General features: G+C 39.1%; 1 protein-coding gene and 1 pseudogene across 1 annotated transcript; both read left to right on the top strand.

Moving 5' to 3' along the window:
• The first annotated feature begins 14,108 nt into the window (after positions 1-14,108).
• On the top strand, positions 14,109-41,062 carry LOC149028958 (uncharacterized). The gene is made up of 12 exons (XM_089139660.1): positions 14,109-14,429; positions 14,645-14,758; positions 16,026-16,136; positions 16,226-16,288; positions 16,386-16,499; positions 16,611-16,760; positions 21,582-21,659; positions 21,739-21,960; positions 22,057-22,143; positions 23,314-23,433; positions 25,999-26,091; positions 40,232-41,062. Exons 1-12 carry the CDS (start codon positions 14,298-14,300, stop codon positions 40,289-40,291), a joined length of 1,344 nt encoding a protein of 447 aa, XP_088995786.1. The 5' UTR covers positions 14,109-14,297; the 3' UTR covers positions 40,292-41,062.
• LOC149028959 (V-type proton ATPase subunit D pseudogene) lies at positions 33,612-34,146 on the top strand (annotated as a pseudogene).
• Positions 41,063-71,430: the final 30,368 nt, after the last annotated feature.

Here is a 71,430-nt window from a genome sequence, read left to right as displayed (position 1 = left end):
TGTCTCGACTGTGCATACCAAAATTAGTTCAACTCATGAGTTGATTTATATTGTTTGTGATACAGAGATTTTCAAGTTTTGAAATTATATTTTATGGAAGGACATGTACTTGATCTAACCTTAGGAGTTTTGACTATACTTTTCTTTTCCAGTAGTTTGATTACTTTAGTTTTGTCACATTTCCACACTCTGATTTGGTTTTGAGATCCTTCTGAGATTATATTTGGTTTGCTACTTCATATATTTCTTTATTAATATTTATGACATTAATTTATTCTTGCTCATGATTGGTCTATTGTGGGAATTGTTGGTGATTGTCTAAGACCTGATCTATTGGCTTGTGGATTACTCCCTCAGGTATTCGAGTGGATGGATACCAGATGGGTGGATGTGACACTTTAGGCTCGTACCAATGTTTAGGACTAGCTAAGAGGCAAACCACCCAAGTATAGCAAAGTACTAGGGGGCAATTGCTTAGGGCAGTCAATTGACCAAACAACCGCCACCCTAGCAGCTTGATTAGACTTGTATGGGTAGTTTGGCCTCTTTTGCCCTCAACACCCTATTTAAATCTCTAAACCCTGTTTTTACATTATTTTAGTGCAAAGGTGGTTGCGGACTCCAACAAGGTCAGAGAACATGTGGTGGTGAAAGAAGACCCATTCTTATGGAGATCCTCGCGGAATTTTGTCAATTTTCAGATCTTAAAAGTAAGTGGATTAACTAACTCTCTTTCTCTCCATTATTTTGTTGTTTTAAGGGTGGATATACTTGCAAAACCTCTACTAGAAGAGGGTTTGATTGGGAAAAATAATTATTTATCGTTAGTCCCGATTAAATCATGTTAGAAGAATATATCTTATATCTATTTTAATGGCGGATTCTTTTGGACAAGGTTTTTAAGGTTTAGATATGATTGTTGATTAGTTTTTCGTGCTTTTAGAGTTGGGGATATTTTTATAGTGATTAAGAGATGTAATTTAAGCCTAGGATCATCCCAAAGCCTATCTAGAATGGGAGATTAGAGGTTGGATTTTTGAACTTGAAAAATTGGGAGTGTGACCATGTCACACCCCACCTACTGGTCTCGGTTACCCTCCCGACAACCCGTGGGAGTGATCCGTCACAGGATCCACGGTTTTAGTCTATCAACAATAATAAATACAAATAAAGACAATCAAGAGCAATAATAGTTCAATTAATGAATTAAAGGATTACAGGAGTCCAAATACTCCAATAAAATAATCAATGAAAGAATAATAAATCAAAATGAATACAAGTTCAGCGGAAGTAATCAAAAAGAGTTAAATTATTTTCTTTCCAGTTTCTTTTTCTAAAGCTATAAACTTAGACTCAAGTTTATCAAGATGAGGGGCCTCCAATTCTCCTATATACGTGAGCAAACTGTCTAGCAACTTGTCTCCTCCGCCATCAATGGGTGCGATAAGCGCATTCCATGCACTTGCAGGAGCTCCCGCATAGGCTATCTCCATTCCCATTGTCGGTGCCACATCTTCTTCATACAGGAAGGTTCCTTCATAGGAAACCAATCCATCTTCCAACACATTTCCTCCATCTGCGCAGACTAATTAAACATATACAAATAAAGGAGTGAGTTCTGGAGAACTCAGTAAGAACAATAACAATTCCCATCCATATGTCCAACAAATCAGAAATGCATATATGATATGTATGAGTGCAAAGTATGAATGCTACTAGATCTAACTATGCAAGTCTCTAACAGTTGACATGCTTTAAGATATACACTAGCCCTCCTCTGGGTAGGTCTAGTCACTCTGATCCGGCAAGGACTGGTTACCTCTATAGGGATCCTGGGTAAAATGGAAAGTCCACACCTGGCTCTCAAACCATGGCTAGGGTTAAGTCAACACTCTCTCACATGACCATTGGCAATGAGTACTGGCGCATGTCGGGGTTTCTAATCCAATGCAAGGTCATATAGGTAACATACTACATGAAGTCCAGATACATCCCCTATGGCACTGATAACTCTATGAAATAGAGTTAAGATTGGTAACTTTATACTTGAGATGTCTTGATTTAGGAGTATTTTATCTTTGTTTTAGTGATAGTATTCATTAGATGTTGTCTTATTTAGTCTTAACATGTTGCATCTTGTTTAGTTCATTATTGTCACTCTTACATGAATTTCTCTTCAGATTTGTGGATGAATTTGATTGTTTCTCTTTCTCTTGAAAAATGTAGGTAAAGAGCCATAATAGGAGAAGTTGTCCTCTAACTTTGCTGTGAAGTTGCTGCAGCAATACGGAGCAGAATATTCTTAGATCCAATTCAAGTGGAAATGACCAGAAGGGGCTAACTTAAGAGGACATTATTCTTGTAAATATGTGATTGTTCTCAGTCCTTGATATGAGGAGGAAACTTCTAATCCTATGGCCAGAATCTAACCTAATGATTGAAGACATTTATGGAAGAAAGAGAAGAGAGGCAAAAGAGGAGAGATTGTAAGACACGGCTAAGGAAAGGAAAGGAAAGGAGGACTCGGCTGAAGCAAGGAGAAGAAGAACCAAAGTTGGACTCATGTGGAAGCATTGAAGGCTGCTGGAGAAGTTGATTTGCTGGAGAAGAAGGCTGGAGCTCGTGTGGAAGCATTGAAGCTTTAGTTTCTTTTCATTCTTATAAAATTATCTTCTCATCTTCTAGCTTTATGTTAACTATAACTACTGCTGTGTTTTTAATGTCTGTTATGGGCTAAACTTGTGTTGTGTTGGGATGATAGTAGTACCTAACCTGATTTTTGAGATGTACTTATCATGTATGCTTTAGTTTTACTACAATACGACTTGTTATCAATGAATTTAGCATGATATATATTGGTTAATTTTTGTTCTTGATGAATCTTTCATGAATGATTGTTATGATTGAGTTAGCTGGAAAGTTAATGCAGTCTAGATGTTTGTTGAATTGTGTGAGTTAGCATAACTTTTAATTAGTTGTGTTAATTAGTAGGTTGGGTAGGAATACCCAATTACCTCACATTACCATTGATTGGATTGGGTTTAAATTGCATTCATATTTCAATTCTTCATAGGAATATGCAGATGTTGATTTAGGATGCTAGCTTATGTGTATTGGAAAATATCATAGTGCCATTCATTCCAAGTTCTTGATATATCTTGGGGTTGTAGTACTACTTTAGTATTTGCATTATAAAATTCAGGGGAAGGGAACTTGATTCCTAACACACTTTTTACTCACTAAGTTCCTTCTATTGCTTAATCTCCATTTTAGTTCCTTAGTTTTATTACCTATCATTTGGTCATTTAGTTAGTCAATCACAAATCAATCTTTTTAATCTTGTTTAATTCAGTTTTATTTTTACATTGAAAGTTAAGGATAGAATTCTCCGTGGGATCGATACTCTACTTATCATTTATTACTCGATTGCGACACGTGCACTTGCGTAACATCTTGGTACACAAGCAACAGGCACCAACCAACTCGGTTCAGTATCCTTCGCAACCTAGGAATGAGAATCCTCACGGACTAGCTACCGCTATTGGACTTCATTCCATAACCTTATGGTCATCCACATATTGTTGGGGCGGAATGCTCTCATGACTCCTCACGACACCTGGTCCTTTCCTTGGATGTCCATGAGCCCAACCCTACCATTTATATGACCAACAGTGGACCAACGTCACATCACTGTCATCACGGGTTATCCGGCTTCAATTCCCCTACCGAAAGGGTAGTAGCATGTGAGGTACCTAGCCATGCAACTCTAGACTCTACCTAAGTATGTCATCCAGTAGTTATGACAGTGCTGGAGACATCAGCAGGCATGTGTCCCATACCACAGCATTCTGATATCCCAAGCTAAGATATCCCAATGGAAAACCTCATCCATCAGAACCACATACTAACCATCATCAGTATATCACATTCATAACCATCATAGTATAAGTAAAGACAGTGTAAACAACAGTCATATGACAAGATCAGCATATGAAACATGATTACAGCAGTATATAGAACAAAAGAACAGTGAAAGAAGACACTAGACTAGCATGTTCAAGCCAATTTATAAAGATAGGATTGTATGTCCTTACCTGTATATAAGTAATTCGTCCGTAAAAAGAAATCCGTAAACAATTATAAAACTTTCTCTTCAAACAAAGAACACCTATACACACGGTTACAATAAGGTATAAGTCAAATGAATCAAATCGGATCACAACCAAAAGCCATTTGGTCACTGTGTACCAGCCGGTCACTTAGGTTGAGCGACCGCCACTAGTGACCGCCCCAAAAACAGTAAGTTTCAGATCCGAAACTCAGGCTTTTGATCATCCGTTTTCAATCCGGATTTCGAGTGATCATTGAATCTCGAATCTAACACTCCTATAGCCAATGGGTGATAAGAAACCTAACAATCATCATAAATGGATTACCCAGAAACCTTCCCTTGATCAGATCAGCCCATTTCACGAAAGCAGGGTTCTGTTTTCGGATTTGATCTAACCAAGATCATCAAAAGGATAGACAATGCAATGGAAGGATCAAGAACAACCAAACATGAACACTGAACTACCTTAATCATAGCAAGTGGTGAAACATAAGTGAACAGGGAACCACTTACCTCAACTGGATTGACTATGAATAACAGTAGAGCCTTCTGGGACTCTAACAGCACTTCAGATCTGCTCTCGGTACTTCTCCGCAGCCGTCTAACCTCCAAAAATGGTAACCACGAATAAAATATTCATAAAATAGGCGAGGGTTACTATTTATAGAAGTCAGGGGGCAAAATAGGGCAAAACCCCGTAACCAGAACCAGGCGGTCGCTTGGTTCAATCGACCGCCATTAGCAACCGCCCCCATGTATTTTGCTATACAAGGGTGCTTTTGCTAGGGGGTTGATGTCCAAGTACAACCTAGCCCTAAAGAAGACATGGGGGAGATCTTACCTTCATTCCAGACATCTCCAGACATCACTTGCCTTCCAGAAGTCCAACTATCAAGTAAGGCAGGCTCTTCAGTTAGAGAATCCAGATCCATGGGTTCAAGGTATGGATCATGGACTTCTATCCGGACACTCCACAAATTTACCCGACTAGACCTTCGGGTTCTCGGACCTGCAATACGGATCCCAGGTTAGAAATATGGGGGTTGTTACAGACCAGGTGGTTGGTTGGTCGAACCGGCCCAAGCGACCAGCCATGTTCTACGGGTTGTTCGATCATTGATTTGGTATTTTTGGTTCCTAAGCATAAATATAACTATATGAACATTATCATAGGACTTACTAGGATCTGCTAGAGTGTTGGGTTGTGTGGAACTAAGTCATCTAATGGATTTTATCCATCAAATAGGTAAGGGAACAGTCGAATTTATACTCGATTGTCTGATATACTATTTTTTTTAATATTCTAAGCATGTCAATGTTATGTTAGTATGTTGCAACTACTATTTATGCATGATTAATTATAGTATGTAAATCATGAATATTTATAACTATTCTTTACTTAAGTACATGGTGTGATATGATGATTTGTGTGACTTTGACATAAGAAATGACTAGGTTGGTATTCCTAGCCTTAAACATCAGGGGCTTTGGTCTAGGCCATTGTCCTTGGTGCCTTTAGTGCATCCCTTAGCTGTTGTTGATGCATTTTAGGAATTTTAAATGCATGGTTAGGTTACCCATTAGCATGACTGTTACTACCCTTTCGGCAAGGGAATTGAAGCCAAGTGACCCGTGATGACAATGGTTGGGTCTTGTGAGAATCCAAAAGAGGTATCCAATCTATGAGGAGATATCTCACTGTAATCATGCAATGGTAAAGTTGCATATGCTAAGGTTGGGCTCATGGGTGTTCAAAAGATGGCTTGGGTATTATGAGAGGCATCCACCCTAGCATACATGGATGACCATAGGGTTTTGAAATAGTAATGCAATAGCCCTTGTATATGTGGATGACTATAAGGTTCCAAAATGTTAATCCAACAAAGGGAGCCAGTCCATGAGGAATAACATTCCTATGTGGAGAAAGACATTGGGCCAAAAGGGCAATAGGCATGAGGAAATGTATATGAACCATATGTAGTGTGTTACCGTATGTCCATGCATTGGGTTTAGGATTCCCCGACATGCGTCAGTACTTATACCAATGGCTAGGGTGAGAGGTGTGGCCCTATAACCCAGCCAAGGTGTGATGCGAACTGTACCCATATATCAGGATCCCAATAGAGGTAGCCAGTCCGTGAGGGATCAGAGTGATGAGATTCCGAGAGGAGGTTGGTGTTCATCTTAATGCATGTTTGCCTAGGTGGAGACTAACATGGTTAGTTTATTAGTTGCATACTCAGCATGTCATTGCATCTTTACATTCTTGCATTCACGCTATCGTGGAATATAAGTGGATCGATGCCTTGTTTTCTTGTGGATTTTCCTTGTTTTCTTTAGAATACTTTGCAGGTCATGAGGGAACCTTTCTTTGGGAGAGTTTGACACAGGCAGAACCGAGCGATGAACCCCTAAAGAGCACTCCGGGGTGCATGGAGACTCATACCCCTGTATGGACTACTCCTACAGAGTCCAGCCCTTTTGAGCATCGAGAGATTACTTATAAGAGCATGGTGGCACTGATTGTGATTATGTACACGCTTGTTTGTTTTGTTAGGCTATAGCGAGACCTATGAACTATATTATTAGAATGTAAACCTTAATTAGACATTTACCTTTGCTTCTGCTTATAGACTTTATTTCAGATTTTCCTTGAGATTCATTTTTTGAACTTTGAACATTAATTATTCTAATTAATTGGTGAACTTATTATTTCTTGTTCTTGATTGTGGTATCATACATGTTTTTTACTGAAACTGTAGCATGATCTTGTGACTGTGAATCACATCCATGGGTTGTCAGGGCAGATCCGATACCGTCAGGTGGGGTGTGTGACATAGCTTGTCCCCCCACTCTTCCTCTGGCTAGATCTTATATTATTTTCTTGGATGGTTGTGGGATAGGGATAAACTTGCAAGGGTTTTACCTACCATTTTGTTGAAATTGTTAGTAAAATTCACTTGTTTGATGAAAATGATAGATGGACCTTCTTGCCCTCCAGGTTTGGAGATTTGTCCATAAAAGGTCAACTCTCTCCCTCTGCCCAATTTCCCCTTGCCACCTTTATACAGGAAATGGTAGAATGTCTTCTCAAAACTCAAAACTCTGCCCATGTATAAGCTTTTTCTTTTGGACACTGCTCCACGAGGGGTTGCCTGTTACTAAAAAAGTAAAAAATGGTCTCAGTCTTTGTCCTCATCCCCCTTTTGTTAAAAAGGAGATGAATCCCTCTTGCATCTTTTTTTGTCATGTGAGTAGGTGAAACACATTTGGGGAGCCAACCCAATTGACCTTCAAATAAGTACCTTCGAGGCTCTGATAAGCATGCATTTATCATCATTTATTAGATATAATTCTCATTCTTAGCTAATTAAAAGAGAGCTAATTGAGTATTTTTGTGTCTTTTTTAGGAATAAGGTGGTTTTGATTATTTCAAATAATGTGGAGCAAAGTTGGCAAATATATTAGATATTGGAGGATTTTAATCAAAATTAAATCATCGGATTCAATCATGCTGCCCAAAAAATCATGAATGCTGAGATCCAAATTAATTAATGCAATGAGAATATGAATCTTAACCAAATTAGAAATAGATGGAGGTCCAAGGAACAAAATTGGTAATAAGATATGAAAGATTGTGTAAACAGACCCACCTTGAGTGTTTTGCACATATATCTCTCATTTGAACTCGGATTGTGGTAATTCAAGATGATATAGAAAGATAACAAAAATATTTTACAACTTTCTAGTTTTGAATTTCTAATAATCATAATGAATAAAGTCGAATTGATGGGTAAAGAGGACGAATTCATTGTGTGCGGGATATATAAAAAGGAGAAGCCAACCACGGAGAAGTGAGGAGGATGGTGAACACAGATCTTGGCTTTCATCTCTCTCTCTCTCTCTCTCTCATTGAACCATTGCTTTTTTCATTGATTTGATTGTTCTGTCTTTTAGTTGATGTCTATAATTGTGTTTGAGTCTGGCCAAAGATGCTTTATAGCTAAGCAAACTAAGTGTGTCAAGATTCTGCGAAGGACGATAGTCTTGCAAAGATAGGGCATATCTAGGAAAGACCATCCTTTGTTTGAAGCGTGGAGTTATATCGGTTAGTGAAAAGGATTAAGGATTCGAAATCCCAAAGATCCTCATGTCTTTATAGTTAAAGTTTTTGCATTGATTAATAGTTTAATTTCTTTGTGTTTTTTTTTAAGTAGAATAAAAATAATTTAGTTTTACTTTAAATTAGTTTTTATTGAATTCAATCTTAGTAACTTAGCCTTTTAGGTCCCCATAGTTCGACCCCGTACTTTCTGCTAGTTAGATTAGTATAAGATTTTATTTTTGATTGGTTAGCAACACAATCAGGCTCCTCTCTTATTGAAGCCTTCTATACGTTTGCTAGACTTTAAAGTGGGTAGTTCACAAGCTTGATTCAGACTTTTTTAACATGATTTTATTTCTTGCTGTTACATTTGGCAAATGGGAAATGTTATTCTCTTAAAAAATGCTAAATCTAAGCCTAATAAGTTGAGGTAAACCATTTCTTAACTGCTAAATTAGCTCTCTAATGAGTTGCTTTCCTTGTGTGAGGCCCCTAACCTAAGGGAAGCCACTTAATATGCTCCTATATATATTTTGGTGCTTGAGGTTAATTCGGGCCAACTTGTGCGCACCTTGATTACATCTTCAAAGGGAGCTTTGTCGTTCGCAAGGGTCGAACCCATGACCTCTCCACTGAGAAGTCTGGATCTTACCACTCTACCAACCCTACATTGACAATCTTCTCCCACTTTTTCCAATCAGGAATGAAAGAACCTCACTAACACTCCACTCATTGTTGTAGGAAGACCTTCATAAGGGGTAAGAAGAGGAGGCTGGGCATTCAATTTTGTACATAATGAAAGATGTTGTGTTACTAGGATGCTTTGAAGGGTGCATTCAACCTCAAAGGTGGCACTTGCAGACCTGTTCAATAGTCATTGATTTTGATTGCAGCATCCCGCTACAAAAGCTATGGATTCCTCGGCCTCTTTGCCTAGATTCTAGTCTATTTTGGATATATACTAATTCAGCAAATGTCGTCTTCGGGATGCATCTAGTTTTTGTGAATCATGTAACCCATCAGTTACAATTAGATATCAATAGGTCTTCAAGATAACTTTCAAGTTTTCTTTTGTAGCTTGCTTTTCTATCCCCCAACACACGCAAAAAAAAATCCACTATAACATTCTTAAAAGTTTTTATATACGTAACTCAGTTAAGTTGCGGTGAAACTTTTGTTGCCTCCCTTAAGTGGGTTATATTACATTTAACTCAATCTATAATTACATATAGCACACAACTAATAGTCTCAGTTATTTGTAGTTAAGTCTCAAAATAAACTGACCAAAATATTCTCCTACTATCAATTTATTAAACTACCCTTGTGTCTCATCCCATACCCAACTCTTAGGTGGGTGAAGGGATTCCTCCTTCACTCATCTTCTTCCTATACCTTGCCGGAAACCACCCACCACCACTAAAAACCACCACAACCCCTCCCCTTGCAAGCCACCATTGCCCCACCTTCCCCCTTGTAGAAATCACCCACCACCTTCCCCATTCAATTTTGCTACGCCAGTGTAAAATGAAACTAGTAGATTCCCTAACATGAAGGAAGAGAAGAAAAGAAAGTAAGAGATCTTCATTTTTTTAACGCAACAGTTCCTTTGTCAACCATATCAAAATAGGTTCTAAAATTTGAAGACTAAACCCTAACCCTAACCCTCCTGACATTGGTCTCTAGTTTAGGAAGAAATTGGTCAAAGAATCTATTTTAGGTGATCTTGGACGCCAGGCACTCTTTAGCTGCTTCAACCCTGTATAGATAATGTATGCTTCTTTTCTTTCATCTGATGGGGGAAAAAAGTAAGAAATCCCAAATCCATTTACAGGTTATAGGCTTTAGTTGTTAGCATTAAATGAAATTGACTTTTGCGAAGTAGAGTATACCTAATTAAGGATGATAATTCTATGTTCTCAGTCACGGAACATTTCCTAGTTGAATCATTTGATTGTGATTCAGAAGATTTGAGGAAGTTACTACCCTTCTGAATGCAACAACCTTCAATAATGGACTTTGCTTCAGTTTTGCGCATTTAATGCGCAGGACTGTCATGCCAAACAACTCAAGCCGTCGAATCGAAGTTGACCCTTGATATTCAACGGTCGAGATTGAAATCTCAATCGGGATTTTGGATCCAATGGTCTGAAATTCCACATGACGGTTAAATGCGCAGGAATGAAGCAATTTTGTTCTATAATAGGGTATGGAGAAAAAGGATTTGGCACAATTAATCAAAGAGGTAAAACAAACGATTCAATTTATTTTCACTGGAAAAATCGTTAAAAAATTCTTACATGACTCCTTTTTTTTTTTTTTTTTGAGTAGCAATCATCACATGGAACTGAGTGATTCGACTTCAGGGAGGAAGGAGGGGGTGATGGTGGTTGGTTTCGGACAAGTTATAGGAAGAAGATCCTTTCACCCACTTGGGTATGGGATGAGGCACAATGGTAGTTTAGTAAATTGATATTATGAGGGTATTTTGGTCATTTTATTTGCTGCAGTGGCTGCAGCATGCAGCCAATGGTGGATACTGTGCTACGTTTAAAAGAAATCATCTGATGGTCTTAAATCAAACAGCGAGGGTAGACATGTAAATATATATATAGCAAGAATCAATGATTTTCTAACAAGACTTTTCTTCTCTCAAAGGGTTAACTTCAAGAAGCAACAATTCTTCATAAACCCTAAATCTCGTCGTCAAACCAGTGCTTGAAGAATCCATTATGTGGTCCTATTGGGCTTTTTAGCTATGAACTATACTAAGTAGTTTATAATCTATAGCATTCTTCTTTGGATGCAAATCTTGGTTCATCATTTTGCGGAATGGTTTTTATCTTGCCTTCTACGAACTAGGCTTGAAGAATTCGTTATACGGTGCTATTAGGCTTTTTAGCTATGAACTAAGTAGTTTAGAATCTATAGTATTCTTTTCTGGATGCAGATGTTGGTTCATTAGTTTGGGGAATAGATTTTATCTTGGCTTCTACAAATCTTTTAACCGCAAGAATTGCTATAGATATTGGTTCATCATTTTGTAGAAGTTGATTCTTGAAGAATCAAACTAGGGCTTGAAGAATTGAACTCGACAATTACTAATCCATGACCAGGGTAGAGGAGAACTATTGATTCTTGAATTTAACCCTTTGAGAGAAGAAATGAAATTTGAGTTGGAAGAAGAAGCAGATGAGTTGTTGTTCTTCTTTGGGTAGAGAATCATTGATTCTTAGAGTTAGGTAGATTTAGGGATTTGTTTTTGCAAATTAAAAATTATTAAGCCCCTTTTATAAATAATAAATCCTTTAAATTTTAAGAAAGAAAACTTACTTACATTTATACCCTTACTCTCTCATTTAAGACCGTTAGATGGTTTCTTGTACATGTGGCGCAATATTGACCGTTGGCTGCATGCTGTACCAAATTAAAAATCCATTAATTGTGTGCTACATGTAATGTTGGATTCAGTTACATGTAATGTAACCCATATAGGGGAGGCAACAAGAGTTTCACCGCAACTTAAGCGAGTTAAACATAAAAAACTCCATTCTTAATTTAGAGTTAGTGTCTTTTTTTCTTTGGTTGTTAAAAAAAGAAGATAGTCAACAAATACGAAGTTCCTGATGGTAGCATGACCCAATCCAACATTTTTTGAGAGTCAAAAGTGTTTTGAGCTAAATCGAGAAGCCATGATTGAATAGTTGCATTGTTGAAGGTAGTTAACTTGATGTTGCCTAGTTTTTTTTTTTTTTTTTTTTTTTTTTTTTTTTGGTGGAATAAAAAGTTTCATTAGAAAAGATATTAGTGCTGGGAGCACTTACATATAGTGCCTATACTTAGACTAGAATCATGAGCCTGTGCGGCTGCATGCATTGCATATTTTTCAAAAAACAACTGGAGCACTGGGTTGGAGAATGCAACATATTTCATATGTTTGGTAGCATTAGCCAACTCCATTAGTGTTGTTAATTTGTCAAGGGGCCACTTCTTTGTAGACGGGCATGGCAAGAGCTTTGTGATTAGGTGGTCATTAGTCCAGATTTCATCAATTTTTATCCCCTTCTCTGCAGCTTTAATCATTCCCATTTGTAGTGCAAAAAGTGTGGTGTCCAAAATCCCTTTAGTCGTCTTTCCAAAATTGACGTTCTGTAGATGTCTGTCTTTGCATATCCCAATACTCCAACCTGTTACTCCTAGTTGCCTAGTTGTGCTGCGAATTGTAGTAATTTAGTAATGGCCTTGCTTTCCTTGCAATTGGAATTCAATCTCCTAGTGGGCAATCACTCCAAATCGTTGTAATCTTCTGTCCTTTGTTATGTGTAGACCTTATCCCTTGGATTAGACTGACCAATATTCCTCTTTGCATCCTCCTCATTGTGGGAAATTCTTACCACTCTCGACCATTGCACATTTCTACTTATCAGACCCCAACAACACCTCATTTGTTGTTGTATGGGATTAAAGGATCTTGCACACATTAAAATAGTGTCACTATCAACTAGTAACTCACGAGATACCCTGTAGATACATGGATAATTATTGCAAAGTCGATACTCAGGGAGTGAATCTCCTCTACATCTTGTAGGAGAAAATTTTCAATTTTGCATCCATTTATAGGCTCAGGTTGTGCTTTTTAAAACATTACCTCATTATTGACCTTCCAAGACTGTAACAAGTGATTATGAAAATTGACATAAACCAAATTAATAGAGGTTTGTCCAATTGTGAACGAAAATAAAGACAAAGATCAACAAACTCCATTTGGTAGCTTTTCCATTCTTAATTTTAATGGTCATGCAACCCAAATTCGTTGATACCAAGGACAATCAACAAACATATGCCAAGTTAATTTGCTGCTATTGCCACACCATGAACACATAGGGTCAGCCTTGGTCCACTTAGCCAATTGCTTCTTAACAGGTATCCCTACATTCACAAGTTGCCAAAAAAACAATTTAAATTTACGATGTATTTTTAGCTTCCAAAAGAATTTCCACCACGCAACACACAAATTATCGGAAGAGGTTGAGTTTCTGTTAGTTATCTCCCTTTAAGCGAGTTTAGTAGTAAACTATCCCGATATAGATAACTTATAGATTCCAAAACATCCTGACTCACAAAAAATACAAAGCGTAAATCTCATAAACAATATCTCTAGGGATCAAATCTCCTAAAGAATGTTCCAACATGGGGCAATTTTCAACTACCTTAGCAAGTAATAATTTCTATGGATGTAGCTAGGATCATTATTTCCTAACCTATTCCAAAGAGCCATGGATGACCACGGATCAAGAAAAAAGAAGAAGTTGTGCATCCATTACCAGCTTTTCGAGTCACCATATTTTCTAGAGTGGGTATGACTGTCCTAAGACTATTCCAGGCAACAGAACCAAAACTCTATTGTAAATTTTAAGGAAAAAAACATTGTTCTTGGGAAGTATTTGGCTTTAAGACAATTGGCCCAGATAGAATTGGTCTCATTCAAAAATCTCCACCCCTGCTTGAATAGTAATGCCTTATTGACGTGTTCCACCTTTTAAAATCAATACCAACTTGGTCTTTAGGAGTGCAACAAGTATCCCAAGCTATTAGAGTTAGATGCTTACTAGCTCCTACTTGACCCAGCTAAAATTGTTGGCAAATAGAATCCATTTTCCTTTAGATAGATTTAGGAAACAAGAAATACTGCACATGGTATACATGTAAAGCTTGAATCACTGATTGCATTAAAATAGCTCTACTAGCAAAGGTCAAAAGAATTAGCTCTCCATCCAGCTAGTTTAATCTTCATTTTGTTAACAAAACTCTCAAAATCCTTTGACCTAGACCTATTGTTAAAGAGAGCTGTACCCAGACAACAGCATTGTTATTCATTTAAAGTTTTTTTTTTCTCTGTTTAACTTAAACCTTCCAAAATTTCCCAATTATTTTTGTATTCAAGCTACGTGGCATGAGTGGATTGGTAGATAGGTGGGATTTTCCCTTTCCGCGCCAACTTGCTAGTGCCAAGCATAAATCCAATCTACAAAACTGCAAATCCCTCAGTTGGACAAAGGCCTTCTTTTCTTTGTGGTCTCCAACATGTTGGCATTGTCATGCAACGCCTCCGTTTATTCTCTGCAGCCACGCAAGCCTTCCAGGGCTTTGGTTTCAGTTCGTTCGAGCTCTATAGTGTCTGCTACTTGGAACCATAATCATCCCTTCGTTCCAGAGGTGAGAGTTCTTAGTTTCGTCGTGCTCAACTCGTTTACCATTTCATGTTAGAACGGCCAAGCTCCCTCTTCCTCCTGAAATAATCCTGGAAAATTCCTGTAATGCTACAAATTCAGTTTAATTTGGCACAGGATACCTAATATCTCTTGCTGACCACTCGCAGAGTGTATTGATTTGATACTTTGATGCATTTTGTTATTTTGGTTGGATTTCAGGTTGCAGAAGCCGTTGATTCCTTGTATGCGGAGTTCAGAAATGTGGATAATTTTGTGGCGCATAATACCGTCCGCGTTCTTAAAGCTTACCAAAATGCTCGGGTTGGGTCTCATGTAAGTATAAAATTTTGAAGCATTATCCTTGATTGTGAAATTAGGAGTAGTGCAAAATTTTTCAACCTCAGGTTCATCGCAACTCATTTTATTCAAAATGCTGCCAAATATTGCCTCTTGTATTCTATTTGGATTGGATATCTTATTGGGTATACCCTGCAAAACTTCTTTGATATTGTTTTTAAATGTTACATCTCATTGAAGTGCCTTTTGTAGGAGATCAAACCTGCTTAGTACCATGTTATGTCATTTAATCTCAAATGTCAGTCATGTACATAATAAGGTCCTGAAGAGTTGAATAATCTGCTGACCAATAAATGGTCATAGAAGTTTATATGTCAAACAACCACAAACCCTCTATAAGTGGTCCATTTGGTTCTGAACTCATTTGTTTCTGTTACTGTTCCTGCCTTCTGGACTGTAATAGTCATCTTGGTTAGTAATGTTTGTTTTTCTTGTTATTTTTGATGGTTTTCCTTTCAAATATAGTGCATTTTCACATGCACTGCTCTTTTAATTGGGATTTACAACCTCTTCCTTTTGAGTAAATGATCATTCCAATGATTATTTCTTTGAATTGATAGGTCCTTGGGAATCAGGATCTTGTCAAACGAAAAAAAAAAAAAAAAAATATAAAAATTCATCTTTCCTGGAACTTCAAATGGAGGTTGTTACTTGGACAGAGAGACTTCGTATTAATATTCTCTGTTTATTTATAAAATGGTATAAATTTATAGTGGAAGTCCATATTTCGTACACAGTGTTGTCATGTTTAATCTGATACTTGATAATGGCAAAGTTAACCTTCTAAAATAGTTGGAGAAGGAAATTCTTTTTCCTGTCAATGACCTTAAGAAGTATGTCCATGATATAACTGTGTAGTTATAAAACATCCACAATATGAGCCATTGGTGGCACTTGTGCCTGAGCTGCACAACAGCTTTAATAAAACAAAGCAGTTACTGTTGGCATCATCTCTGGCTGTAGTTTCCAAACCTAATTTGGTAGTAAAATGATCATTCCCTTGTCCTTTCTTGATTGTATGCCGATTAATTGGACTTTGAATAACTTGTAATGTTATGCGGGGTTTGGTCCTTTGGATTTGATGATTTGTGAATGTGTGCAGCACCACAGTTTGTTGTCATTACCATGCCATTGGTGCTTCTATTTGATTTTTGATTTTGGTAGCAGTGCTTTCACTATTGGCAAGTTCCTTGGGCATGCATTTTCTTGTTGATTATAGTCGTTTTAACTTTCTTTGCATCAGCACTTTGCAGGGTCCACTGGCTATGGTCACGATGAAGCTGGTGGGCGTGAAGCACTTGACAAAGCTTTTGCAGAAATTGTTGGGGCAGAGTCAGCAATAGTTCGATCACAGGTTTGGAACATACTCTTTATCATTCTGTTAGAGATTGCACTTCAAGAATATGAATGATCTGGTTGACTATTCTTTGTCTTGATTTCCAGTTTTTCTCTGGTACTCATGCCATCTGTTGTGCATTATTCGCTTTTCTTAGGCCAGGGGATGAGGTGAGTCCGTACTAAACACTGAATATCCATATTTTTGTGAGTTTATCATGTTGTCAGCCATCTCGTTGCTTCTTTTTTTTTTTTTTTGGATCAACAGCTTTTGGCGGTTGCTGGTGCTCCTTATGACACATTAGAGGAAGTTCTTGGAATTAGGGACTCTCAAGGTCTTGGTTCACTTAAAGATTTCGGGGTGAAATACCGAGAAGTTCCAGTTAATTACTCACTATACTAAATACTTCTTAGATGTCACTTAACCTTATGTAGTCTCCTCACCATCTTTTCCTTATTTTCCCTTTTTTCCTGATATAAGTTCCTGTAACAGCTTGCAGAAGATGGTGGACTTGACTGGAATACACTGGCATTTGCTTTGAGACCGCAAACAAAATGCGCCCTCATACAGAGGTCTTGTGGCTATTCTTGGCGCCGTAGTTTGAGTGTAAATGAAATTGGGAGAGCAATAAAGATGATTAAGGTACACCATTCTAACATGGGCTATAATAGATGGTTAAAAGTTTTTTGTTTATTTATTGTCTATTTCCCAATTAACTCTTTGCAAACAACGGTTCTGGTGGCTCATGAAGTGGGTCATTGCAATCGGGGATTGAGGTATTGGATGAGGATATGGCTGATGCACTATTACTTGCTTAAGTCTGCTATTGCATAGGCTTAAGGATTACATACCAAGTTAGAAATGACAATGCTGCAGTTATGTTTAACTTGGAACGGAGGTGTTGAAACCTTCATATGTTTAAAATCTTAGAGTTCTTCCGTGTATGTAGTTTGATTGCCTTTTTTTAAGAAGTTTCCTCATGCTGTTGCATATTCTGGTCCTTTGTCTGGCATCTTGCTTTGACTGCATTTAGTAAACATATCTAAGAGTTGATACCAAGGATCAAGATCTTGGTTTTGAGATTCATCCCAAAAGAACGATCTTGGTTTTGAGAGGCTGATCAACCAGCCATAAACCGATATATGGTCAAGATGGGTTGAGACCGTGGATTTTTGGGGTAAAACTTGACATGTGACGGGCTCGTCAAAACTTGTTGAAACTACGGAAATTGGGTTGTTGAAATTGGTTAAAATTGGTCATGAATTGGTACTTATTGGTAAAATTATTGAAATTTCAGAATATTGTCAAAACTTTTCAGAACCAAGGACTTATAAAATAACCCATGGTTTTGTCTTAGTTTCTTGGAAAACCGAGGTTTAATCAAAATTTTGGCCCATCTTAATTCAAAAGTTGAACCATGGATCCAATGGATATCTTGTGGTCTGAAGCCAGGGGTGGTTCTTTCAAGTTCTCTTACAATTGTTAAGGATCTCCTTCAAGTTCAAATCTCTACCAAAACAAGCTGCAGCCTAGGAGAACCTGAAACAATAGTGGGTTTGATCCATCCCAACCCTAACCTTTCTTCCTCTAATCCTCTAAACCACCTATCTCCTAACATCCCAACCATCCATGGCATCATCCCAATTTCCCACATTCTCCACAGACCATCCAACCATTAGAAGCTCCACCAATTGCCTCCATTCCAATTGGAGAGCTCAAACCAAGTCACTGCCCTGGCATTCAATGTCGATCCTATCTTTCATTCCATCTTCTAAAATCATTCCCTAACCTCAAAATCTACACAGCACAAAAGCCAACCATTGAAACAGCCCCGAATTTGGATTGCGTACTTTCTTTCCATGTTAGGAAATTGATCCAGGCCTGTTGCCCTTTCTTGCCACCCAAACCTAGATTCCCACCTTAAATTCTCTCTTCAAGGACACAAAACCCCAATCCTAATTTTTCTGTCAATCAAGGTCAGCACCATTCCACCATTGGAATTTCAAAGAAACCTGCTTTGTTACTTCTCAAGATCAACCTAGCCTCATGCTAACCAAATCTTAACCTTGAAAACATGACATTGCAAAATATTGCACCTCCCTGGTGAGTCAGCTGGAATTGTCTTCTTACCTGAAAAAGCTGGAATCTGTAAACTAGGTGGGTGCTCATGAATATCAGTCTTAATTGTCACCGGATATGCTCTAGCTTCCCCTCTACAACCATCACAAACATTGGTAGATCTACTGTACTAGTAGGATGACATTGACGAGCACAACACCTCTCTTTTAGTGTGCCTAGGTCCCCCACAGTCAATTTGTCTAGGCATATTTCTGTCATCTCCATGGGGTAGCTCTTGGCCTCTACTACCTCCATGCCAATCTCTCTAGAAGCTAAGAAGAAATAATAGATGGATCAAGGGAAGAAGCAGGATCTTAGTTTCCTCACTATGCAAATAACTGCACACCTCATCTCAGGAAGTGGAAACCTACCCAAGACTTTTTTACAGATGAGCTCACACTTGGGGTTTAATCCCACCAAGAATAATATCTCACTCCTCCTCAAGAGCATAGAACAAAATTTACTTGCGAAATTTCCACCGAAATTTTCCATTTTGGAAAATGCGAAACGAAACTCATGAGGACCGAAAAAAAGTCCTCAGTTTCGACCAAAACTGTCGAAATTTCGTCGAAACTTGTCGAAACCTGTTGAAACCTCGAAACCTGTCGAAACTTGGTTCAACTCAGTTGGACCAGCTGGTTCATGAGGAAAAAAAATTACCAAATTTCGTGGGAAACTTGGGAAATTTGGGAAATTTCATGGAAACTTGGGAAATTTCGTAGAAACTTGGAAAATTTCGTGGAAACCTAAGAAATTTTGTGGAAACTTGGGAAATTTTGTGGAAACTTGGGACTTTTTCCTGTAAATTTTGTAGCTTTTCCATATTTTCAATTTTTTTGTTTATTTCATGTTTTCCCAAATACCCCCTCCATCAGGACTTCCCTATCCCAAGTGTGTATTCCCTCAGGTTGGTTATCTTAAGCATATTGATGACCAGACTCATAAAGTTACAGTTGTCGATTAACTTGACAACCATAGACATAAAATGTCATGGGATGTCTATGTTCATTGGTTGGAGGAGAAGATGTTACAGGCATAATACTACTCAACTCACAGGATGAATCCACTCTTGGCACTCCTCTTAACACTAAGTTGTATTTTCCTTTTATTGTCAACTATTTTGAAGTTAGAAATTATATATTGAATGTTATGTGCTTAAGTAGTTAAGTTTATAATGTACTTTTTGGACAACTCTACATTGATGTTATGTACATTGAATGACATATCTACATTGATTTTTTTAGCAAAATACAACAAATGTATTCTTTATACTCTAATTAGCTTAAATACAGGATCCTACCCCAAAATACTCTCTAAAACCTGTCGAAACTTGATGTCAAAACTTGTACGGAAAAGTCCTCGGTTTCCTCGAAATTTCCCAAGTTTCCACCTAAGTTTCCCATTTTCACCCGGTCGAAACTTGAGTTTCCCTCAAATTTTTTACCATGCTCAAGAGTGCATTAAACATTTGCTTCATCCTCTCGGTAGATAGTTGAAGATCTTTGTAGTAATGGTACTTTTTCCAAAGACCAATGATGGTATCATAAAACTCAGAAATAGACTGATCCCCTTACTTCATTGTAATGATCTTCTGGAGAAGTTAATATACCTTAGCCAAGTCACTGTGAAGGTCAAAGGTTTTAGAAAATCTATTCAAGATTTCCTTGGTGATGTCCTTGGCTTCATAGAGAAGCTAAGCCCAGTCATAACCATGGAGTTTTCTGTCTCTCATTTGGGATATGCAAGGCAATCTGGAGTGGGGGCCTTGATGGTTCTTGTGACATGCCTTAGCTTCCCCCTACTCTGAAGGTAAAGCTTCAATGAATATGCCTACTCTAAGTAGGTTGTGTTATCTAATATCACAAGAGTAATGTGAGTATTGGGGTTGTCAAAAGTCATTTGAATATGAGGAGCATTAATTGAAACAGCTTTGGTAGATCCATTAATTCTAGAGATGATGAAGAAACATGCTAACAAAGTAGGATGAACACCCAAATGCAATTGGAGCCTTTCAGACATTATAAAACACAGTCCAGGTATGAAAAAGGCAAATATCTGAGAGAAAATCAACTCCACCAAATCCTTCTCTGCTTGGCTTCATTGTACAACCGGTAGGATGCTTAACCAACCATAAAATACCAGCCTCAAGCAAACTAAAATGCCATAGAATTATTTCTCATACAAAGTATGGCCAAAAAAAAAAAAAAAAAGAGAAAAAAAAAGCTGACGACAACTTGAAATCAAGGGAAACTGAGTTGGGGAGCACCAAATCATAGGAGCATGGAACAAGACCATAAGGGTTACATAGTATCCTTGGGGGATCAAAAGGAGCCAAATTTCAGCTGGCTAAATGAAGGAGTTAGAGGGGAAATGAAAAAGTCAAAGCTCACTGGCTGGAAACATAGCCAATGCTGGATTACTTGAGTTGGTTTTGAATGGCAATGTCTTCAAAGGAGTTGCTCCTTTGGTATCTCCATGGTCTCCATTCAAGCTCTTTGCCAGATTTCTTCAAACATTTTACATGAGAATCCCTTGGAACCATTTGAGATGTGCTTTAATACCGATTTGGAAGTGAAGAAATGTAAAGAACAATGAAAGAGATGGGAAAAGAAGGTTGAAGAAGACGGGGGAGAGGAAGAGAACATGGTGGAATGTTGTGTTGTGACTCGTGAGTATCATCACAACACTTTCATATATTGCTCATGACAAGAAAAGGAGATTCCATCCTTTGCTCCCTATGCTAATATGAGATCTAGCTAAAGTGGGATAAAAGGAAAAAAGTAGAGTAACACATTGCATCAAATTACAAACTTACAATATAATTTGTACCTCAAAGACCTTTATGAACTCTAACACTACCCTCGTTATAGGCCCATTAAATTGGCAATTTGGTATAGAAACAAAACCCATTCGATCAAATGCTGAGCTTTTATCGAACCCACCACAAGCTTTATTTCCCCTAGAACAAGCTTACTTTTACTGATTCATCTGCATTGCTAAACCTATCACATCCCCCTCACCTCCAAAAAAAAAGGAAAAAAGAAAAAAAGAAAAGAAAAGAAAAGAAACTGTAAGAAAAGAAACTGTGATGCCAAGAAAACAATCATCATGTTCAGATTGACCACCTGGAAGGGGATATCCTATGCAGGTTTATAATTGTAGGCTAGCCTTTCTCTTCAAACACTGTAAATTGGTGGATGATCCTTTTGTATTATGCGCTGTAAAGTGTTTTCTTCTTAATGGTGAGTTCTGTTGTGGACTGATTGGATATACACAATCCTGATTGTATAGCACTGCAGATCACCTTAAATATGTCTGGTCATTGTGTTAATTTTGGTGATACAGGTTCAGGATCCAAACTGCTTGGTTATGGTGGATAATTGCTATGGTGAATTTGTAGAAAGCATGGAACCTCCTATGGTGGTAAGTGCTAAGTAGCGGGAAATTTTTTCATCCCTTCCATCTGTAATGAACATAACAGCATCTTGCTAATGCTGGGTAGGGTGCAGATTTGATTGCGGGTAGCTTGATAAAAAATCCAGGTGGAACTATTGCACCATGTGGTGGATACATTGCAGGGAGGCAAAAGTGGGTGAAAGCAGCAGCTGCTCGTCTTTCTGCTCCAGGTCTTGGAGTGGATTGTGGCTCCACCCCTGGGGATATAATGCGAGCTTATTTTCAGGGCTTGTTCCTTTCACCCCAAATGGTTGGAGAAGCCATCAAGGTACAGCATTGATTGCTTCATGACTTGAGTTTGTCTGCCTGTTTCTTATATTTGGTGATGAGTTCTTTTCCCTCCCATCCTTTTCTCTGTTATCAGGGAAGTCTTCTTATTGCTGAAGTCATGGCATCTAGAGGATATAAAGTACAGCCTCTTCCTCGAGTTCCTCGCCATGATACAGTCCAGGTTTCCTCAGACTCTGACCTTTGTTTAAGATTCAGTGCGTGCTATGATGAGTATTGTTAATTAGTGTGTGTGAGCTCAGTTTTTTTATTTTATTTATTTATTATTTTTTTTAAGGAAGTTTTCCGTTCTTAGTGACAATGAATATGATGCCTTGCATTGAATGGTTGTATTTTATGTATGCCAGAGTTTTGTAGCCTCAATAGGAATATAGGATTGAGGGCCAAGCACAGGATCTTAAATCAGAACCTGCTTGAAATTGGACTACTAGGGTTTTAGGGTTTCAAAAATAGGGATTGGAAGTCGGGTTTCTGCGTTCCAGATTGAGCTGAAACTTGGTGCTAGTCTGAGAGGGATTTAAGGGAAAGGTAAAGGGTTGCCCAAAATTGTCTTATGTGTCATTGCCATTGTGAATGAATCAAGGGGAACACAAGCTGCAAGGAAAGTGTTAAAAGCTAAACTGCAATTTTCACTGCGAAGGCAATAAATATGTAGATGTATCCTCCCCCCCCTAAAATCGGGCCCAAAACCAGACCCAAAAAGTGCACCTAAGGCTGACCAAATACCCCAGGGGTATTCTCGTCATTTTTCAAGCCCCTCTTTTGGGGCTCAATATGGGTCCCTATTTTGCTCCCACAATCCCAGGGTCAGGGTTATAATTTTTTATTTTATTTTATTTCTGATGAGTCAGTTAAGAGTTATAGTCCATTAAAGTTTGTGCTGAGTTGTTAGGACACTTTTTTTTTAATTTTAGAAAACCTTATCTTAAAGTGGTTCTATACTTCTATTTTTTCCAACAAGTAGAATGTCATCCAACATGGACATGGTAGCGCAAAAGTTTGCTACCCAGAGGTAAATGCACAAACACTTGGCATATCCACATCAGTTTGGTGATTTCCCCCCCTCACTAGGTCTTTATATGTAACTATAAACTGCTTCACTGTCCTTGGAATTTGGAAATAAATGATTGAATTGCTGGTGCATGGGTTCTAGCTAGTTCAACGGGAACATTCTCAGAAGACCTTCAACTGTTAGGCATATCTTCTCTAAATTTTGAGCATCATCTCCACTAAGTTAATAGCATTACTCATTATTAATTTTGATATAGTTTATTTATTATTTACGTAGGCAAGAGTTATCATGAAGGGATACAATTAATCTGCTACTTTTCAGGCAGTGCAACTTGGAAAACGTGAGCTTCTACTTGCTTTCTGTGAAGCTGTACAACGAAGCTGCCCAGTGGGCTCTTTTATCAAGCCAGTTGCTGGTCCAACTGCTGGATATGCATCAGAGGTTTGTCCATGTTGGCTTCTTACACATCTTGTCTTTCTTCCTTCTTCTTTGTCTTCATTTCCCTTTTTTATTTTTCCAATTTTTTTTTTAATAATCACTTATCCAAAAATCTCAGGTTATTAGGAAGGACTACAAGTACAACACCATCATCATTAGGGGTGCAAGTTTGGCCCTGATGGCCCTAACCCGCCCTAAGCCCTCCCTGAGCCCGAATAGGGCTTGAGCTCAAGATTTTGGCCCTAAGGGCTGGTTAGGGCCAAAATATTGTGGCCCTGATTAGGGCCAAGGGCGGGCCTGGGATTACTCTTTGGCCCGTCGGGCCTGTCCCAACCTGTCCCTAATTTTTGACCTTGACCCTAGCCCTGATTTTGGCCCTAATCATGGCCCTAATTTGTTCCTGGTGCTTGATCTCAATGAATTAGGAACATGGACAAGGATAGGGCCAATTAGGGCTAAGGCCAAGTATAGGGTCAATTAGGGCCACGGCCAGGGCCTAGGGACAGGGCCGAGACAAGGCCAATCAGGGCCAGGGATGGGGCCAAGTATAGGACCAATCAAGGCTAGGGACAGGGCTAGAGACAAGGCCAATCAGGCCAGGGATAGGGCCAACCAGGGCTAGGGACAGGGCCAATTAGGGCGGGAATGGGCTTGGCTTGGCCGTGTAGGACTTAGGGTCAGGGACAATAATCATTGGCCTTGAATTAGGGTCAGGGCGGGAATGAACTTAGATTAGAATATATAGGGCTGGGCTTGGGATTTTGCAATCTCAAGCCCAGCCCGACCCTGTTGCAGCCCTAATCATCATGCACATAATGGCTAAAGTAGAGAGGCTAGGCTGCAAGAGAATAACACTAACACTCAGACATAAAATTAGGACTGCAACGAACTCATGCACCGAAGGTCAGCAAAACTCCTGGGACGTTTTTCATCCTCTGATGACTGACTGTTGCAGTTGCAGCAGAGTAGTATTCTTAGCAATCACTGGGGTTCTCAGCAGCAACTAATTTCTGTTAGATCTAATTTATGCAATAAATATCAGATTGTTAGTCAGGTATTATTGGAAACTAGGAAATAAAGATGAAAGGGTAACATGGTGTATCGAGTCCTCACCTCTTTGGAATCTCTGTCAATAAAAGCATCTTGCAGCTCTGGCAATCAAATGACTATTTCTTGCAGCTCTCACAGTTAAACAACTACTTTTTTTCATCCAACCTTTGGCTGTTAAGACTTGTGTGTTTTTTTTATAGATCAATTACAACCTAATGCAAGTTCTAGAAATAAATAAAATTGAAATGTTAGTGAGGAAGTAATACCTAAACTGTTTCCAATTACATGATGGAATAATCCTATTAGTAATTAATATTTGACTTACAGCCTTCATGCAATAGCATAAAACTGCCTAAATTTAGGACTAAACATAGGGAGTAGTTGAATAGATCACCCAATATAACCCAACTTGATTCCTTGTACCAGTTTTCAAACTTGATCTTAGCTGCTGGCCATTATCTCCTAGAAACATTCTCACTAAAGCTACCATGGACCCCACAGAGATTTACAAATAGCCTTAGTTCTGCAAGAAGGAAACTATCCATCCAATATCTCATCCCACAACCTTGTGGATATCCTGAAATATCTTGTATACTAGCTGGTCAATCATCTTCTGTTGTGCTGATGTGACCGAGCATTGTCCAAACCATGGTCCTGGTACATGACCAATTCTACATGACAGGCCCTCACAGGCAATAAACTGGGTTGAGATAAGAGGAGAACAAAAAAGAATTAAAAAAAAAAAAAATGAAGAAACAGCAGGCAGAAGGCCTGGTTCTTCCTTTTATGGCTTCGAACAAAATTTCCGGCCCCCAAACTCTTATTAAGCATTATGTTTGAAGTTTAGATCTCCAACTAGTATGCTGTGTGAGATATTTTATATAACATAGCTTCCCTTGGAACCCTTCTACCTTTGTAGGGTTCTGAAAAGAGGTGAAGACCGAAAACTTAGCTTAGTTGACTCTCAAACCAGAGATACCAAGCTTTGATACCTAGTTTGAAGTTTGTGCTAGATATATTCAATCAAAGAAGCAAGGGTTTGCAGCTAGGGAAAGAAGGTTTGAGAAGAAGAAATGAGAGAACTTTCTCTTACCTATTTCTTTCAGTAGCAATAACATTAATATTACATGAGCCTCCCTGAGGAGGTAAAAGTAAAAGGGGGAAGTTAAAACTTACTGCGACTTATAACAAAACAGCAATAAAAGTACCCTTGTAATACATGAACAATCTTACAGCATCAATCTCAACTACATTCTTATCTATATTGTGCTGACTAATATTGCTTTGAGTTCATGTTATTCTTTGCCCACTCTTTGTGGCGGATAGTGCCAAATCCATCAAACTCCCACCTGGCAGACAATAGTAATAATACTGATAATAACGATATAACAATAACTGTTTGATTAGATAAATAACATAGTTTTTTCTCTAACATCAGGAAATTGACAAAACTGAGTTTCTTCGTTATCACTATTACAACGAACCTTGATGAGGCATGTCTGAATTGTCATGAATTAGGTAGTATTTGCTCATGGAACCTTTATTGACGGGAGTACCAGTGAGCTTTCATGCGACGGGCCATTGAGGGAACCATTCTCAGTGTTCTGCCAGGTGCGTGTTTCACTTATAGTTGTTTTATTTCTCTGGTCAAGGATTTTGTGGGAACTGAGAAGAAGCATTTCTTTTTCTAACTTTTTCTGTTGAGCTACTCTCTCTGGGAATGTTTAGTTCTGAGTAATTGTTGTGCAAATACAAAAAAGTTAAATGTTGGGAATGCATATAAATACTTTATCAAGGCCAACGAAGAAAATTTTCTTCTGGGATTCTTTTTTTGGTGTGTTTTGAACCCTCAGAACCATCCAATCAGCGTCATATAGTTTTACTGTCCTATATAATTTACATCTGAGGCTGCGTCAGCTGCAGTCTGCCTTGGCGTCATTGCACCCAAAAATTTGGCTCACCTGCCCAAGATTTTTAGGGTTCAAGTAAAGTTATACTTTGACAACAGTGGCCATGGCCCTGCTCAAGTGTTAAATTAAACTTTATCTCAAGTATGTTGGTCATCTTATATTACATATATATGTACAATGTTGTTTATTAGCATTGGTCTAGTAGTAGCTCCGTTAAATGATAAGGTATGAAAAAGTCATTGGGTAGCATGGCCACATTCAATGGAATCCTTTAAATGCTCTTGTATGGAGAGACGATTTAATCCAAGTTAGGGGCAGACCTAAGATAACTTTAAGAGAAGTGGTGAGAAAGGATATGCATAGCTTTGGCCTTGTATCTAGCATGGTCTCTGATAGGCCTCTCATAACTCGGGTGTACAAGCGTAAGAATAGAGGGAAGAACACAATATCACCTCCAGTGGTAGAAGGGGACAAAAGTAAGGAGCAGACAGTTGGCAACCTTCTATTGGACAACAATCATTCCCTGCTCACAGCAGTGGTGCAGAGGAGACAGTCCAGGTGGCAGGAGATAAGTGGGAAGAAATGTAAGAGTTTGTTAGGATTGTTGGGGTATGTAGGGGGGGAGGGGAGGGAGAGAGAGGCAAGAAGAAAGTAGCAAGCAGTGCTTGTGGGAGAGGGAAGACCTCTTGGGAAGGCTTTGGGTGTTGGAGTTGTTCTTGCTATCAGGGGAGTGTAGTTGTTCTTGCTGTTCTTAAATTAACTATCTGCTGGTACGATCAGCTTGTGTTCATTAATGTTAACTACTTGGCATTACTTAATGAATTCAGCTGTTGCTCTGTTGTTGTTCTTGCTGTATTGAGATTAAAGTAAGGCAGTAGTAATTTATCTTTCTTCATTATTCATGAATCCAATGGAGATTAGAGTGAGGTTTATCAGTCTCAAATAGGGCTGATTGCAAATATGGAATGCAAAGATCCGTGTAGCTGACCCTATATAATTGCGATAAGGCTTCTTGTTGTTGTTGTTGTACAATATTGTTTATTCATACAATAAAAAAGTTACAATTAAAATATATTTTATGTATGTTTCCAAAAGTAGCTTTTCATCAACTAGCCCAGAAAGTCTTAGTCTTGATAATCCACCTTTTTTGAGCAATATGAAGGCCTTCTTTGGTCCAACTGGCAACCAGATGGGAAATATTGTTAACTTGTGTAAAATTCACTATTTAATATTTTGACCATCTTACAGTATATATAGAATATTTATTACATGTAAGACTATAAATAGAAATAATAGATTCTATTCCTTAACACCCTCCCTCAAAGTCAAGGGCCCTTCAAGAAGCTTGAGTTTGGATCGTAAAAGTTGAAAACGAGGACTAGAGAGACCTTTGGTGAGAAGATCTGCAAGTTGCTCTTTGGTAGATATATAACGAACAAGAAGATCCTTTTTAGCAACCTTGTCACGAACAAAGTGGAAGTCAACTTCAATATGTTTGGTGCGAGCATGAAAGACCGGATTGGCCGATAAGTAGGTAGCACCAATGTTATCACACCATAAAACAGGTGGAGAAGTGAAAGAGATTCGAAGCTCAGATAGTAAAGACTGAATCCATGTCAATTCCGTGGTGGCCAAAGCAAGACCTCGATACTCACTCTCCGTACTAGAACGAGCAACAGTGGACTGTTTTCTAGATTGCCAGGAAACAAGATTGTCACCAAAGAATATAAAATAGCCACCTTGAGACTTTCTATCATCAAGGCAGCCAGCCCAATCGGCATCAGTGTATGCAGCAAGAGACATAGAAGAAGAGGTTGTGAAGTGGAGGCCAAAAAGAATAGTTCCTTTTAAATACTGAAAGAGCCTTTTAAGAGCTAACCAATGCTCCTCAGTAGGAGCTGCCATAAATTGACATAACTTGTTAACAGAATATGAGATATCCGGTCTGGTAAGAGTAACATATTGCAAACCACCAACCAAACTGCGATAAAGAGAAGGATCGGTCAATAGCTTTCCTTTGGAAGAAAGATGAGAGGTGGTGATAGGTGTGGAAACAGGTTTGGCGTCAAGCAAACCAGCCTTATCAAGAAGACCATACACATACTTTTGCTGAGACAACAAAATTCCCTTAGAGTGAGGAATCAGTTCAACCCCCAAAAAATAATGAGCAACCCCTAAATCTTTCAAGGCAAATTCAGCAGACAAAACATCAAGTAAAGATGAAATGGCTTTTGATGATGGGCCAGTAATAAGAATGTCATCCACATAGACCAACACAAATAGAGTATTAGTGAGATGATGACGAATGAAAAGAGAAGAGTCCGTCTTGGAGCCCTCAAATCCAATTTGGATGAGAAAAGTACTTAATCGATGAAACCAAGCTCTAGGGCCCTGCTTGAGACCATATAAAGAGCGTCTTAACTGGCAAACATGATTCAGAAAATGAGGATCCGAGTATCATGGGGGTTGTTGCATAAAGATGTCTTCAGTTAAATTGCCATGTAAAAAGGCATTATTCACATCTAGTTGACGGATTGACCATTGACGAGAGACATCAAGAGCTAAAATGATCCGTATGATAGTGGGTTTAACCACGGGACTAAAAGTTTCATCATAGTCCAATCCATATTCTTGAGTATACCCCTTTGCAACTAAGCGAGCTTTATAACGTTCGATGGAACCATCAGACTTACGCTTCACCCGAAAAAGCCATTTGCAACCAATAATCCGACGATTCATTGGAGGTGGAGTAAGAACCCAAGTGTGATTAGTCAACAAAGCATTAAATTCAGCATCCATTGCTTGACGCCAAATAGGATACCGAGAGGCTTGACTATAACAAGTTGGCTCAAGATCACTAGAGATGGAAGCAACAAGTGCAAAAGGTAATGGATGGCGAGTGGCAAAATAGCTTTTAGGTATTTTAGGAACTCGAGTCCCATCTTGTGATCTAGTAACCATGTGATGAGTTCGTTGTAAGGGTACCATGACCCTAGTGGTCTCAGTAGGCCCAGTCAAAGAAGTAGACACATGCAGTTCAGAAACCAAACTAGAATTACATTGACCACAATCCAAAAAAGGACCAACGGACTGGTTAGTGGGTGAACCAGTAGTGCTAATCAAACGTCCAACAGATGTCTCAAAACCAGAATTTAAAGTCCCATCAACATTACATGTAGAAGTAGAAAGCCCATCAACATTACATGTAGAATTAAAAAGCCCATCAACACTACATGCAGAATTTAAAAGTCCATCAACTTGCTGGCTAGAATTATTAAATCCATAAAAAACAGTGGGTAAATGTCCATTAGAAACAGTCCGTCCATTTAAACATACAGGCCCAGAAGAATATCTATGATTACAATGGCTAGCAGAACAATTATTGAATGCATCACCATGAGAGGGCATAGAGCCAGCAGAAACAGAGGTGTGTAGCAGGCCATCAACAGCTCCAATTTTACCTGTATCAGGAGCTAACATGACAGCAGTATCACTTCCATCAGAAGACCTACTAGTGGTGTTAGAAGGGCCAAAAACAGCAGGAATTGGCTTATTAGTAGGAGGAAAAATGGAGGAACAAGGGATCAACAAAGGATCAACATCAGAAGTAGAAGAAGAAGAAGATGCTAAACTGGAAGCAGAATGAAAAGGAAAGAAATTTTCATCAAAGATAACATGTCTAGAAACGATAACCTTCCTAGTTTGAGCATTATAACACCGATACCCATGATGTTTGGAACTATAGCCAAGAAAAATACAAGCGACTGATCTATAGTCCATTTTATGACGATTAAAAGGCCTCAACATAGGATAATAGCAGCAACCAAAAGCACGCAAGAAGTTGTAATCAGGTGAGCGATGAAAAGCTTGAAAGAATGGTGAAGCAAACTGTAAAGCAGCAGTAGGTAATTGGTTGATAATAAAAACAGCAGTATGAAAAGCATCCCCCCAAAAACGCAATGGAAGACCAGAGTGAGCTAATAATGAGAGCCCCATTTCCACAATTTGTCTATGTTTTCGCCCTACCCTACCATTTTGTTCAGAAATGGGGACAAGAAAGACGATGACGAATGCCAGAAGAATGAAGAAAAGTAGAGAAACTCTGGAACTCTCCACCCCAGTCAGACAAAAGTTTTTTAATAGATGTGAAAAACAGATTTTCAACAAGAAGTTTAAAAAGTTGAAAAATGTGTAAAGCATCAGATTTATTTGCTATGGTATAAAGCCAAGTAAATCGGGTGTAGTCATCAATAAAGGAGACATAATATCTATGTCCTTCATTGGAAGCAACATGATAAGGACCCCAGAGATCAGAATATACAAGTTGAAGAGGACCAGAAGTATGAACATCACACTTATGAAATGGAAGCTTATGAGATTTTCCAAATTGACAGGGAGCACAAACCAAAGAAAACTTAGTACCAACAGAAGGCAAGGAATAAGTACGTATGACCCTACCAACAGTAGAAAAATTAGCATGACCTAAACGTAGATGCCAAAAATTAGGAGTGGCACTTACAACAGACAAAGCCATAACAGTAGCAGAAGAAGATGACACCATTGGTAGGGAATAAACTCCATTATTGACAAGCCCTGTGAGAAGGAGGCGGCCCGAGCAACGACCCTTAACATAGAAATAGTCCCCATGAAATTCAAAAAATACATCATTATCAGTAGCAAACTTGTTAATAGATAACAAATTTTGAGCAGCCGTTGGGACATGAAGAACATTAGTTAATTTGAAAGAAGAATCACCAACTTTAACACTGGAATGCTTGATTGACAAACCTGATCCATCTCCAATTTGCACAGTATCAGGGCCAATATATTCAGAAGGTGAACTAATAGCATTCAAATCAGAGGTGATGTGGTGAGTTGCACCAGAATCTGGCAACCACTGCATAACCGATCTTGAAGATCCAGCAACATAAGCATGAGGATTTTTAGAACCTCTAGAGAAAGGAGGAATAGCACGACTTTGATAATGAGAAGGAGGACCAATGTATCGCTGATAACAATTCTTAACATGATGACATACTTCTCACAGAGTTGACAAAATATTCCACTAGTAGAATGACCACCACGGCACCCTCCCTGAGTTTGAAATCTATCAAAGCGACCATATTGAAAACGAGAATTATTGTGAGGTGAATAACCAGAATTTGACCGAGAAGGACGCACACAAGAAGCCATATTGAAGGTTGCAGAAGAAGAGGCAGCATGTGCAGAAACATTAGTCAATTCTTGCAAAGCAGAAGCAAGGCAAATTTCTTCATAGTAAAGAAGACCTTGCAGATCAGCAAGACGAACAGGATGTTCTCTGGTATTGATAGAGGTCACAAATGCTTGATATTCAGAGCCTAATCCAGCGAGAATGAAAGAATCATATCAGGATCTGAAACTGGCTGAGACCCAAGACTGAGAGAGTCTGAGATTTTCTTGATCTTGAGAAGATACTCAGACATTCAATCGGATCCTTTCTTTATACCGTGCAACGGCATTCGTAGTTGCATTACTCTTGCCTGTGAAGCAGAGGCATAAGCAGAAGATAAAGCCTCCCAAACAGTAGCAGCAGTTGACATTCCAAATTTCCAACAACCTGAGAGTGAACCGCCTCCGTGAGAGATGAAAGGATCCTGCCAAAGAAGATAATCTGGATTTGCAACAAGCGGTTGTGAAATTGAATCAAGAAACGGTGGAGGACATGTAGAAGAACCGTCAACATGTCCATTAGGCCAGAACTTCTCAAAATAGGCAAAAATTGAGATCGTCAGATGAGAAAATTTTCAGAGGAGAGTTTGATATGAAGAAAATGTTGAATATTAGTAAGACCAAAGAATGATGAAGAAGAAGAGATAGGCGATGGAGGAACAGAGAAAGCGGTAGCTGATGGTGCAGGAATACCAGGTGGAACGATTATGGAGGTGAAGGAACCGAAGCAAGTGGTGGAGATGGAGATGAAACCGAAAATGGTGGAGGCGGAGGCGGAGCTGGAGCTGGAGATGATGTCGAAGCAGAAGCCATAAGATCTGAGAGCAAAAGACAAAGAACAGAGACAAGAAAGAAGAACAAAGAAACCCTAAATCGTGATTTCAAGATTTTCCCAAAAACCGAGTTTCAAGAACCGAAAAGAACCAATCAGAAAAAGTAAGGTCCACAAAGAACCGAACCAGCGAATGATACCATGTTAACTTGTGTAAAATTCACTATTTAATATTTTGACCATCTTACAGTATATATAGAATATTTATTACATGAAGACTATAAATAGAAATAATAGATTCTATTCCTTAACAAATACCCCACCCTGATTAACTAGATTTCGAACTTTGGCTTCCATCTCTATTATATTGCTCCCCATGTTAAGACTTTAATCTTTTTCTCTGAAAAATTTCATTGATGTTGCCTTAAGTTGGTTGAATTGAACTTTCAACTGTTAAATGATTTAGTAAAAGTTAGTTTTTTACTTTTAACTTTTCTACTGGGTCAGTCTAGGTGTTGCAGAGTAGACTTGGTATATTGGTCAAGACTCCTGTATTTATTTTAGGAAAAATATTTGTGGGAATATTTGATTTTACTTGTTTCTAGATTCTTGTATTCGCTTTCGCTAAACTGAAGATTGTGGAATGTCTGTGTGAGGGGGGGGGGGAGGCTGAAACTTTTACAGCTTTCCTCTCTTCTTAATTTTTCTTCTCCATTCCTCTCTCTATCTTGTCTCACTCGTCTCACCATCTTCCTTCTGTGGTTCAGTTTTTATTTTTTATTTACTGCTGTGTAACATGGTATCTGAGAGGTAAAACTCCAATCTAGTGTTGGAATAGAAGCATGAGTTTTGAGAGTCATCTAAGTACCTCCTCTTGCCTACCACAGCCTTGGTGTTCTGTGTTCAATTGAGAATTAGCAACATGATAATGAGAAAGAGTGTTTCTTCAAGAAAGCCTGATTCTACCCTATGAATGGCTTCAACGTCTGGATATATACTATGCCTGTGACACTAGAATTTGAATTTTCTGCTGCTTCAAGCCTTATACTTGCACTCAGATCTGCTACTTGATGGAGGGCCTTGAAGCCTACTCTGATTTCTGTCAACAAGTGTGCTCGTCCATGGATGACAACTCCAATGTTGACGGTCCTTTTTCACTGCTTTGAAGCACAACCAGGGTATTAACGCCAGGAGAATTTGACAAAGGGTTTTTGAATATTTAACCATCCATCAACAAGATGTTGGGCCAAAACCAGTGCCTGAACATTGTTCCTACGACTACAATGCTCAGAGTCATCAAGGCTCATCTAATTGGTACCACGTGAGGTCTCATTCTGCTCAAGAAGAAAATTGACGCTTTAACGATGCAATTTGGTTAGATCCTCAAAAAGATAATTTCTACAAAGAGAATGGGAACAATCATGAAAGATTCCTCCGTTGCTCTAACTGAATTTAAGTATATTGCAGGAGAGAATATTAAATATGTTGTCCTCAAGAACATCAAACTGCGATGTTTTGAAAGTCAAGGCATGGCAGGAGAATGTTGCTGGTGTCAAGCTTCCTGAATTTGAGTACTACCCTGATGTTGAGACCAAAAATGATTTGACTGGATTGGCTGGAGGTGGTCAGCAGATAAAGTAGTATCGTGCTGCTTAAGTTAAAACTGCTGAAGTTGTTGTTGAGCTTGTTGCATCACTGCTGACTTCATGTTTTACACTTGATGAGGTGATGAAGACTAACAATTCGCTTCATTTTTGGATTCTTTTTTTATGAAATTTGTGCTTTTGATCGTATGTAGTGCTACACGTGAGACGGAGACTGAAGATGTCTATTTGTAAAGGAGTGACAGCTGTAGAGAGTAGAACAGCTGTACTTATACTAGTATTTCTCTATAAATAGGTTGTAATGTCTCATTTATTATTGATTGAAAACTAATTCTCACATGGTATTAGAGCGTTTCTTGCTCACACAGATCCTGGTTTTCCTCTTTTTGTCTTTTTCTTGAAACTTCTTTTCACCTTTTTCTTGACACTTTCAACTTTTCTTAATTCTTGCAATTCAAGAGAAGGTTATCTCTTCAGCTCTCTTGTCTTTTTCTTGCCTTTCTCTTGAGTCAAGAGTACTCTTTATTGCATCCTGTAGCTTTTCTCTTGCATTTGTGTTTCTGCAAGTCTTCTTCGTCATGTCTCAGAGTTCCTCTGTTCCACTGCTTGTGACTTTTGGAGCGACCCCTGTTATGTGCTTAAAGCTTACTTCAACTAATTACTTAATGTGGAGAGCTCAGATCTTGCCATTCTTGCGTGGTCATAACCTTCTAGGTTATGTTGATGGTTCTTTCTCTCGTCTAGAAGCTTCTGTATCTGTGGATTCTAGCGGTGTTTCCTCTGTTGATGCTTTTGTTGAGCACTGGGATAGGCAAGATCAATTGATCCTTGGATGGATCGTTTCCTCTCTGTCTGAATTCGTTTTGCCTCATGTTATTTCGGCTATAACCTCGCGTGATGCCTGGCAATCTCTCTCAAATGTGTTTTCTTCATCTTCTCGGTCTCGTATTCTACATCTGAAGAATCGTCTCTTCTGTCTGCAGCGAGGTTCGTCCACCATTAGTGAATATCTTCTTGAGATCCAAACCATTGCTGATACGCTTGCAACTGTTGATAGTTCTGTGTCTAATGAAGATTTAGTTCTGACAACTTTAAGGGGTCTTGGTAACGATTATCGTGATTTCTCAACCTCGATTGAACTTCGTGCTGATCCGGTGAGTTTTGAGGATCTCTTTGGACTTCTTCTAACACATGAGTTGAATCTTTCCTCTGTTTCATCGCATGCGCCTGTTCTTTCTGCTCATTTGGCCACGTGTGGTGGATCTGCTCGATCCTTCTCTCATTCTGGTTGCAATGGACCTGTTCCGTCTAATGGTCGATTTACTCATTAGAATCGTAATGGAGGCCGTGGTTATTTTGGCTGACGTGGTACCTATCGTGTCGTGGTGGTCGCAATTTCAGGGATCGTAATTCTGGTTCTCCGATTCCACGAGCTTATTTTGATCGGCCTACTTCTCGAATTGATGGTTCTGCAACTGATTGTTCCTCTTGTAACTTCTTGAATGAGCATCGACAGATTTGTCAATTGTGTGACACTGAAGGTCATAAGTCGATGAACTGCCCGCGGAGGTTTAATCACGCGTTTGTTGGTATTTTCTTGGCCTCTTCTGCTCTAGTTTCTCCTCAGTTACTCTTTGATAAACATGTCTGGGTTTTAGACAGTGGTTCTAATTGCCATTTATCTGCAGATATATCCAATCTTGCTCTTTGTGAGCCCTATAGTGGTTCTGATTCCATCACTGTAGGTAATGGTCAACACATAGCTATCTCACACATTGGGTCTACTGATGTTTTTACTTTGGTCATACTTTTCTGCTTCGTGATGTTTTATTTTCTCCTGATGCTCATTGTAATCTACTTTCTATATCAAAATTCTCAGCTGATAACAATGTCTATTTTGTTTTTCATGCTACCTATTTTGAAATCAAGGTCACTATGGACCATCGGACAATTGTTCAAGGCCAGACTAATTGTGGTATCTCCTTGCTTCGTTTGGATCTTTCTTCTACTTCTATTGTTGCTTTCACCTCTCTTCGTGAATGGCATTGCAGGTTAGGACACCCTGCTGTCCAGAAAACTATTTCTGTTTTGAAATCTTCTAGTATTCCTTTTACTGGATCTACTACATTCAGTACTTGTGTCTCTTGTAATTGTTCAAAGAGTCATCAGTTGTATTTTCCTAGATCTCTTTCATTTAGCAAAGGTCCATTAGACTTGATACACAGTGATCTTTGGGGTCCAGCACCCTGTACTTCTTTTGATGGATTCACATATTATGTAGCCTTTATTGATGATCATACTCGGTATACTTGGCTCTTTCCATTAAAAAGGAAAACTGAATTGTTTTCAGTGTTTGAAGCTTTTAAGACTCAAGTTGAAAATTATTTTGGGACATCCATTAAGCAATTTCAATCTGATGGAGGCATTGAATTTAAAAAATTTGATTCCACTTTTTCGCTCTTTTGGTATTTCACATCGTATATCATGTCCTCATACTCCTGCTCAAAATGGAGTAGTTGAGCGTAAGCATCGGCATATTGTGGAATTTGGGCTTTCTCAGTTGTTTAATGCTGGCATGTCTTCCACATTTTGGTCTGTTGCCTTTGCTACTGCTGTTTATCTTCTCAATAGGCTTCCAATTGATGCTCTTGGTAATATCTCACCTCTTGAGGCTCTGTTTCATACCAAACCAAATTATAAGCATTTGAAGATTTTTGGCTGTTTGTGTTTTCCATGGCTACGGCCTTATGCTATGTCTAAACTTGAGCCGCGGTCAGTTCCCTGTGTGTTCTTGTGATATTGTTTACAACACAAGGGTTTACAAGTGTTGGGATTCTTCAGCTAGACGGTTGTTTGTTTCTCGCCATGTTCGTTTTGTAGAACCAGTTTTTCCTCTGAAGACAACAACTATTTTTGATGTTTCTGTTGTTTAGTGGCATAGTCCAGAAATTTCTGATGTAATTGATGATGTAATTGATGATTCATCATTATGTTGTACTTCCCCAACCCCCTCATCATCACTTTGTAATAGTGCTACAAATAGTGCAACACAACCCCACCCCCAACGAGATTCCTTGGGTTTGACTTTTGAGCCATCTTTAGAACCGTTTTGGTTCATTGGGACTACAGTGGACCCTTCTTCTGAAATTATTTTCCCTCATGGGCCTGTTGCTTTGCCAAATGGCCTCTTGGCATCTACTTTAGCTGAGCTTTGTCAGCCTCAAAAATCTTCGGTGCCTGTAGCACCAGCCTCACCAACTTCTGCTTTACCTGTGCCATCTGTGTCTGCTAATCCGGCACAAGCCTTGTCTGGACCATGCTTGCCCACTGTGTCATTACCATCTTTGGGTTCTTCTAGTCCAAGTCAGCCTGCTGGCTCCAATCATCCTATGCAAACACGTTCCAAAAATGGTGTTACTTGTCCACGGACACGCCTAAATCTTGTGGCTGCTAGCATAAATTCAGCGGTGCCCACATGCTCTACCAAAGCTCTTAAATCTCCACAATGGAGGGCAGCCATGTTAGATGAATTTAATGCGCTTCTTCATAATGGAACATGGGATCTTGTTCCTTCATTCTTGTCTCAAAATGTTGTGGGTTGCAAATGGGTTTTCCGCATTAAGCAACGGGCGGATGGCACAGTTGAGCGCTATAAAGCTCGCTTAGTTGCAAAGGGGTTTCATCAACGTCCTGGTTTTGATTTTCATGACACGTTTAGTCCCATTATTAAGCATACTACTATCCGCGTTATTCTTTCCTTGGTAGTTACCAATAAGTGGCCTATTCGACAACTTGATGTGTCCAATGCCTTTTTACATGGTGATCTTAATGAGGATGTTTATAAGAGTCAGCCTCCTGGGTTTGTTGATCCACGCTTTCCTGATCATGTGTGTCATCTGCACAAATCTCTCTATGGACTTAAGCAAGCACCGCGGGCTTGGTTTCAGAAATTAAGTTCATTTGTGCTCTCCCATGGCTTTGTAGGCTCCAAGACCGACACCTCTTTATTCATTTATCACTCGTCACATGTGGTCATATACTTTCTTGTATATGTTGATGACATATTGATTACCGGCAACAATTTATCAGTTATTTCTTGTCTTATCAAAGCGTTGTCTACGGCTTTTGCTCTCAAAGATTTAGGGGATCTTCATTATTTTCTTGGCATGGAAGTTACCCACTTCTCTGATGGGTTATATCTTACTCAGCAAAAGTATATTTTAGATCTTCTTCATCATGCTCAAATGCACACTGCCAAACCAGTTCTCACCTTGATGGCTTTTGGCACACCACTCTCGGCTTCTGATGGCATTACTCTGCTCGATGCTACTGAGTATCGCCATACAGTTGGCGCCCTTCAGTACTTGACCACCACTCGTCCCGACATTAGTTTTGCAGTTAATAAAGTGGCACAATTTATGCACTCTCCATCTGATGTTCATTGGATTGCAGTGAAATGCATTTTGCGCTATTTTTGTGGTACTCCTTCTCATGGTTTGTTTTTTGGGTCACAATCGCCACCTACTCTAGTTGCTTACTCAGATGCAGATTGGGCGGGCTGCCCTGATGATCGTCATTCGACGACATGTTATTCCATTTTTCTTGGCCAACATCCTATTTCATGGAGTTCTAAAAAGCAACCTACCATATCTCGATCATCCACAGAGGCGAAATATCGTGCGATTGCTACAGCTACTAGTGAGGTTCTTTGGTTGTGCTCCCTTTTCTGTGAGCTTGGGATCTTCTTATCGGCCTCTCCTCTCTTATGGTGTGATAATCTTGGTGCAACCTATATGACAGCCAATCCAGTCTTTCATGCTCGCACCAAGCACATCGAAATAGACTTTCACTTTGTTCGTGAGTTGGTTGCCTCCAAACAACTTGAGGTTCGTTACATTCCTACAATTGATCAGATTTCGGATATCTTCACTAAAGGACTGCCCAAGTGACAGTTTATGGCTCTTCAGGACAAGCTTTGGGTCATCGACTCCCTTTGCTTGAGGGGGCGTGTAAAGTAGTGACAGCTGTAGAGAGTAGAACAGCTGTACTTATACTAGTATTTCTCTATAAATAGGTTGTAATATCTCATTTATTATTGATTAAAAACTAATTCTCACACTACTGCAAGTAATTTTGTCTGGATTTGATGGACTCACGAGTGAGTTTGATTGTTGTTGGAGTGCCGTCTTAGGGATAGGCTTTTGTGCAGTCATTAGAGCTGCACTTCTATGAAATTTTTAAGTAGCCATGGGAGTTGCACTTTGGTGAGATTTTTTTTGTGCATGCATTGGGGATGCAATTTGATGGGCTTATATGTTGCCATTAGGTGCTACATTAATAGACTAGTCTCTTGCCGCTAGATTTTACATTTTGAGACCTTCATTGAGAAGGATGTTTGATGTTTCTGTTGGTTGCTATGAAAACATGGATTTATGACAATTTTGATTGGAGTGCTGCTTGAGCTTGCTGGCGTTTGACTCCAACATGGTTCAAGATTGATGTTGGCTTTCTAATTTATTCTTGCTCATCCAAGCTGGAGTTTTCTTTTGAATTGTGTATACTCCTAGTTGAGGGGGAGTGCTAGAATTATTAGTAAAAGGGGAAAGAAAGGATCTCGAGATTATCACTTGAAGCCAATCCTGAGATGCCCTGAAGTTAGATTGTATATAGGAGTTTGAATCCTTTTTTGTTTATGCTTTTAATTTGTTCTAAAGACTAAATATAAGGCTTATTCGTTGGAGTCTTCATAAATTAGGAGGTGAGGCTCCTAGTGAAATTGATCTCTTCTCTCTTTCTGCTTTGTCTTCTTTTCTATTCTTCATTACAATTGACAAGGACAAAGTACTCTAATTTGCCTACTAGAAATATTTAACTATCATATAGGTTTAGTTATATGATGTTTCTATGCACTTAATACTTTTCAGTATTATTAAGGTATATTTCCTTAAAGAACAAATGATAATCTACTCTTGATGGGGGAAAAAGTTAGGGGAGAAAAATAAGAATTTTCAGATAAACTTGCCTTCTAAAGTTTCTTCATTATTTATTTATTTATTTTCAGCAGGGTGGGGGTGTTTGTTGAATAAAAATTAAGTAGAATTCACCTCCATCTTGGTTTCTCTTGTTAAGTTTTGCCTGATTCATCACATGCTTCGGCCAGCCACCTCATGTGGAGTTCTATGTATTGGGTTTGTGCGTTAATAAAAAAATCCATGCATATTTAAACCTTTACTGATTGAGTATATATGGTGCAGGGTGGTACCCACTGGACGCAGTGGGGACTAGTTCTTGGAGAGGTTTTGAAGTTTGTATAATCCACAATGAACCTGGGAGAGCTACCAGGTACTGTTTTGACCTTCATTCCCCTGGATAATGTGCTCCTACAAAATCTATGGAAGGCTGTTTGTTTGAGCTATTTTGTGGTTTGGAAGAGTCCATTTTTGAATGTTCTCATTACTCATTTTTGAAAGCTCGTGTTACTGCAAATGGGAACTCAAATAGACAATTAATCTTCAATTCTGACCTCTCATATGGTCACAGATTTGAATCCACTTCAATATTTGGTTCAAGGTAATAAGATATGCCTCCTGGACACTTTTGTACTCGACCAGACATGCTGGATTAGTAGTGCAAACTATAAAATATCTTAATGACCAATAAGAGCAAGAAGAATGGTTGATTTTGACAGGTTCTACCTGGTAAATTTTTATTTATGGTGGCATTTCCTCCAAACCACCCCTTCCCCCTTCCCTCTGAATAGCTCCTTAGGAAAGGGGTTGCTAGGCTGCTGGTTTATGTTGTGGAGGATAAAATTTCTATGTATCTACAGATGAAGTAGATGAGGTTATCAAGATGTGAGGGTTTTGTCTGGTTACAAGTATTGGAAACAAGGAAAATGAAACTAATTTGCAACATATACAAATTTGTGATCATGATTATGTAACTGACCTATAGTCCCACCCAATGTGTCTATCAAAATGGAAGCATCAAATATAGTAACTGAACTCATGCAAACTCGATGCTTCTTAATTGAATCCAAAGGCTGTGGTTAATTTTGAGATTTTAACCGATAGTTTTAAGAAATTTAAGCTAGTTACACAATCATATTGTAAGTGCGGATTTGGTAACACTTCTGTTTATTGTTTTTGGTGTTCTTCCGTTCTAGTGGAACAGGAAAATGAAATATTCTAATATACTGATTTGTTTCTATGTTCTAATGAAACAGATTGGGCTCTTTTTTGTGCTGGAAATAAAGGTTTTTGAAACACCGAAAACCTTGTTTCATTGATTTACGATGTTTTTTTTTTGTTAGTTAGTGAAAAAAATTTGACTCCAAATAAAAGTCGATTCTCAAAATTTCTATTAGAGGCGCAAACAAAGAAGAGAGATGAGCAAACACGAAAAACATGTTCTTCAACATCTTCTACCTTTGCCTCTAAAAATAATGTATAGGCTCACAAAATACCATTTTATGGTTGCGTGTTTTGTTTTGACACCTAGTCATTGGAGAAAGCTTAGTATAATGACTAAAATTATCAATGAAAGAACTATAGTAATGGGAACCTTGAAGAGAAGATTGAGGGACAGGACCTTAATATCTGAATGAACTAATTGAAAAGGAAAATGGGCAGCACTATTGTGATTTAAATTAAAACATAATTTATGGGATTTGCCTTTTAACAAGATTCACAACTTGAAGACTACTCGAAGAAGGATGATCATGACAATTATGCTACAGATTTGGAGATTTTTTTCACCAACAAATACATGAGGTGGTGAAGGACACAACTACAAGGAGGCTAGAATACAACAGAAGCCATATTTTATTCTGTCCATATAGCAAGAAGGTGCCAGGATGAGGATCGTTTACAAAACTAGAAGGATGAAATTCTATAGTTACATTATTAGCAGAGGTAACTTTACTGACAAAGAGTTGCTTTTATTTTGTTGGGGAGGGGGGGGGTGATTTTCGACCCCACCCCACACCCCTGAGTCATGGTTTGAGATCTCGCTCGAGACCTCCTTTTTGAAGGCGAGACGAAATCTCTTGCGAGATCTCAAAGTTCCCACAACTCATGTGAGTGCTTGGGATCTCGCCAATATATCTAGTAGGTCCTACCACCCCCTTTTTAAACCTTTTCTTGTAGGAAAGGGGTAATTTTTTTTTACCTCTATTGCCACTTTCTTGCTCTCTCTCGCTCTGTCTCACCTAATCTTGTTGGAACTCTCAAATTTCGCCCATTTTTTTTGTAGATTTCAACCGAATTTTCAATAGCAACCACTCTTAATTAGCACATCTACAACACCAAAAGAAGACCAATCTACCCCTTACCTGCCCCCATCGAGAAATACGACTGACTAATCCTAAGGCAAAGGGTCGAGAAACTCAACGCCACTATTCCTGAACAACTTGGAGCCGGGCCTTCTTTTCGCACTATTACGGATACGAAAAGAATGGGAAAAATGGGATTCAATTGTCAACTGCTCCTATCGGAAATAGGATTGACTACGGATTCGAGCCATAGCACATGGTTTCATAATATCCGTACAATTTTCCCGATCTAAATCGAGCAGGTTTTACATGAAGAAGATTTTGCTCAGCATGTTCTATTCAATTTTCAAGTAGATCTTCAACCAAGGTGGGACTTTTCCCCAAATTTTGATTTTTCAAATATCATGTTCTAGAATAGGTGTTTGAGTGTAGATTAAACATATGTTGAACTACTTGCTTTGAGCTACACTTTCATGGGAAAAAAATTTAATTTTCTGTTATTTATTTATTTATTTTTGAATCTTTTGTATTAAAAAAAATAAAAATTTAAGAAATTAAAATTTAAAAATATTAAAAAAATACTTAGGTTATGAATGTGATTTTAATGTATGTTAGACTCCATTGGAAGGGCTACCACCTCATGGAGCTGATGCTGAAGTTGGTGGAGATGGAGCTTGATTGATTTTTTATCTCATTTCATGCATGTCTTATGAATTTATGAATTATGACTTATATGGAACTACTAATGGTTGTATATTTTATTATTCTATTCTCGAGAGTCGAGATTGTGATACTCATATGGATAGAACTCTGATGATATTTAAGTTACTTTATGTATTTGATACACTTGCTTTTCATTTGTATGTTTTAAAAGTTTTATATTTCATGTTGTATAATCTTGCTTTTCATTTGATTGAATTTTTATCTCATTTCATGCATGTTTTATATACTTATGAATTATGACTTATATAGATTACTAATGATTGTATAATTTTATTATTCTATTCTTGAGAGTCGAGATTGTGATACTTATATGGATAGAATTATGATGATATTTAAGTTATTTGATGTATTTAATACACTTGCTTTTCATTTGTATGTCTTAAAAGTTTTATATTTCATGTTGTATAACCTTGCATTCTCCAATGCTGCAACATTTCGGTTTCACACTTAGGATCGACTTAGAACTTATGCTTAGGGTTGTTTTCTCACAAATCTAAGGCCACTAGTGTATTTAGAAGGACTAAATTAGGCTAACTACCAAGTTTGAACCCAACCTAGACATTAAAATCCACCAAGATGGGCCCTTGAGTTGGCCCATAAAAAATTCCCAAATCTCGACAGAGATTTCGCCATCTTGGTCGAGATCTTGGTTTTTTGGCCTGGTGAGATTGGTGGCAAGAGGGAGTTCTCCAACCATGCCATGAGTTACCCCCTAAAATTAATGCCACTCGGTGAGTTACCCAATTTCTCCGTTAGGCCCCCTCTAGGGGAAAAATATACTAGTGACCCCCTACTGTTAGGAAATCAAGTGTTGATGTAAGCAAGTTAAACTTTTTAAAACGACAAGAATACCCTTGAACCAAAAACCCTACACCCGATTTGTTTTCGTCTTCCTCTACCATTTGCAACCAATCCTGTTCTTCCATTCTTGCATCTTTATGATTTCTATCTCGCACAAATATCCTTTTGTTTTCCACTCCTTTGCCATTTTCTTCCGTTAGAATGTAGGGGTAATACTGAAAGTAGATAAATAAAAACTAATTGAGTAAAGGTGTTAGTAATAGGGGTTCTGATTATAAATTGAATAACTTAAGGGGTGGCATTAATATTAGGGAGGGTAACTCAAGGGGTGGTGTTGAAAATTTCCCCCTTTTTTTGTAATTTTAGGACCATGAAGAATTTTTTAAATGAGAAGAATGAAGGCGGTAAAAAGAATAGAATGTCTAGTATGTGTTATGGTCGAACCTTCACTTGTACCAACTTTAACTTGGTTAGGTCCATTGTAGGGAGTGCTAATATGTAAATTGTCTACTGTAGAAGTAAGATGTGAGAAGCACCTCAGTCAAAGTACCCCACTAAATCTGAAGAAGGGGTTGCTAACTAAGCCTGTAGGAGATCCATAAGAGGGTGGTCCTTGAAAAATTGGATTATACTTGTTGTAATAGTTGAGAGCAGAGTGATTGCCATGTTGACAGATCTAACAAAGAGTAGAGGCTCCTAGTATGATTCAGTTTAGGTTGGAAGTGTCCATGGCCACGTGCCCACCTGTTGAGATTCCTGCACCCACGTCCAAAAGAGTAGTTGTAAGAGGTGTGTGAGTGAGAGAAAGGTAGTCTTCCTGCTGTATTTGCTTCAAATGTCGGAAGATCCAAAATAGAATGCTGCTCTTTGAGAATTTCTTAACCAAGAAGAAGACCAGTAAAGTCATCAAGACTAAGAGGATCAATATGAGTTGTGATTGAGGTGGCAAAAGATTCATGTTTAGTGCCAAGGCCTCAAAGAATGATGAGAATGATGTTTGCATCAGAAATGGGGTGAGAAGCAGCAAGACCTCGAAGGATGGTGAAATGATATTTGCATCAGAAATGGGGTGAGAAGAAGCAACTGAGTTTGCGTTCACAACAATTTCTCTAACCTTTTGGATGTAGTTGGCATAGAGGAAGGGTGCTTTTTAATTTGCATAGTTGATATTTCAGCTGCATAATTCGTGCTTGAGAGGGGACACATTGGAGAGTTTGAGAGTGAGCCATGCTACTTGAGAACATGAGATGTGAACAATGTGAACCATGGATTGCATAGTGAAAGAAGACATAATCCAGCTCAGAATGAGCTGATAATGTCATTGCCATAGGGCATGCGCTGGATTGATAGTGGTCATGGAAGATCCTGTAGTAGGAGGAAGAGTAGGCGGTGGGCATGGGAAGCTTCCATCAACATACCCTTGAAGATCATGACCAAGAAGTAGAGGCATAAACTAAGCACACATAGGAGGAAGTTGCTGCTGTCCAATTTAATGGGAAGATGCACGGTTGAAGGGGAGATGAGAGAAGCTGCAAAAGAGGAGGTGGTGGTGGAGGACTCGGTGCTATACATGATGTTACACAATTTTCCTTGTGTGCTTGTTGTTTTCACATATTATTAGGGATTTCAATAGCTTGATTAGCATCTTAATTGGGAAGTTTGTGAGGGCCTTGAAGACCTTTAAGCATTTATTAGGTGGGGGACACAATTCTCATATATTTATGATTATATGAACTGCCTTTAATTTGATTCCATATCATGCCTATGTTATTATATGATGATGTCTTATACTATTAGGGCATTCATGCGTGGGTAGATGATGGGATTTATGTTATGTTGTTACTCTTTCACTTATCTCTCTTGATTATGTGAATTGTTACATGATGGGAATGGGGATGTGTAGATGCATCTATAAATAATCTTTACTCAGGGTTGTGGGTTAGCCCATGGGCCTTGGTGCATTTGCATGCCATATAGATTGTATGTGCATTATTTTGCGTGTCTAGATGCATGGTTTGGATCCTTTTCATGTTACGGCTTTATTGGCATGAGAATTGAGGCCAAGTGACAACATTCATACCACGTGTCATTCATGGTAAAGTTGCATATGGTAGGTGTAGGGTTTGTAGGACCCCCAATAGCTATTGAAGCAGTGAGGGGATATGAGAGCGTCCGCCCCATCATACATAGATGACTATAGGGTTACAGGTGCATAGTCTTGAGTTGGTTGGTGTCATAGGATATGACATTCCTCAGTCTTGGGAAGAATAGTAAACCGAGTTGTTTGGTGCCATAGGAAATGAATGTGAACCTTGAGTAATATGACAACGTAGATGATTGTCTTGCATTGAGTTAGGTATTTGTGTGACATGCGCCAGTATTCATACCAGTATTCATGGTGAGAGAGTGTGGCCCTATACCCAAGCATGGTTGTGATGTGGACCTATATCCCTATACCTTTGTCGTGCCATTTGGAGTCTGTGTGAGGCTTTCCCAGAGGAGGCTAGTGGCTACCTTAATGCATGTCTACCTAGCTAGAGACTAGCATGATTAGTTTGTTAGGTGCATTCCTCATTGCATTGCATATTCATTCATGATATCAATTGTGGTTATCTGAGTTTGTTGATCTCGTTGAGTTCTTTGGAACTCACTCTCGTTGGAAATATAATTTTAGACTTTGTTGCAGGATTTGAAGAACAAGCATTACAGGAATGCGCAACGCTGGTGGAGACGTACAAAGTTCCAGTTATGGAAGACTACGAGCCACATGGAGATTCATTTGCATGTCTAGAGTGTTTCTATGGCACTCAACCCTTCCAATAGTAGAGTAGTGATCTGTAGAGACATTCCACGCAGAGATACAGGATGGGTAATTTTTTGAGATATGACAAGAGGTGTATAGTATGGTACGCAGGCAAGTAGAAAGATAGCTAAAAAATTTAAATAAAAAATTGCATGAGATTATAGAGTGGAAAGGACATTTTGTTATGTTTATCCAAGGGTGTAATTAAACTTAATCTATCCTTTCCAGTTCCCTTTGTGGGACAGTTGTGATATTTATTCCTTTAGACATTTAACATTTATATACTATGGACTTGATTATTCTTGCTCTTTTTGATTATGATATTGTGTGAAATATTGTGGATTACAATGTAATTTGATCTTATGATTGTGGATTACATTCACGGGTATTAGGGTGGGTCCGATACTGGCGGGTGGAGTGTGACAAAGGTGGTCTCAGAGCCAACGTTACAGGTTAATCCTAATATGAACCACAATATCTGAGCATCTTGGATCATAGATCTAGAAGTGACCCAACAATACTAGAATAAATAATAGGTACAACAAAGAACTAGAACAATAAACAAAATGAAGCATAACTAACCAAGCATGCAATAATACACAAGTAAATTGAAACAAAGACATACATAATATGGCATGGAAATAAAAGAGCAGAGTATAATACAAAATAACAAAATAATAAAGGGGAAACAAGCATAATTGCTCTTCACTAACTAAAACCAGTCCTCATAATTGGACCCATACAAAGTCACAAACTAAGTCAAATTGAAATAAAAGACATCAAAGAGGCTAAAAACACTAAATCGAATTGCAAAGCAAAGAGCGTATGGCTAGTAGTCGTGTAGTGGTGGTGGCTATGGCATGTATTGCTGAACGGCCGTCCACTGAGCAACCAGCTCACTCAACAAGAAGCACAAATATTTAGTCCAAATTAGAATTTGCCAGAAAAATATAATTATTGAAATTAAGAGGAAGGGTATCTAATATTCCTTTACATGAAATGTTGACAAAATAAATATAAAACAGTGAGTGATGCATCCAAAAACTTCTAAGCCCTCAAAATCCTTAATGCTTGCTTGCAAAACTTAATTGAATAACGTTAATGGAGAGAAATGATTTAGATACCTCTGCTTTTAGCCAACCTTTTGTTTATATAGGATTTACCTTTCTTCTTTAACCGTTGGATTCATTCATGACATTCTTTTTTAGCCGCCCGATCATAGGGTTTCACCTGTTATTCGGAGTTGGTTATTGTTTCCACATTAAGCACTATCGTCTGTCTCGAATTTGTAGGGATTACGCCTCTTTCTATAACCATTTAGGTTCATTCTTCCTCACATTACTTGATGGTTCAATCATCGAGTCAATCCCAATAGCGGTCATTGGCCCAACCGTCGTCGAACCCGGTTCAAGGTTATTTTATCCGTATCATGAGCCTCCCAAGCCTAGCGATTGGGACAAGCCCCTAGACCGATGGCATGGCTTGCTTTTTCCTGATCATGATCATTGGATATGAAGGACAAAAAGCTAAACGTCTTCCCATTTTTGAAATGTCGCGTTAATTGCTTTATTGCACAACGGTATGTTCATCGAGCCACCTCAACTTTTGATGACTCGCACTGCTACCTCCATGTGGCTTGAGTGCGCAGGCACTATCATTATGATCTTACACACGAACTGTCTTCAATCCCTGGCCGTTGATTTTGAACATATCTTGTTTGTTGGATGTAAAACAAGAATCGTCGTTCGTCCTCATCCATTAATCCAATTCAATCTTGCTTGTTCAAATCTTCTGTGGGGTCTATTTAAGCCCTCTCCTTCATTGCACTTCTTCACTTTACTATTTTTGTGAACTATTGCGGATTTTGCATGGCAGCCGTGCCTACGTGGCATTGCTGCAAGCGACGAAAGGCTAGATTTAAATATGGGTTTTTTTTTATTAAATCCTCACTGTAGAATTACCCATGTGCAACAAAAATGTTTTTAAGTGCTACTCTCTCGGTTTACTTGCTTTAACCCGGAACAGCTCGGTTCAAACCAAACCAAACATTAAAAATCATCTTCTTCTCTGTGCAAAATCCAGACAGAATGTTAGTGTGTTCTGGGCGGGAAGTCGAAGAGACTTTGTTTTCCTCTTTCCAAAACGTTGAATAGAAAACTCTGGTTTTTGGAAGTTCACTATGTTGTGAGAAATCCACTGCACTTTGTTTTGGATTATTAGTATTGAAAATTAGTATTTTGGATTACAATCACCAGATCCACCCATCATTTTTGGAGGATTCGTCGAACATCTTTGGATTCAGCATGCAAGAATTTGAAAATACGTTCATTTGTGTTCTGGGCGGGAATTCGAAGAGACTTTGCTTAACTGGCATGAACCCTAGCTGTAAAATCCAGCTTTTACCTAACCTTGACCTGACCCGGACATTGTTGTGTTTGTAGGTCCGAAGACCCGAAGTGGTGGTAGAAGGGACTTATGGGCCCTGCTAGTTGATGACGTGGTGTCGGAACTCCAGTATATGGACATTGATGACGCTGCTCCTTCCTTGAGCACATTATCAGTGTTAAGTTAGAATTTGTGCACTGATGAAGAGTGAGACAGTTGAGATATCAAACGAACTCCTGTGCATAATCCGAAGGTACCCCCTAAAACTAGACCTCTTGAGTGAACTGTAGGAGAAAACCCCATGCAATTTGACCTTGTATAGCCCTCCAAGTCCACACCTAAAGTTGCTGAACCTTTCTGTAAAATTCTGCAGAAACATGTTTTGGTCGATACTATTGGTCGATACTATCGACCAAATGTATCGACCAATAGGTTTGCTAAACCACTCATTTCCACTTTATTGTTCCACTCTCAAGGTATGACTCTCTCTCCTAATCACTTTCTCACTCCTCTTTTCTCTATTTTACTGTTGGGACCATGGCCAAGGTGCTGCAACCTTGTAAACACCTTGCCATGAGCCTTCTATACCTCATACATTGATGTTTCACCGATATGACTATGATTTATTCACCTCATGATCATTAACTACACATTTCCATGATTTATTGCCCACCAACTTGCTTTATTTACCAAAACTGAGATGAAGCCTATGATTAACCTAATCTACACCTTGCATATGAGTTCAATGTTGCTTCTAAGTGATTCCCTATCTAATCCCCTATGTTTCCCCCCCAATTTGCATTAAGATATAGCCAATGCCATGTTTAACAACTCTTGACCTTGATAAATCAATTTGGGGATTTCTAAATGGACCATTGGATTATGTTAAATTCTTGATAATTAGTGTCCCTATGTTGTGCTTAGACTATTCCCCAAGTTTTGTATTGATCCGAGACCCGGAAGACCAAATCTGGGCCAAAACCCAAAAAGCCAGCTTGCTGTCCGAAATCCTTTTGGTCGATGCTTGTTGGTCGATACTATCGACCAAATGTATCGACTAACAGAGTTGCTGTCAGCAACTTTTGCCTAGTCCTGATTCGTTTGATCTCCGATTGTTCTGAATCCTTCTCTAACCTTTCATATATGCTTGTTTAGGGTTTTAAGACTATTTGGGCCACTTGCTTGTGATCTTGGACCATTCTCTTCTCCAATTCAAGGTAAGGATAGTTATCGATATAATTACGTAGGACATGAAATTTTGACTTGGTGTTCCTAACCTAGTGAACATGGTTTCTATTTCATATTCTTATCATGTTAGACTTGCTACATATATCTTTCAATAGTAGCCTTGTGTTTACATTATTTTATTTCAATGTCTTATCATGCTTATCGATTTCAATATATGATGGATTATGTCAATGTCATGAATCGAATGTTTATTATGATGTTATATCTTGTGAATTGATATGATGAACTTGGGCATGTGATTGCTTAAGTATAACTTGGGAATGAGGAGTACCCTACTGGTGCTTCTGTCCTTGGACATCGGAGGGAATAGTATGGGATGTTCTCCGAAGGTGTCCATCGACGCTTTCCCAGGTTATTGGTTGACATACATAGGACTTGTCTAGATGTATGGCTAGGATGTCCATATCATACCATACCCGATTCGGAAGGGCATTGAGACCGAACGACCCGTGGTAGTAGTGTGGATTTGTGGGCTCTCAAGACCGGTAACCACTTCGTGAGAGGACATAAATTGCATTGCGGATACCCGGAAGGGGCCATTTATTGGTAGGGTTGCAAATGGCTAGATTTGGGCTCACAAGCACTCAAGACCGGTGAAATGATCCGTGAGGGGGACGTGAGAACTTCCCGTCTACCATTTGTGGATGACCAATAGGGTTGATGAGTTCGGTGAGTAATATCCGTGACTCTAGTGTGAAGGATACCGGAAAGGATCCCGAGAGGGGAGGAATGGACGTATCTGGAACTGACATGGTATGATTAAGTAGATGACTTGCATTGGGCTAGGCTTTATCTTGACATGCGCCAATACTTGTACCAAATGGTGATGTGAGAGAGTGGTGACTGAAACCCCCAACCATGGATTTGTCCGAGAGGGATGCATGACCCAATTCCCTCCGGTGATGAGTGATTGAGACTACCTAAAGAAGTATGGTGCTATGACTTAAAGCATGTCTACCATAGATGACCAGCATACTTAGAGTAGAATCATATTGCATTATATGTCTCATATCATCTGCATCATTTTATGATTATCTTGTGGCTTATGTGTTGTGGAATAACTTCCTTGTTGAGTTCTTTTGAACTCATTCCTTTTCTGTTGCAATATTTTGCTAGGCTACTCTACAGGTGATTACTCTGATGGTACGTTCCCTGAGGCGGACCCGGATGCCTCATACTACTATCCGGAGGCTAGCTACAATGAAGACTTCGGTGACGGTACCGAAGCAGATCCTCCGGCGTATTAGGGTTAGCCCTGGAGTAGTATGGGAACAGCCATGTTGGATCTCCATGGTCTTTGCTTTTGAAGAAGATTTATTTATTATGGAGGAGACATATATGTAGCTGCCCCCCCCCCCCCTTTTTGTGACAATTAAACTTGGAAGAATTGTAATAACTTTGACTTATTTTCATTACTTGAGACTTGTGCTTATTTAGTTTTGACCTCACTTCCGCCTGACTGAAGGAGTGGATTCCGCCCACTGCCTTCTTAATTTATTTAATATGATATTTACTTCCGTACTCTGATTATCTTTGGTATCTCATTTCTGAATTCTATTATTATCAATTGTTAGTTTAATATTGATTGTTCATAATTCTGTTATCGTCGATGTGGATGATGTGGTCCCTGAACTATGGATCTTCAGGGCTGTGGATCACATCTCGGGTATGCCAGATAGGGTACTGGCTGAGTGGATGTGACACTAGCTGCTGCATTTTAGTGAGCGAGGCTTGGTGCCATCCACCTGCCATTCAATTTCATCGATTCTTTCACCATTGCTGAACTGAACAGATAATCCTAATCTTTCTTCACCCCAACTGCTGCAACTCTCCAACATTGCAAGTTATTCCCGTTTTTCTTTTAAATTTTCTCTTTCAATCTCCCTCTTTTTTGTTTTTGCGGTTTAGATTGCAACTAGAAAGTGATTGTTTTCGTTCTAATGCTTCTATGATTTTTTTCTTTCGATGTGATTGTCAGAATAACGAATCATTGTTTCACCTCTACTTTCATGGCTAAAAAAATTAATAAAGAAGGCCGAATATCATACAGAGTTAAAATCTAACTTAATCAAATCCTCCAAGAAAAAATTGAAGTGGAAATTAGTAGGCTAAATGGGAGGATTCTGAAAAAAGCATAGCTTATTTAACCATTTCTACTTCCTAGTAAGGATGGTTGTTTGTCCCACTATCCAAAATACTAATAAATCATCTTGGAAGATACTATGCATTGTAATCCACTAAGGAAGATTATCAGACAGAGCTTGACCCCAATAGTCAGATTCAAAGGGATTCCCAAATCAAACTTACAATAAGGAAACAATAAATGAGTTCCAAGATTGAAATCTGAAACTGTGAGAAGGTTCAAAAGAGAAACTAATTGCCGACTACGGAAGTAGAGTTGAAATACACTTTTTAAATTTCAAGGATCAGAAAATTCCTAGTTGAGTAGAAAAAAGAATAGGGACTTATGTTAAGAATAAGCAAACAAGGAAGAAGGGAATTGCAAAAATAATATTTCATTAGTGAAGAAGAAAGTAATTGAGTTAAGCCTTTCCTTCTCACCATGGGAATCCATTTAAATTCTTTTGTAGGGGCAAGTATTGAACACAAATTTGATTAACGGAAAAAACTTTTGCTGCTCTTCTCTTAAAGTGAACAGTTTGTCTTTTATTTGATCAAGACTAGTGAATTGCTGTATGATCTGATTGACTCCTTGAATAGTGAAGCGTGAGATGTTTGAAACAAGGATCCATTTCTACTTGACTGATCATTCCTGCTGCAACTATTTCTTTAGTCATGGGATTTCAACAAATTGCTACGTTTCTCTACTCTCTATATTCTACATCAACTTAACTCAGATTATGTTTCTACATGACAGTTGGAAGGGAATATCCCAAAATTGTTGATAGAAAAAACCATGAAACTGTCTAGTCTCTACCCTCTTTGTTTTTTTCCCCCAGCGATTTGTTTCAAGCTAGCTAGCTTATAATAATGAGTTACAACTTTTTGATTGAATTATGTGGGCTAAACACTTCTAGTCATCATGATTAAAATTTGTTAAGCATCCAAAACAAATTATATTGAAACAACAACAAAATTATCAAGAGCAGAGGACAAGCTACCATGTTTATAACCAATATATATGTCTGAGTTCTTTTGAACTCCTTGCACATTTGAAGATTTCTGAGGTGCAACTTCTGCTATTGTTATGGGATTACATAATGTATATCAGTTATCGAAAGAACATAGTGCTTATCTGATTTCTCTTGAAATTCTTGCACGCTGAAAGCATAATGGAAATCAACCAGTCTAATACTGATATATTCTTTCATATGGTCATTTAGATGATGTGAGACATTGCTTCTGCTATTATTATAGCATTACATAATTTCATTGTCTAATAGAATTTTTGTTGGTCCAATATACTTTTCACAGTGGTTGTGAGAGCATTTTTTTTTTTGCTACTATTTTCTTTGTTTGGAATTTGAAATCTAACATGTGTGTTTTAGATGAATCCTTAGCTCAAATGGAAGAGCACCTTGAAATTCTTCAGGGTATGATGGTTCGATCCCATCAGGGTTCATTCTTCATTGGAGCTTTAGCTATAAATGGTTTAAGATGTGCAATGTAGGTTCTGTTGTCGAATGAAAGATACTAATTTTGGAGATTGAGATACTTGTGTCCGTTGTATATTAGATTTATTTATTTTTCAATGTGCAACCTTAATGTAGGAATGGCTTTGACTTTGGTTTTTCACAGTGAGAATAGAGGGGTTTGCACCTCTAGGAATGCTGGTTTCTTACTTCTCCCGATCTCTCAGACTTCCTCTTTTGATTTCATTATTGTTTCACAGGATTTAAAATACAATTGATGGCAAAGGAACTCAATTTTGTCATTGTTCCAATTCGGGCACCACCAAGTGCTAGAGTACTAAAACCCCACCCCGGTAAAAATACTATAGATGAAAGATATGGGAGGGGAGTAAATGCTTTCTTTTTTGGCATTTTGAATCTGTGAATCGTTAATGAACCCACCTCATTTGTCCACTCTATCTGATCTGATATTTCTATCAAGCATAAGTTCCATTCCACCAACTAGTACGATTGATGAGGGAGAGACATATGTAAATTAGTACAATTGTTGGTAGCACCCTATTTAGGTTGGGATTCCAAGAAATACATTTTTTTTTTTGCTACTATTTTCTTTGTTTGGAATTTGAAATCTAACATGTGTGTTTTAGATGAATCCTTAGCTCAAATGGAAGAGCACCTTGAAATTCTTCAGGGTATGATGGTTCGATCCCATCAGGGTTCATTCTTCATTGGAGCTTTAGCTATAAATGGTTTAAGATGTGCAATGTAGGTTCTGTTGTCGAATGAAAGATACTAATTTTGGAGATTGAGATACTTGTGTCCGTTGTATATTAGATTTATTTATTTTTCAATGTGCAACCTTAATGTAGGAATGGCTTTGACTTTGGTTTTTCACAGTGAGAATAGAGGGGTTTGCACCTCTAGGAATGCTGGTTTCTTACTTCTCCCGATCTCTCAGACTTCCTCTTTTGATTTCATTATTGTTTCACAGGATTTAAAATACAATTGATGGCAAAGGAACTCAATTTTGTCATTGTTCCAATTCGGGCACCACCAAGTGCTAGAGTACTAAAACCCCTGAAACAACATTCTTGTTTACACTAATATGACATGAATCTCAAAGTTTCTCAACTTTATTGCCTAAAAGAACAACAAACCACAACAAAAGCACATTCATAAGTAAAAGAAAAAATTAAAAATTAAAAAATCCTGATGGGTTCGAACCATTATCTCCTTGATAATATCTAGGTGCTCTTCCAATTGAGCTAAGAATTCACCTAAAAAAGCACACATTGTTGATCAATCAAAAGGGGGGAAAAATCCATATTATGAATCACTTGGATGAAACCAACAGCAGAACATTATAATGCAAAAAATCTTACTGCACGCATATACTTGACTTGGTGGTTTCAATTAGAATGGCTACCTAGTTGGTTGGGCGCCTAGCTTGGTGCTTTGGTGGATAATCCCTTGTTATAACCTTTTTGTTTTTAATTTCAATCATCCTTTCCTGCTGTCACTTGTGCACCTACACTGAATTGTGATATTCAAACCCCATAGAACAAAATAAGTAAAGAACTGTATTTTATTTGCCTCCTTTTGCCAATCGATACACTCTTGCTCCTCTCCATTACATGTTCCACATTCTTAGTGTTGGAATTTATTAATATAATTAATAAATTAAATGCCCAAGGGCAATATTGGAAACTCACTATTAGGGCGGTTACAAAATAGGGTTATATATTTTGGTAACCACCGCATAATTGAGTATGATTGCATTACATAAGTTTTCCAGAAACAGCGGCTTCCATCTCTCTCTCCATTTCTCCAAGAAATGCAGGAAGGAGAACCCATTGGAGGTTTACTTCCTTTGCTTTAGATCACGCTTCCATTCTTTCCGCATGGTATTTGGATTGTGAAAGTTATTCCCTTTCCTAGTGATTGTGGAATCACCCCGGTAGAGCTTTGGTGGTGGAACGAGAATGTGGATCCAGATTAACTTCCGCTGCAAATACTTTATAAAAGGGAAAGCAAATCTAGGTAAGGATCTTTCCCCATCAATTATAGAATTGAATATATATGGAGTATTACCAACATTGGCATCAGAGCCGTGGTTCCCACGATTCTCGGTTCCTCCCCATTGTTTATTTTCATTATATGGATCCAATGGGAGGATCAAGGGTTTAAGGTAACCCACAGAGAATCCAAGGTTTAATAGGAAACCCATGGAAGAATTGACAGGGTTTTTTTAGAAATCCTTATGTTTTGGTTCAGATCCGAGTGGGAGGATCCTGTGAATTTCCCTAATGAAGTTTTGCATGAATTGATAATCCATGATAATTATTTTTGTTTAATATTTATTGCTGGATTTTTTCATGTGTTTTTGGATGATTTTTTGAAAGAAAAAACGTGCTTTTCCGTTTTATTGAAAAAATTTTCGTTCAAGAAAAAGCCGTTTTTGGTCACTGTGGACTAGACGGACGACCGTCTGACCAGACAGTTGTCCGTCTATTGGTTTGAAAATCACAGTGACCCAGACATAATTTCCATCTGGTCACAGAAAGCCAGACGGATTGTCAGACGACGATCCGTCTCAGAATCCGTCTAAGAGATTGTCCAGTTTTGAATGTGTTTCTATTTACTAGACATCAATGGCTCGACAATCTATGTGATGTTTGGGCATTGAGGGCCTAATGGGGCCTAGTGGGAGCTAATGAGGTAGAAGTGTTCTGTGTGAACCACTTCATAGCATTAACATGATTGCATGTTTTATTTTATTAAAACTGTTTTTAATTATGGGTCTATTAATCATGTTTCTTGCACATAATGAAACTAGTATATAAGTCTATGTGGGTTTGCATGAGAATTTGATTGAATGTTTGTTAGCATCTCTTTTGGTTTAAATGCTTATCCCATAGGTTGACTATGCTAGTGTGAGTTGTTGTTGCTTGAGTTGTGTTTTATGCTAGAATAGTTGAACTCATCCTAGTATATAATGTCTCTAGAATAAATGGCTGCTACCAAGAGCATTGTTGTTGACTTCACGAAAGGAGATAAATTGAATGAGAGGAATTATGACCTCTGGCACCGAATGGTGCAGTATCTCCTAGAAAAACAGAACATGCTGGAAACCATAAACTAGACCATGTCCCCACCTGAGGAAGGTACCACTGCATAGTACGGCAGGGACCTTTAGCTTTTCAATGCCCGAAAGAAGAAGGACCGGGTAGCTAGGATTAGTATCCTAAGCTCCATAAGGGATGACCTGATGCTTCGGTTTGAGAAGTATAGAACTGCAAAGTCTTTGTGGGAGACTGTGAAGTTCCACTACGGATGGACTTTCACAACAAGAGGCCGACAGCTCGGACTCACCTTTGACGATTATAAAATGCACCAGAGTCACACCATGAGGCAGCATATAACCATTATGTCTAACATGATTAGTGAGTTGAGCGCATATGGGCACCAAAAGACTGATGAGGAGCAAGTCTCTGCAGTCATCAGGTCACTGTCGAAGACTTGGGAGCATATGAAGATCTTCTTGACTCATGCTGATAATGTCAAGACTTTTGATCAAGCTGCCAAACACCTTGAGCTAGAGGAGGATCGAATGTTGGTCGATGCTCCTCACATTGAAGTACTTGCTGCTGAGGCAAGCACTAGTAAGGGTGTAGGCTTCAAGCACAAGAAGGAGAGCTCAACGATCCAGGCAAAGTAACAGAGGTGGGAACATAAACAAGAGTGGTTTATGAGACATGGTTTTAGAGTTGTATTTGAAAACAATTCTTTGGTTTTGTATCTAGGTGATACAATTTATGGTAATGGTTTTCTTCAGAATGGTTTCATTGTATTGGATACAATTGATTATTCATTTAATTCTAGTAGTGCTTTTGTTTGCCAAGATATTGTGTGTATTGATTCTAATTTGTGGCATGCTAGACTAAGTGTCACATCCACCCTATAATCCACCAAGGGGGTACCCTATTTGGATTACCCGGGGAGTGATTCACGGTCCCGCCGATCAGGTTTAGGAACGATCATAGCCACTTAGCACAATAATATAATCAAAAGCAAGAACAAATCTTTGTATTCAATTACTTTAATAACAAAAGTCAAGAAAGGATCTCAGAAGGATCACAAAGAACATTAGAGTGCGGAAAAGATGCCAATAAAATACATAGTCAAAAGCGGAATGAAGGGGGAACCCCACTCTACAATAACAGCGGAAGGTAGATCGAATAAAAGTAAGGGTTACAACCGGTTCCCAAATAAAAAAAAGGGGAACAATTAAACTATGGTCTCAACGAATCAATTCAAAGGTCAAAAGAGAATAGGACGATATCCCATCGCTGTCACACAAGTGTAAAAGCCAAACTGCTCTAGATAAGTACCAATCTAGTACTGATAGTCTTCATCAATGTAGTCACCAAATCAGTAGTGTAAGAGTCATCAACTTAGTCTTCATAGTGTTGACCATCATAGTCAATAGTAGTAGTACCTACAATAGAGTCTAACAAAAGATGTTGCAAAAGGAGTGAGTTCAAAAGAACTCAGCAAGGCAGGTTATTCCACAATAACATAAATCACATGATGCACATCATAGCATGATGCAATATGATATGAGACATATGATGCATGTATGAATTTGACTCTATGTATGCTGGTCTCTATTGGTAGACATGCTTTAAGTCATAGCACCATACTTCTTTGGGTAGGTCTCAAATCACTCTTCCCTCAACCATCTCGGTATCTTGGGTTCTCCGGTGGTACTTGGGTCCTGCATCCCTCTCAGACAATCCATGGCTGGGGTTTAGGTCTCCGCTCTCTCACATCACCATTGGTATAAGTATTGGCGCATGTCACAGTAAAGCATAGCCCAATGCAAGTCATCTACTTAGTCATATCATGTCAGATCCAGATAAGTCCATTCCTCGCCCCGGGCGATGCTTTCCGGTATCCTTCACACTAGAGTCACGGATATTACCCACCGGGCTCATCAACCCTATTGGTCATCCACAAATAGTAGACGGGAAGCTCTCACGTCCTCTCATGGATATAACTCACCGATCTTTGAGCGCTCGTGAGCCCAAGTCTTGCTATTTGCAACCCTACCAATAAATGGCCTCTTTCGGGTATCTGTAGTATGATTTATGTCCTATCACGGGATGCTTACCAGTCTTGAGCGCCCACAAATCCACACTACTACCACGGGTCATTCGGTCTCAATGCCTTTCTGATTCGGGTCTGATACGACAGGGACATCCTAGCCAAACACCACTAGACAAGTCCTATGTATGTCATCCGATGATCCAGGAAAGCGTCGATGGGCATCTTTGGAGAACATCTCATACTATTCCCTCCGATGTCCAAGGACAGAAATGTCAATAGGACATTCCCCAATCCCAAATCATACCTATTCAATCACATTCTCAATTCCATCACATCATACATAAATTATATTTCATCATATGAAACGAGATATAATATAACATGATCAATCACATATGTAATTAACAAGAATACATAATCATGAGAACCAAAGTGATATATAACATGGTACTACTGTCTTGAAGTATATACAGCAGTCATATGATGTTAGAAATACAACAATTACGTGAATCTACCAAGTTTCCAACATAGAGGCATAATTCACATAATTCATGTAATTATGGTAATAACCGTCCTTACCTTAAGTCGCGACGATGATAATCCAATAATCTCAAAAGAATGATCCAAAGATTGTATTAAGACCCTAGAAAAACATAAATGAAAGGTTAGAAAAGAAATCGGGAAAATCGGAGGTCGAACGGGTCAAAACAGCGAAGAACACAGTTCAACACTTGCTTGGTTGATGCTCCTTGGTTAATGGGATAGACCAAAGAGCATTGACCAAGGAACAGTATCGGGCTGCAAGGTGGATTTTGGTGATTTGGTCCGAAATCGGTCTTCCGGGGCTCGGATCGATCCGAAACTTGGAGGGATGATTGATAACAATATAAGGACACTATACAACAAGAATTAACACAATCTAACGGCCCAATTGAAAAGCCCTAAATTTGAAACCCTATGTTCTAAATACAAGAACATAGCATGAAGTGAAATCAAATGAAAAAGCAATGAAAATGGAGGGATTAGCTAGAGGAACTGATGGGGAATGGATTAGAATCCTATGCTAGCATAGAAAATAGACTTAGCATGCTATACAATTCAGTTTAGGAGCTGAAATCATGTTGCAATGACGAGAATGATGGAAATGTATAGATAAGAATCGTAATGGGGAGCATAGCATCAATGGTTGGGAGGGGTTTAAGCAAATGAAAGGGGGGAAACACATGAAGTGGTGTTTGCAAGGTTGCAGCACCAACTCCATGGTTACAACAGCATGGAGAAGAAGAGGGTAGAGTAAAATAGAGAGAAAGGGAGAGAAATCATACCTTGGGGAAGAGATTTGAAAAGAGAGACTATGATTCTTGTAGAAGATCATCAGCCAAGCCAAGGAGGAGCCTAAGAGGAGCCTTCCCACGTTCTCAAGTGTTGCAATGATTAGAATAGGGTTCAAAACACGAGGCTAGCATAAATAGGGGGTGGGATATTCCAAAGGAATCATTAACTCAAATCTGGGCAGCCTTGGTCGATGCTCCTTGGTTGATGGGATCGACCAAGCATAGTTCAACAGAAAAATCAGAAATAGTTCAGCGACTTCGGACAGGGATTCGGAGGGCTATACGGGGTCAAATTGAGTTGGATTTTCTCTTACAAGTCAATCAAGAAGTCTAGTTTCTAGAAATACCTTCAGATTGAGCTCGGGAGTTTATTAGGTACTTCAACTAGTTCACCCCTCTTCGATGCTCAGAATTTCACTAAACACTGACAATGTACTCAAGTAAGGGGTATCATCGTCAATGTCCATGGGTATCGGGTCAAACACCATGTCTTCCATAAAGAGGGCCCACAAGGGCAACTTCCATCACTTCGGGACATGGATCTACGCTAAGGGAAGGGTCGAACATGACTTCCTAAGGCTTTTAAAGATAATAACACTGAAATCAAGGTCCAACTTCGAGGTCTAACATCAACCAAGTCATTCTTCACTCAAAACAAATAGGGTGTCCTGGCTATGTTTGGGCCGGATTTCACACTAAGGCTTTGAGAGACTCTCTTCATTTAGAACATATCTATTCAGATGTGTGTGGACCCATGAATGTGCATACTAGAAAAGGGCAGACTTATTTCATCACATTCATAGATGACTATACATGGTATGGTCATGTTTATCTAATTTCTCATAAGTCAGAAGCTCTAGAATGTTTTAAGAAATTCATGAGCTTAGTTGAGAATCAGTTGGATAAAAAGATTAAAACTCTTAGAACGGATAGAGGTAGAGAGTATCTCTCCGATATGTTCAAAGGGTTGTGTGATGAAAAGGGGATATCTAGACAACTTACTATTCCAGGGACTCCACAGCAAAATGGGGTTGCTGAGAGGAGGAATAGAACCTTGCTAGACATGGTGAGATCCATGATGGCACAAGAAAATCTACCCATCTTTTATTGAGGAGATGCTTTGTTGACTGTGGCCTATATCCTCAATAGAGTTCCAACTAAATCAGTTCTTTCCACACCATATGAGTTATGGACCGGAAGGAAGCTAGATTTGAGTTACTTGCGCGCATGGGGATGTGTAGCATATGTTCACTCTACTTCTCACCAATATGGAAAGCTTGGACCCAGAGGAAGAAAGTGTATATTTGTGAGATATTCTGAACCCTCAAAGGGCCATATCTTCATTGGACTAGATGAGAGTGAGAGGAGAACGGAGCTTGAGTCTAGGGATGCAACTTTCTTGGAGAATGATTTTCCATCTCTTTCAGGAGTTAACAAAGAATCATCAAAATTCTTTGAGATACAAGATAGTGGTCTTGTCACTCCAAGGATTCAGATCCTGGATAATGCACTTGGGGTTCATCCAGAAGATTCTAGTGGGAGTAGGAGTGCAGATGTGATAGCTACCTCAGAAGGTGAGCAATCTGACATGCACTTGCCCCTTAGTGGACTTGGTTTACTTGCCGCCGGGCCGAAAGGCAATTGGGAACAAGTGGGTTCTCAAGATCAAGAGAAAGGCGGATGGATCTATTGAGAGATTCAAGGCTCGTTTAGTGGCTAAGGGCTACACCCAACGAGAGGGAATTGATTATGAGGAAACTTTTTCCCCTGTGGTTAGGTTTGCCTCAATCCGTCTCATACTAGCCATTGTTGCTCAGTTGGACTTGGAGCTTTATCAGATGGATGAAAAAACTGCTTTTCTCAATGGAGAACTTGAGGAAGAGATCTATATGGATCAACCTCAAGGCTTTGAAGCTAATGGACTCGAGCACAAAGTGTGCAAGATTAAGAAGTCCATATATGGCTTAAAGTAAGCATCTAGACAGTGGAATGTGCGCTTCCACCAAGCTATGATGGAAAATGGGTTTTCCATGCTTGAGGAAGACCACTGTGTTTACACCAAGAGATCTGATGATAATTATGTCATTCTGACACTTTACATAGATGACATACTTATGGCTAGCAATAGCAAGGAGCTATTGGAAACCATTAAGAAATGGTTGTCCTCCGTATTTGATATGAAGGACATGGGTGAAGCAAAGCTATATGCTTGGTGTCGAGATTGTCAGAAATAGGCAAAAGAGATTACTGGGTTTATCTCAGGAGACCTATATTGACAATGTCTTGACGAGATACCAGATGCACAACTGCAAGCCAATTGATACTCCAGTGGAGAAGGGTTTGCATTTGAGCCTTGACATGGGTCCTAAGACTCTAGAGGAGAAAACTAAGATGGAAAGAGTTCCATATTCCAGTGCAGTGGGTAGCCTTACGTACGCTATGATGTGTACTAGGCCGGATATTTGTTATGCAGTGGGTTTGGTTAGTCGGTACCAATCAAATCCAGGCATAGAGCACTGGAAAGCAGTCAAGAGGATATTGAGATATCTTAGAGGAAAGAGCAACTACATGCTGTGTTACCACGGATTGGATTTGCGATTAGTTGGCTATAGCGATGCCGACTGGGCTGGAGACATTGATGAGTGCAAATCAACCTCTGAATATGCTTTCTTGCTGAATGACGGGGCCATTTGGTGGTGTAGCAAGAAGCAGACTTGTATATCCCTCTCGACCATGAAAGCAAAGTATGTGGCATGCTCAGCTGCGGTTCAAGAGGCTGTTTGGTTGAGGAGATTTCTTCGACATACTGGAATTGTGATGACATCCAAAGAGGCTGCCCTTGTCTACTGTGATAGTATGGCAGCTCTTAGCTATGTCAAGGACCCCAAGTATCATGGGAAGACCAAACATATACAGTTGAGATATCACTTTGTTAGAGACATTATATCAAGGAAAAAAGTTGTACTTAAGCACATATCTACTGGTCAGATGGTAGTTGACCCTCTTACCAAACCAGTAAAATCCAGTCCTATCCTAACCCTGACCCTAACCCGTATCCATTGTTGTTTATAGGTCCGAAGACCCGAAGCAGTAGTAGAAGAGACTTGTGGACCCTTTTGATTGATAATTTTGAGTCGGAGTTCGAGCCCATGGACATTGACAATGGTACCCCTTACTTGAGTACATTGTCGGTGTTTAGTGAGAATCTGCGCATCGAGGAAGAGTGATTTAGTTGAAGTACTTAATGAACTCCCATGCACAATCCGAAGGTATTTCCCGAAACTAGACTTCTTGATTGACTTGTAGAAGAAAACCCCACTCAATTTGACTCTGTATAGCCCTCCAAATCCCTGTCTGAAGTTGCTGAACTAATTCTGGATTTTCTGTTGAAACCTGTTTTGGTCGATCCTCCTTGGTCGATGCCATCGACCAAGACCATCGACCAAAGTTTTCTAGACTCGAAGTTAATGATTCTTTGGAATATTCCCTATTCTGTTTATACTAGCCTCGTGTTTTGAGCCCTATTCTAATCATTATCACTCCTGAGAATGTGGGGAGAGATTCCCAAAGCACCTCCTTGGCATTGGTGAGGAAGATTCCACCCAAATCATTGTCAATCATTGTTCCTTGTCTCCATCAACAACTACAAGGTATGATTCATCACTCTCACTCTCTATTCTATTCTTTTCTACTATTTTCTACTCTATTCTATTCTCCATGACGGCAAGGTTCACCCTTAGAGACAGAATTGTTGCTTTAGAGGACCTCTGTGGATTTAGAGGACACACTGATGATTCCTGATATAGAGATAGGTGAGGACCTCTGTGCATGGTCAATCAGGAAGATGGGGCTTGGTAATGCAGTTAGATTAGATGATGAGGCCGACATCGACGGGGGTGCCGAGGATGACGATGTAGATGAGCATGGAGACGATGATGATCACAGTGATGCTCCAGCTCAGGATGTTGATCAGGGGCATGAGGAGATTCCTGCTCCACGATCCTTCGAGGTTGGAGGTTCATCTCACCAGACTTCTAAGATTCCAGGTGTGGCTTCTCATCAGTCTTTGATTCATTCCATACTCGAGAGGATCTAGGCTCGACAGATGAGGATGGAGTCATACATGCACACTCTAGGTGAGAGGTTTACACGACTTGAGGATGAGTTCAGATCGAGGAGGGATCAGACAGATCGTCGGAGTAGATCACCTAGATAGATAGCACTAGGAATTTCCTTTTATGTTTTCCCAATTGTACTTTCTTTCAAACTTGTAAAAATTTTCTTATGTGATTAATGAGATCAAGTTGTTTTGCTTATATTATTGTGTCTTATTCCATAATCAGTTAAGTTTCATTTACTTAGTTACTAATCCCGGTTATCTATTATTCAGCTCTAAGAATAGTTGAGTTACCCTTTTGATCTGTAACTTGGAATATTCCGTCATCGTTTCTGTGGTTAGGGTCTTACTGAACCTGGGGCTCTGATACCACTCTGTCACATCCACCCAGCCGGTACCCTATCTGGCATACCTGGGATGTGATCCACAGCCCCGAAGATCCATAGTCCAGGGACCACATCATCCACATTGACAATAACACAATTATGAACAATGAATATTAAACTAACAATTGATAATAATAGAATTCGGAAATGAGATACCAAAGATAATCGAGTGCTTGAAGTAAATATCTTATTAGATAAGTTAAGAAGGCAATGGGCGGAATCCACTCCTTCAATCAAGTGGAAGTGAGGTCAAAACTGGTAAATTACAAATCCCAAGTTATGAAAATAAATTTAAAGTTATTACAATTCCTCCAAGTTTAACTGTCACAAAAGAAGGGGGTGGGCAACTATGCATAAGTCTCCTCCACAATAAATAAATTTTCTTCAAAAGTGAAGACCAAAGAGATCCAACATAGCTGCTCCCAAACTATCCAAGGGCTAACCCTAATACGCCGAAGGATCTGTTTCGGTACCGTCACCGAAGTCTTCATTGTAGCTAGCCTCCGGATTGTAGTATGAGGTATCCGGGTCTGCCTCAGGGAACATACCATCAGAGTAATCACCTGTAGAGTAGTCTAGCAAATATTGCAACAGAAAAGGAATGAGTTCAAAGAACTCAGCAAGGTAGTTATTCCACAACACATAAGCCACAAGATAATCATAAAATGATGTAGATGATATGAGACATATGATGTGATATGATTCTAACTCTAAGTATGCAGGTCATCTAGGGTAGACATGCTTTAAGCCGTAGCACCATACTTCTTTAGGTAGTCTCAGTCACTCATCACCGGGGGGGAATTGGGTCCTGCATCCCTCTCGGACAAATCCATGGTTGGGGTTTCGGTCACCACTCTCTCACATCACCATTTGGTCCAAGTATTGGCGCATGTCAAGGTAAAGCCTAGCCCAATGCAAGTCATCTACTCAATCATACCATGTCAGTTCCAGATACGTCCATTCCTCCCCTCTCGGGATCCTTTCCGGTATCCTTCACACTAGAGTCACGAATATTACTCACCGGACTCATCAACCCTATTGGTCATCCACAAATAGTAGACGGGAAGCTCTCACGTCCCCCTCACGGATCATTTCACCAGTCTTGAGTGCCCGTGTGCCCAAGCCTAGCCATTTGCAACCCTACCAATAAATGGCCCTTTTCGGGTAACCGCAATGCAATTTATGTCCTCTCACGGGGTGGTTACAGGTCTTAAGCGCCCACAAATCCACACTACTACCATGGGTTGTTCGGTCTCAATGCCCTTCCGATTCGGGTCTGACATGATAGGGACATCCTAGCCAAACGCCACTAGACAAGTCCTATGTATGTCATCCAATAACCTGGGAAGGCGTCTATGGACATCTTCGGAGAACATCCCATACTATTCCCTCCGATGTCCAAGGACAGAAGCACCAGTAGGGTACTCCTCAATCCCAAGTTATACTTAAGCAATCACATGCCCAAGTTCATCATATCAATTCACAAGATACAACATCATAGTAAACATTCGATTCATGACATTGACATAATTCATCATATATTGAAATTGATAAATATAATAAGACATTGAATTAAGACTAATGTAAACACAAAGCTACTGTTGAAAGACATATGTAACAAGTCTAACATGAGATAGAGACTATGTTCATTAGGTTAAGAACACCAAGTCAAAATTTCACATCCTATGTAATTATGCCGATAACTATCCTTACCTTGAATTGGAGAAGAGGATGGTCCAAGATCACAAGCAAGTGGCCCAAATAGCCTTAAAACCCTAAACAAGCATATATGAAGGGTTAGAGAAGCAATCAGAACAATCAGAGATCGAATGAATCAAAACTAGGAAAAAGTTGCTGACAGCAACTCTATTGGTCGATACATTGGGTCGATAGTATCGACCAACAAGCATCGACCAAAAGAATTTCGGACAGCAAGCTGGCTTTTTGGGTTTTGGCCCAAATTTGGTCTTCCAGGTCTCGGATCGATACGAAACTTGGGGATCAGTCTAAGCACAATATAGAGACACTAATTATCAAGGAATTAACATAATCCAATGGTCCATTTAGAAATCCCCAAATTGGCATATCAAGGTCAAGAGTTGTTAATCATGGCATTGGCTATATCTTAATGCAAATTGAGGGAAAACTTAGTGGATTAGCTAGGGAATCACTTAGGAGCAATATTGAAATCATATGCAAGGTATAGATTAGGTTAATCATAGGCTTCATCTCAGTTTTGGTAAATAAAGCAAGTTGGTGAGCAATAAATCATGGAATCGCATGGTTAATGATCAAGAGGTAAGTAAATCATAGCAAGATCGGAGAAAACATCAATGTATAAGGTATAGAAGACTCATGGCAAGGTGTTTGCAAGGTTGCAGCACCTTGGCCATGGTCCAAACAGTAAAATAAGAGAAAAGATGAGTGAGAAAGTGACTAGGAGAGAGAGTCATACCTTGAGAGTAGAGAAAGAGAGTGGAAGTGAGTGGTTGGCAATATTAATGGGGAAGATGCTTCACCATTACCAAGGAGAAGTTCTTGAGAGGCTCTTCCACGTTCTCAGATGTTGCAATTGTTGGAATAGGGCTTCAGTCTCGAGGAATAAATAAATAGAGTGAAGAATATTCCAGAGAATCTTTAAACCTGGGTTCAGCAATACTATTGGTCGATACATTGGGTCGATAGTATCGACCAATTCATGTTTCTGCAGAATTTTTCAGAATAGTTCAGCAACTTTAGGTGTGGACTTGGAGGGCTATACAAGGTCAAATTGCATGGGGTTTTCTCCTACAGTTCACTCAAGAAGTCTAGTTTCAGGGAGTACCTTCGGATTGTGCACATGAGTCCGTTTGAAATCTCAACTGTCTCACTCTTCATCAGTGCGCAGTTTCTAACTTAACACTGATAATGTGCTCAGGGAAGGAGCTTCATCATCAATGTCCATAGGCTGGAGTTCCGACACTATGTCATCAACTAGTAGGGCCCATAAGTCCCTTCTACCATCACTTCGGGTCTTCGGACCTACAAACACAAAAATGTCCGTGTCAGGTCAAGGTTAGGTAAAAGTTGGATTTTGCATTGGGAACCCAATTGAATTTGAGTACAGCTCATTATCCATAGTTTGATGGACAATCTGAGCGGACAATTCAAATATTAGAAGATATGCTTAGATCTTGTGTGGTGGATATGGGTGGAAATTGGGATGAACACTTATCTTTGGTCGAGTTTGCCTATAACAACAGTTATCAAGCAATAATAGGCATGGCTCCATTTAAAGCTTTGTATGGTGACACTTGTAGGTTGCCTTTGTATTGGACTGAGACAGGTGAAGGAAAAGTCTTGGGTCTAGAAATGATTGAAGCTACAAGTTCTATGGTTGACATGATTAAAGAAAGGATCAAGTCTGCCCAGTCTAGATAGAAATCTTATGCCGACAAGAGAAGAACCGATTTAGACTTTCCAATCGGGGATAAAGTCTTCCTCAAAGTATCACCTATGAAAGGTGTCACATCCCGCCCCCAATCCACCCGGGGGTACCCTATCTTGGGTTACTCGGGAGTGATCCACAGCCCAATAGATCTAGTTTAGGAACGATCATATCCACTTATCACAATAATATAATCAAAAGCAAGGACAAATTATGGTATTCAAATAATCTAATAATAAAAGTTAAGAAATGATCACAGACGGATCACAAAGAACATCAGAGTGCAGAATAACAAGTACCAAATCAAAAGACAACTATAGAGTATAGCGAAATATACTCTACAAACGTGTGCGAAAGGTAGATTGAAATAAGGTAAAGGTTACAACCAGATCCCCAAAGAAGGGAAATAACAAGGTGAATAACTAAGTTACAGTTTCTTCTAATTTATACAATGTCTCCTCAATAATATAATCATAAGAAACTAAGCCAGGCCGGATCTACTCTTAAGTAATATGAGTCTTGAACTGATAGCCTTCACTGATGTAGTCACCGTAGCCAAAGTGGTATGAGTCACCAACTTAGTCCTCAAAGTGTTGACCGTCACAGTCAACAGTAGTAGTACCCGTAGAAAAGTCTAACAAAATATGTTGCAAAAAGGAGTGAGTTCAAAAGAACTCAACAAGGAAAGTTATTCCATAATAACATAAATCATATGATGCACATCATAGCATGATGCAATATGATATGAGACATATGATGTAAACATGAATCTAACTCTAAGTATGCTGGTCTCTATGGTAGACATGCTTTAAGTCATAGCACCATACTTCTTTAGGTAGTCTCAGTCACTCATCACCGGGGGGAATTGGGTCCTGCATCCCTCTCGGACAAATCCATGGTTGGGGGTTTAGGTCACCACTCTCTCACATCACCATTTGGTCTAAGTATTGGCACATGTCAAGGTAAAGCCTAGCCCAATGCAAGTCATCTACTTAGTCATATCATGTCAAATCTAGATACGTCCATTCCTCCCCTCTCGGGATCCTTTCCGGTATCCTTTACACTAGAGTCACGGATATTACTCACCAGACTCATCAACCCTATTGGTCATCCACAAATAGTAGACGAGAAGCTCTCACGTCCCCTCATGGATCATTTCACCGGTCTTGAGCGCCCGTGAGCCCAAGTCTAGCCATTTGCAACCCTACCAATAAATGGTCCCTTTCGGGTATCCGCAATGCAATTTATGTCCTCTCACGGAGTGGTTACCGGTCTTGAGCGCCCACAAATCCACACTACTACCACGGGTCATTTGGTCTCAATGCCCTTCCGATTCGGGTCTGATATGACAGGGGCATCCTAGCCATACATCTAGACAAGTCCTATGTATGTCATTCAATGTTCCAGGAAAGCGTCGATGGGCATCTTTTTAGAACATCCCATACTATTCCCTCTGATGTCCAAGGACAGAAGTACCAGTAGGGCACTCCCCAATCCCAAATCATACCTAAGCAATCACATGCTTATTTCCATCCATTACATATCAATAATACATTATCATATTGAAAACATGTCATAACATCTCATAATGCAGTGTATAAATAAATGACAAGAATAAGTAAACATGATAAACCAAGTAATTAAACATGGTGCTACTGTCATAAGGTAATTATAGTAGTCATATGATGTCTAAAATCAATTAATAAGTTAAGTCTACTAAGTTACCAAGAATAGTGTAAAAGTCATACAGTCTATGTTATATGGCAATAACCGTCCTTACCTCAAATTGTGAAGAAGATGATCCGAAGTCACAAGAGAATGGTCCAATTATAGTCTTAAAACCCTAAACAAACATATATGAAGGGTTAGAGAAGAAATCAAAACAATCGGAGATCAAATGAATCAACACTGGGCAAAAATTTCTGACAGCAACCTTGTTGGTCGATACATTGGGTCGATAGTATCGACCAACAAGCATCGACCAAAAGAATCTCGGACAGCAAGCTGGCTTTTTGGGTTTTGGCCCAAATTTGGTCTTCCGGGTCTCGGATCGATACGAAACTTGGAGGGAATGCTAGGAACAGTAGCAGGAGACTATGTAGCAAGAATTAACATGATCCAATGGTTGAATTGAAAACCCCCAAATTGAGGTCCTAGGTTCAAACTTGCAAGAATCATGTTCTTCAATGAAATCAATTGCAATTGCAAGAGAACTTATGAATTCAATTAAGGGAATGATGGGCAGTAGATTAGAGATACATACTAACATATAATCAGACCTAATTGAAAGAGAAAATCAGATTAAGAGATGAATTCATGTTGTAAAGAAGAGAAAAATCAAAATAAGAAAGCAAGAACATCAAGTATAAGAAACATAGCATGGAAAGAATGAAGAGAGGTTTAATCAACCCAAGAGAGCTTGTAGAAGAGGTGGTTGCAAGGTTGCAGCACCTTCTTCACGAACTCAGTAGCAAGAACAAGATGAGGTAGAAGTAGATTAGAGGAGAGGGTGAGAGATTACATACCTTGGAGAAGAGATTAGAGAATAGAGACAATGATTCTTGAAGAAGATCAACACCCAAGCCAAGGAGGAGGCTTAGAGAAGCTTTCCCACATTCTCAGATGTTGAAATGAGTGAAATAACGTTTTAGGTTCGAGGTTTCACTTAAAAAGGAGAAAGGAATATCCAAAAAGCACCTTTTTATTCGAATCTGGGCTTGTTGGTCGATACCTTTGGTTGATAGTATCGACCAACAGTATCGACCAACAGAGTCTCAACAGAATTTTCAGGAATAGTTCAGCAACTTCGGATGTGGATTCGGAGGGCTATACAAGGTCAAATTGAGTGATTTTTTGTCCTACAAATCAATAAAGAAGTCTAGTTTCCAGGAATACCTTTGGATAAAGCATGGGAGTTCATTAGGTCCACCAACTAAGCTCACCTTCTTAGATGCGCAAGCAGGATTTGCCAGACATAGTTCAGCAACTTCGAACAGGAATTTGGAGGGCTATATGGGGTCAAATTGAGTGAGGTTTTCTCCTACAACTCAATGAAGAAGTCTAGTTTTGGGGAATACCTTCAGATTTTGCACAAGAGTTCATTAGGTATTTCAACTAATTCACCCCTCTTCGGTGCGCAGATTCAAAACTAACACTGACAATGCTCTCAAGTGAGAGGCATCATCGTCAATGTCCATGGGCTTGAGCTCTGACACCAAATCATCAACCAAAAGGGTCCAAAAGGACTTTTCCCAC

Source organism: Hakea prostrata, chromosome 1 (genome assembly GCF_041222555.1).
Source record: "Hakea prostrata isolate BN-2017 chromosome 1, UWA_Hpros_2, whole genome shotgun sequence".
Classification (NCBI taxonomy): domain Eukaryota; kingdom Viridiplantae; phylum Streptophyta; class Magnoliopsida; order Proteales; family Proteaceae; genus Hakea; species Hakea prostrata.
This window is presented reverse-complemented; position numbering and strand designations above follow the sequence as displayed.

Bases quoted from the DNA above. Each gene is read 5' to 3' on its own strand.
- LOC149028958 (XM_089139660.1), top strand. From the start codon at position 14,298: ATGTTGGCATTGTCATGCAACGCCTCCGTTTATTCTCTGCAGCCACGC. The intron at 16,289-16,385 runs GTGAGTCCGTAC...TTGGATCAACAG, and splicing joins TTCTTAGGCCAGGGGATGAG to CTTTTGGCGGTTGCTGGTGC. The intron at 16,761-21,581 runs GTACACCATTCT...TTGGTGATACAG, and splicing joins GAGCAATAAAGATGATTAAG to GTTCAGGATCCAAACTGCTT.